Source organism: Rhinopithecus bieti, unplaced genomic scaffold (genome assembly GCF_001698545.2).
Source record: "Rhinopithecus bieti isolate Rb0 unplaced genomic scaffold, ASM169854v2 scaffold_58095, whole genome shotgun sequence".
Lineage (NCBI taxonomy): Eukaryota > Metazoa > Chordata > Mammalia > Primates > Cercopithecidae > Rhinopithecus > Rhinopithecus bieti.
In genome coordinates, this window is record NW_016823660.1 from 433898 (window position 1) to 497520 (window position 63623).

Sequence of the window (63623 nt, forward strand, 5' to 3'; positions counted from 1 at the left end):
GGCTGGAGTGCAGTGGCCGGATCTCAGCTCACTGCAAGCTCCGCCTCCCGGGTTCCCGCCATTCTCCTGCCTCAGCCTCCCAAGTAGCTGGGACTACAGGCACCCGCCACCTCGCCCGGCTAAGTTTTTTGTATTTTTAGTAGAGACGGGGTTTCACCATGTTAGCCAGGATGGTCTCGATCTCCTGACCTCGTGATCCGCCCGTCTCGGCCTCCCAAAGTGCTGGGATTACAGGCTTGAGCCACCGCGCCCGGCCCCTCTTTCCTTTTCTTTATTCAAGCAGGTAGCAAGCTACTACTTGGATGCCTGAACTTGTGAGTGCAATGCATACTACTATGCTGATAAAGGCAGCAACATTTCATTGATTGGATGAAAGCAGTCTCTGATCTGCTTTCTGAAATGGACAGATTCTTCTTTAACTGATCAGGGAACCACATGCCCCAATGTTGCGTATTCACTGGAAGGCCAGGAATCTTAGGAGCTGGGTTTTTTCAGGTTGCATTTGTCAGCAGTCGTTGGAAAGACACAAAAGAGCAAATGGCAATGTCTATAGTTTCTGAGCTATACCTCTTTAGTATTTCAGATGCCTACAAGCTCTGCTAGGCTTCACTGTGGGAGCATTTTAAATATCCAGAATGAGATAATGCTCACCTGATTTCTTTTTCTAATTTAACCAATTCAGTCCAATCACTGCTGTTGCCCTTGTATTTAGGCTTTGCATGGACCCGGAGAGCTGGGTTTTCACTCAGCCTCACGTGAGAAAGCAGCTGCCAACCATTACAAGGCTGCTTGGCCAAATGGACTGTGGTTCCCAATCTGACTAGGATGGGACTGTTCCAGAATTCTCTCAAAAAACATTTTTTTTTTTTTTTGAGACAAGTTCTCACTCTGATGCCCAGGCTGGAGTGCGATGGCATGATCTCGGCTCACTGCAACCTCTGCCTCCCAGGCTCAAGCAATCCTCCCACCTCAGCTTCTCGAGTAGCTGGGACTGCAGGCGCATGCTACCATGCCTAGCTAATTTTTTTTGGATTTTTTGTAGAGATAGGGTCTACAGATAGACCCTATCTTTTTGTAGAGATAGGGTCCGTATATTGCTCAGGCTGATCTCCAATTCCTAGGCTTAAGGGATCTTCCCGCCTCAGCCTCCCAAAGTGCTGGGGTTACAGGCATGAGCCACTGCGCCCAACTTCAAATTCTGATCTCAAACAAGCTTTCTGAAAGCACTGAGGTGGGGGCAATAAGAAACGAGTTCTGTTCCAGGAACTCTGGAATCCACAAACTCACGGCCTGGCTTCAGCCTACTGAAAGCCACAAGGTCAACAGCAGTGACACTACCGTACAGTACTTCACAGTTAACTAGGGGCTGCATATATATTACTCCATTTGTCCTCACAATGGCTCTGTGAGGTTTGCTGAACTGAATCATAATAATAACAAAAACGTATTGAGCACTTGCTCTCCATTTTATTCTAGGCACTTCCATATTCACGACAACCCCATGAGGTAATACTATTTGACGATCAAACAAGGGCAAAGCCAGGGTAAGTTAATCGCTGTGCTGCAGAGATGGGATTTGACCTGATGTCTGCCAAGGCCAGTAGGCTGTGCACTTAACTGCTGGTGCAAGAGGCTGGCTCTGGGGAGTGGAATCTCGGCCAAGGTCACAAAATCGTTAGCACGGCGAGGACCTGAACCCTCGGTTTCTCATTCCTTGGCCAGTTCTCTTCTTGTTACACTGTGCTAAAAGCACTCTATATTTTGGATTATTAAACTTTAAGTAGCTTACAAAACCACCCATTTAGCTGGGCCTGCAGCTGGGAGTGATTAGATCAGAAGCCCCCTCAAGCCAGCTTACCTGTGTAGCAGGCCCTTATCCCGGGGCAGCCCTCCATGTCTCCCACTGCATGACTGACAGGGGCTCTCACCCTGCCTGCCCATGAGAGGCACCGCGTGGCTTTAAAATATGCTGATGTCAGTCACATGCAGTGGCTCATATCTGTAATCCCAGCACTTTGGGAGGTTGAGGTGGGAGGATCGCTTGAGCCTAGGAGTTCAAGACTAGCCTGGACAACAAAGTGAGATCCTATACCTACAAAAAAATTTAAAAAATTAGCCAGGTGCAGTGGCATGCCTGTAGTCCTGTCTACTCGGGAGGACGGCTTGAGTCCTGGAGTTCAAGGCTGCAGTGAGCTATGATCGCATCACTGCACTCCAGCCTGGGTGACAGAGCAAGACCCTGTCTCAATAAATAAATCAATGATAAAAAATGCCCATGTCCATTGCGGATTCAGTAAATAAGGGTCTCTGAGGGTGGGTCCCAGGCAGGAATGTTTTTTAACAGCTCTCAGGTGAGTCTGATGGCAGTCAGCACCGGGAATCTTAGATTGAGGCGTGTACTCTGAAAACTACAGAAGGGAGTTCAAGAGGTAGCAGCAGGAACTGCAGTCCACGCTGCCAGCTGTGTCTTAGCTTCCAGAGAGAGAAACAGGTCCAGATAAACTCCCCCATGCAGCACTTAGCATGGGGTCACACACAAAGAATCAAGATTTTTTGGATGCTATTTAAAATAGATCAGGAATTTTTAATTTAGAACCAATTGGTGACTTCTCGAGAGTAAGGAGGGGGCTGTGGGAAACTGAATTGTGCGTGTGCGAAATGAGCATTTTGCCAAAGAGGGGAGTGTATTGTTGTTGTTTTCAGGTTCTCAAAGGTTTCTTTAAGGAGTTTGCAAAAGCGACCTTACCGATCCCTCCAAGAGCAGCCGCAGAGCAAACAGAGACAGTCCAGAATATTGGAGCTGGAAGGAGCCTGGGGTTCATGACCTTGGTGGCAAATGACAGTGGCCTGATGGCCACATGCTCAGAGGTTTTTGACTTTTTAGTCTGTGGGGAGGGCCGGGGCATTAGTATTTTAAAAAACTTCCCTGGACGATTCTCCTGTGCCGCCAGGGGTGAGAACCAACACAACTCACTATTTTTAGATGAGACGGGGGCCTGACAGATTCTCCTGCCAGCTTGCTCTGCTGGGAATACTGCTTACCGTCTGCTGTTCCTGGCTAAGTCAGTGTGACAAGCCCCACTCCACTTCTCTACCTTTTACTTCTCGGAAAGATCTTTCTTTCTCTCTTTTTCTTTCTCTCCTTTCTTCCTTTTTTCTCTTTTTTCCCTCCCTCCCCTTTTTTCTCTTGTTCTTTCTTTCTTCCCTCCTTCCTCCCTTGCTTTCCTCCCTCCCTCCCTTTCCTTCCTTCCTTCCTTCCTTCCTTCCTTCCTTCCTTCCTTCCTTCACTTATTGCTCAGAAAGGACAACTAGCTTTATTTTCCACCCTGATTAGAATACTTCCAGGGCTGGGATGAGGGTGAAGCCTTAGCACACAATTTAAGGGGGTGTCTAAAAACGCAGTAGTCAAGATAAATAATATTGGAAGGCATTATTTTTTAAAATTCAAAATTAATGCAAAAAAATCCATAATGAAGAAAATATCAAAATTTCAAAATAGGCCAGGCACGGCAGCTCATGCCTGTAATCCCAGCACTTTGGGAGGCCAAGGCTAGTGAATCACTTTGAGACCAGCCCGCCAACATGGTGAAACCTTGTCTCTACTGAAAAAAAAAAAAAAACAAAAGTTAGCCCGGCGTTGTGGCAGGCATCTGTAATCTCAGCTACTGGGGAGGCTGAGGCAGGAGAATCGCTTTAACTCGGGAGGCAGAGGTTGCGGTGAGCTGAGACCACGCCATTGCACTCTAGCCTGGGTGAGAAGAGCGAAACGCCATCTCAAAAAAAAAAAAAGAAAAAAGAAAAATCAAAGAAAAAAATTCAAAATAAAATGAAAATCACTCATAGTGCTGTGAAGAGCCACATTCAAACCTGGGGAAAAAGAAAAAGGAAAAAAATCAGTAATATTGGTCCTATCCTTGAAATGTTGGCATTTTGCTCATTATGGAGTTTTTGCGTTAGTTCAATGCATTACATATTGCAAATAGATCATGCATTAAAATCTTGTTGATCCTGATGACTGAGTGTTTTGGTGCCTCTTTCATTTCACCCCTAGGAGAGTTTCCCACGGTCCTCGACGTGAGACTGTGGCCATTGAGCAGGGACCTGTGAGAGGAACAAGAAGCTGCTGGCTGTGCCGGAAACAGGTTAGATTCTGGGGGTGTGGGGAACAGGTTAAATCCCAGGTGTGTGGGGCTGGGACAGAGTGAGCAGTGCTGTGGGGGAAGTGGGGGTGGGAAGAGAGCTCTATTACATATATGTTTTACTATAAATGTGGGGGAAATTTTTGCTTTCTTATCCGCTGGCACCAAAAGTTTTCTTACAGGTGGGATCGAATTTCATTTAAGAGCACTTTTTCATAAACTGCTTAATGAGAAGATAAAACTTTGAGCACCTGAATAATTAGGAGCCAAGATGATAAAACAAACAAACAAAAAACAGAATAAAAGAAAACAGGTGTTTGGTCAGAGAGAAAAAAGAAGAGTTTTGAAAACCCCAGAAGAGGAGCAGGAGGAGAAGCATCATTTGGGAAACAGGAATTTCTCATGTCTGAGTTTTTTGCATTGGAAATCTAGATCTTTCCGTCTTCCTAAACCTTCTAAGGAAAGTCCATATAAATGTCTTCTATGGAAGGTTTAATTTAATTTTATTTCCATATTATCCAAACAAAGAAAAGAGACCCGTTTCCTGTCAGTGACACAAGAGCAAGGAAGGGAGAAGATTTTTAAATGAACAAATTCAGCAGAAGCAGAGGCCCAGAGCCAGAGAAAAGCATGAAAATGTAAGCTCTTTAGGTCTCAGGAATCTTGCAGAAGACCTTGGGCTTTCCGATGTTTATAAAAGGTGGAGTCAGTCTACCCAGGATGTTGAGGAGACAGAGCCACAGCTGATGTGTGGGTGACTCCTTAGCGTGGCTCAGTATAACTAGACAGCACCTATAATTTATTGGTTTGTAATTGCATAGATTCTGAGTTTTCTTGTGCAATGCCAGCTTCATATTTCTTTGTATTTCTGTGATCTCATCACCCGTCTCTTGCTATCAAGAAAAATGATTGGTTGGATACAGCAGCTCACACTTGTAATCCCAGCTCTTTGGTAGGCGGAGGAGGGAGGATCACTGGAGCCCAGGAGTTCAAGACCAGCCTGGGCAACATAGTGAGGTTCTATCACTACAAAAAATAGAAAAATTAGGGCTGGGCGTGGTGGCTCATGCCTGTAATCCCAGCACTTTGGGAGGTCGAGGCGGGTGGATCACAAGGTCAGGAGATTGAGAACATCCTGACTAACATGGTGAAAACCCATCTCTACTAAAAATACAAAAAATTATCTGGGCATGGTGGCGGGCACCTGTAGTCCCAGCTACTCGGGAGGCTGAGGCAGGAGAATGGTGTGAACTCAGGAGGCGGAGCTTGAAGTGAGCGGAGATCATGCCACTGTACTCCAGCCTGGGTGACAGAGTCAGACTCTGTCTCAAAAAAAAAAAAAAAAAAGAAAGAAAGAAAGAAAGAAAGAAAAATTAGCTGGACATGGTGGTTTGTGTCTGTAGTCCCAGCTACTCAGGAGGCTGAGGTGGGAGGATTGCTGGAGCCCAGGAATTTGAGGGCGCAGTGAGCCATGATTGTGCTACTGCGCTCCAGCTTGGGCGGCAGAGTGAGACCTCAAGGCGAATCTGTAGGCATCAGGTCCTTGCAATGTCATACGGGGGCAGAAGCACTTTGTTCAACGCACTCTTAACTATTATTTAAAATTCCTAGACTTAGAGAAGTTACGTGTTAAGTTGTAGATTTTTTTTGGTAGAGATGAAAATAATTTCTATCTGGCAGGAAAAACAAAAACAACTCCGTAGTTTATAGTTTATTTCCCTGGAAGCTGTTAAGTAGCCAGTAATTGTACCTTAACATTCCTTTTGTAAATTGCCTATAAATACCTAGCTCCTCAGATCTCTCTGAACTGGTATTAAGATCTTACTGATTTCCTCATTAATTAGTGAGTGAGATAAGGTGTTTGACGTGTATTCATTTTATATTTGCATAAAGACTCTTGGATTTAGCTTTTTGGAAATTGTGCTTTTGCTCTCTCTGCACTTGCAAACCTCAGGGTGGCTGTTTCTCCTGCCCCTGCCTACAGAGAAAACCCAGAGCTGCAGAATCAATCAATTGGCTATGCTCACCATTTGCATAGCATAGTGCCTGGCACAGTTACTCACATATTTGGTTTTTTTGTTTGTTTGTTTGTTTGTTTTTTGAGACGGGTTCTCACTCTATCATGGCTCACTGCAGACTTGAACTTCTGGGCTGGGAAGATCTTCTTGCCTCAGCCTCCTCCATAGCTGGGACTACAGGTGTGAGTCACCACACCTGGCTAATTCTTTTAATTCTTTTTGTAGAGAGGGGGGTATCCTCATGTTGCCCAGGCTGGTCTCAAACTCCTGGCCTCAAGAAATCCTCCCACCTCGGCTCCCCAAAGTGTTGGGATTGCAAGCATGAGCCTCCGTGCCTGGCCTCTGAAAACTTGCTGAGTGTGTGTGTGTTCCGGCCTCTGTTGTCCCCCGGCTACTCTGGTGAGGAGGTTCCACTCTACAGGTCCCTGTATTGACTCTCAGCTATCCGAGAGGAACGACTTCCTGAGACTTCACGGTAGCCAGAAGGTGGGTGACCTTGATGCTCTTCTCCCAGTGCGGAGACGGAAATGGGCACCATAGCCCAGGGGAAGCCTGTGCCTAGCAGGGTCCCGTTAAGTCTCTTACTCAGGCCTCATGACCTTGGCTGAGTATTAGAATTAACGGGGGCATTAAAAAACATCCGCATCAGGACCCCGTTAGTCTTCAGGGAGCCTGATTTAACTCAAGTGAGCCAGGCCTGGCATCTGCATTTTTTGGCGTGTCCTGACGATTGCATTGTGCAGCCAGGGTTTGGAACCACAGTTCCAGCAAAGTCCGTTAACTGGCCCAAGGGACCGCAGGCCGTCCCTCCCGTTGTCTCTCCACAAATGTGGTAACCTGAGCTGTGTTCAAAGGGCCTTCCAGGGGTGTTTTTCCGTTGCGCCGCTGGCCCCATGTTGGTCTTCGAGGGGCTCCGAAGGCCACAGAAAAATCCCAATTCCTCAAAGACTCTCATCAGCAATCTCCCCACCGCCTGCACAGACTGCTCTGTTGTAGATTTTTTCCTTTCCTCTTCTTTTTTCTCTTCTAAATTCTAAGTTCCTGGCAGCCACGGGAAGAAACAAGGGTTGATCGATTGTCAGCAGAGTCGAAAACTACGAATTTTTTTAAAAAATAATTTTTCAAAATCTCCCTTCTCTAGAGTCCTTGTTGGGCACCCCCGGCAGGGCTTTGGGCTGCGGTGTGCACATGACCTTCTTCCCTGGCCTGGGTCCCAGCCCGCCCTCTCCTGCCCTCCCCTCTCCGCCCCTCTCCTCCTCTGCGCTCCCCTACCTCTCCCTGCAAATTAATATGGTGCTGCTGCTCAGAGAGTGGGCTCTGGAGCGGGCTTCTCTCTGGCCTCTCTGCCATCATAGGCTGGCAGCTTCAAAGCTCGAGTCATCCTGCTTCCCTCTGCTCCTGAGCCCGCGTGGCCTGGCTTCACCGCAGGGGTCAGAAGTGCAGCTTCCGCCGATGACAGCAGCCTGGCCCGGCTCGACAGCGACCAGGGGACACACATCCATCTGATTTCTCCCTTCCTTTGCTATTTTCTCTCCCCTTCACCTCCTCCGGCCCCAAACAGTCCTTCCTCTGGAAAGATAAGGCCGTCTTCTCAGTTCCCGCCTCCCTTCCCTTTTATGTCAGACAGAGGCAGCCCTTTGTGAAGAGGGGTACAGGTTTTGCACAAATATTTAATCTCTTCCAATCTGCCCTTTTGCACTGCCTGTCAGTTCCTGGGGTTGAAACCGCTCAGTTTGCTTTAGCTGGTAACAGGATACTGTTTTGAAAAGTGATGCTGAAGTCAGATCACTTATGAATCTGGGCTTTATTTTGCATGAATGCTTTTCAAGGCAAGTATAGATTTAGTTTTTTCATCCTCACCAAGAATTATGTTGCCAGTGGGGGTGTGGTCTTGAGCAGGCAGGGAAATCTAGCCAAGAGTTTAGCTTTTTCTCTTGTAGTTTGGAAATCTTAGCAGCAAGGACCTGGGAAAATAAACTTAGCCTCGGTTTCAGGTGGAGTTTCTTTCACCCACCAACTGCCCCCTTGCTTTTTGAACATGCCTTTATTTCACATAAAATGTAGTTTATCCTGTCAAAGTGTTGCAGGTCCTGTTAGAAATCACCTATTACAAAATCGTAGTCAAAGAAAAATGCAGAAATAGGGTAATAATCACTTTTTTTTTTTTTTTTTTTAAGAGACAGGGTCTCACTCTGTTTCCCAGTCTGGAGTGTGATGGTGTCTTTATAGCTCACTGTAACCTTGAACTTCCAGGCTGAATCAATCCTTCCGCCTCAGATTCCCAAGTAGATGGGACTGCAGTGTGTGCCACCATCCCCTGCGAAATTAATCACCAATGTTTATTACAAGCCTGGTTTGTGCCAGGTGATTAACATGCTTCTAATACGGTTGCTAGCCTTATCATGGCTGTGCATGGCAAAATTATTATTATTATCATATTATTATTCCCATTTTACAGGAAGTGAAACAGAGAAGTTCAATGTCTTGTCTGTGCTCGCTCAGCCAGTCACAGAGGAGTTGGGCTTAGCTCTGGCAGTCTCTCAAGGGCACCCTGTCTACTCCCCACTCTGCTTGCACAATAGCTATTGGCTTTGCTTCATCACTAGGGACAGAAGACCCAGAGCTAAGGTAGTGGTGTGTTTTGGATTTTTCAGTACAGTACTGGCTTAAAATGTTTTCTCTAGGTACCAACCAAATGGTGGATGATGGATCCTGATTGTTGTGAAATTGTGACTGGCTTTCATACTTCTAGTCTTGATTTGACTTCTAAAGTAGCCAAGCAGTCCAGGGAAAGACGACCTCCATAAAGAACGTGTGCGGAGGACTTCTGGTGAGGTTTGGAGGAGAATAAACAGTGAGAAGAGGAACGGCTCTTTCCAAAACTTGGCCTAGAGCTCCAGGCCTGAAAATGGTACTGGATAACCTCAATATCTAACCACAGGGGAGAGAGGAAGTGAATCACGGGTCCGCGTAAGTAATTGTTATGCTGTTCCTATGTGTCGTGTGTTAGAAAGTACTATTGTGGGAGAAATCTTGTGTTGTATTAAGTTTAAAAAAGCTATAAAATTAGATATCCTATAATTCCAACTTTATTAAAAATCTATAAAAAAAACCTGGAAGAGGCTGGACATGGTGGCTTATGCCTGTAACCCCAGCAATTTGGAAGGCTGAGGCGGAAGGATCGCTTGAGCCCAGGACTTCGAGAACAGCCTGAACAACATAGCAAGACCTTGTATTTACAAAAACAATTTAAAAATTAGCTGGGAGTGGTGGCTCACGCCTATAGTCCCAGCTACTTGGGAGGCTGAGGAGGGAGGCTCACTGGAGTCCAAAAGTTTGAGGCTACAGTGAGCCAAGATCGGGCCACTGCACTCTAGCCTGGTGACAAAGTAAGACATTGCCTCTTAAAAAAAAGAAAAAAAAAAGGAAAAAGAAAAAACCTGGAAGAAAAAAACATCAAAATATATTGATAGCAGTTATGGATTTTTTTTGGTTTTGGAAAATATTTTCCATATATTCTACAAAGAATGTTGATTATTGTTATGATCAGAGCCTAACCAATAAGGTGAGTAAAATAATGCCTCCGTTCAATACACAGCGTTTCTTTTAGGGCTACATCAGCGAGGAGGCCCCAGTGGTAAAAATTGTGCAAACTGCAGCCTCATGTAAAGAAAAATTCTTTGCCTCTCTTCTCTCTCCTGCTGTCCAGCAAGACTCTGTTTATTAGCTTCTGACCTTGTGCTTCCTCTTCCCTTTCTCCTATTACTGGAGGATCAGTTTAAACCGAGGTACTTGCTGAATCTGTGAATCGGAACAGTTTCTGAGTGTCCCCTCTTCCATTTCCTGAACGGAATCAGATGAGAGAGGGGAGAAAAATGAGGGAAAGAATTACCTGTTCAAGGCAGAGTGCTGTGAAGCTGCCTTCCAGGCCCTCAGGGAGCCCCATTTTGTTCCAGAAGCTTCTACCATGCCCAGGGTTCCTCCCAGATCCGGATCCTAAGCTCTCCCTGGGCGTGACTCCTCTGCAAGCTGGATGTGTGAATTTTCTTCCCCTGACATCATTGTGTGTAAAGAACTGCTTGCAGCCCAAGCACTGGGGGATGGTGATGTCTGTCCTCAAGCAGTTGGACCCTTCAAGACCGAAGTGCTGCAGAGGAAACCTGGCAACCTGAAGAAGTATCCCCAGGGGGCTGAGTGGGGCTGGAGTGGGCTATTTGGTCTATGTTGGAAGAAATTTTCATGTTTTAAACTTTTTTTTTTGAGACAGTGTTTCACTCTGTTGCCCAGACTAGAGCAGTCTGTTGCCCAGACTGGAGCTCACTGCAGCCTGAACTTCAAGGCTCAAGTGATCCTCCCACCTCAGCCTCCCAAGAAGCTGGGACCACAGGCACAGGCCACTACACCCAGCTAATCTGTTTTATTTTTTGTAGAGATGGGATCTCACTCTGTTGCCCATGCTGGTCTCAAACTCCTGGGCTCAGGGGATCTGCCTACCTTGGCCTCCCAAAGTGTTAGGATTACATGTGTGAGCCACTGCACCCAGCCCTTAAACTTTTATTTTTATTGTATTTATTTATTTACTTATTTTTGAGATGGAGTCTCACTCTGTCGCCCAGGCTGGAGTGCAGTGATGTAATCTCAGCTCACTGCAACCTCTGCCTCTGGGTTCAAGCAATTCGCATGCCTCAGCCTCCAGAGTAGCTGGGATTATAGGCACTCACCACCATGCCCTGCTAATTTTTTTTTGTATTTTTAGTAGAGATGGGGTTTCACTATGTTGGCCAGGCTGGTCTCGAACTCCTGACCTCAGGTGATCCGCCCACCTTGGCCTACAGAAGTGCTGGGATTATAGGTGTGAGCCACCGCACCCGGCCTAAACTTTTTAAATAAAAAAATATATAATATATTTCTAGTTGGAAAGAGTACTTCCTGTTTATTGAGAGTTTCCGTTTTAGACATTCAGAGCATTTTCCTTCTATTTTGGAGACACAGAGGAAATCTTCCTGGGTCTCTTGATGAAGACTTTCTTTTTTAAATTCACCTTGAAGAGATTAAATTGTTCTTGCAGATCTATCAGGGGCTGACTTAGGGTTTGTGCCATATTTGAGACACTTAAGGAAATAGCTGTGTGGAACACAGGTAAAGGGCTCAGGCACCCTCTGTTCATAAAGGTACTAGGATACGTTCTGTCACTGATTTCTGAAGATCCCTGCAGGGCAGCAGGGGCCTCTTGGATTCTCTGCTGTAGCAGTGTGGCCCCTGGGCAATAGTTACCCCTTCTGTATCTCTGGGACGTGTGTGGAATGAAGGTTATATTCCCTATATCCCAAGGTTGTTGTGAGGAGCATATGAAATAATAAACATGAACCTGATTTGAAAACAAAAATGTTCTAAATGCAAGGTCTTATTTGTATTCCTTCTATGATTCCACATGTGTCCAGTGGTACAAAAAACCAACATCGAATTTTTTAATTAATTAATTTTTTTAAGAGACAGGGCTTCACTCTGTCATCCAGCCTGGAGTACGGTGGCTCGATCATAGTTCACTGAAGCCTAAAACTCCTGGTTCAAGCGATCCTCCCACCTCAACCTCCTGAGTAGCTGGGACTACAGGTGTGCACCACCACATGCAGCTAATCTTTGTAATTTTTGTAGAGATGGGGTATCACTATGTTGCCCAGGCTGGTCTCAAATGATCCTCCCGTCTTGGCCTCCTACAGTGTTAGGATTACAGGCTTGAGTCATTGTGGCTGGCCAACATCGAATATTTTTGAATGTTAACTATTACGTGTTCAGCACTGCAGTGGGGATTATGGAAGCATTGCAGTGAAAGGCATGGTCCAGGCCTCAAGGAACTTACGGACCGGATAAGGACACTAATCCCCAGTGACTTAATCCTACAGCACACACCAGGCTTGAGTTCAGAGGCAAGAGCTTTAGGGGTTAGAGGAACTGGGAGCTTATGTTGGCTGGGCCAGGCTTAAATAGGCTGCAGGGGAGTGGCACAACTTCCAAGTATGGGAAAAACCAAGAGCAAGGACACCTGAGAGGAAATGATATGCTGGATATAAAAGGCATCAAGGGAAAATCATAGACCAGACCAGAAAGCATCGAAGAACAACAGGGAACAAGTTGGGATTCAAAGGGCCAGATGCTAGGGAAGTGGGAGGTGTCCCAAGAATCAGGCAGAGCTGAGTCCCCACAGAAAGAACATACCTACATAAGCCAGTCACTATCCGCCAGTACCCAGTGGTCTGCTCAGTGTATCTGGTAACCAGCAGATAATGTGGCCATAATGTGGCCAAATGAAAATCTACTTCCAAGTGTCTTGGAAACTATAAAGGGGAATATGAGTGTGGATTTTTCTAAAATATGCTTTTGTTAAATAAAGATAACTCAGACATAAAAGTATTCATTTCCTCTTGAATTTCTGAAGGCATTAATTATGGAAAATTATCTGGGGAAATGCATTCTTTTTTCATCCTAAATATCTTTATGGAAATAAACAGCATGGGGAAGGGAAGAGTAGGACTCATCTTAAATTTTGCAAAAATCTTTTCTGCAAAAAGATAGATAGTCGAATGTAAGGACCAGGCCTTTTAAAACACTTATTTTGGAGTTGGTTTTAAAAAAACCTTTCCCCAGTCTTTGAATGGCTGGTGCCAGGTTCATGCTAACTTTGCTCATAAATAGGTGCCATTGGTTTTAATGAAGCAGAAATTTGGCTAAGAATGGGGACTGTAAGGCAGATGGCTAACAGGACAATAATAATGAAAAATGCATATTTATGGCCTTCTATAAGCACAGATTATTGATTTAGTGCAGCTTAATGGATTCTACATTTTTCAAATTTTCTTCGGGTATCTTATAGAATTATTTTTCAATTCTTAAATGGGGTTAAAAAGCCTTTTCTCCCCAGGGTTTGTAATGCCTGTTAAATTGTCCCAAGATGACATGTATGTTTATATATAACATGTTTATATGTTTAGGCAAGTAGCAGTTAGGAGTTCTTAAAGCCTCTACATGCAAGGGAAGCCAGTGGGCAGGAAAGGAGCCATCAGTGAGGCCTGGGGAGTTGGCAATAAGAGCATATTGAAGGGTTATTTGGGCGCTGTCACAGTATCCATCAGTCTGATCAGCGGAGACTTTCTTCTGAGTGGGAAACTTACTTGTTGGCATAACCAATTCTCCAACAAACCTCAATTAAAGGCATTTTCTAGGTCAAATTGCATTCTATATGAGCCTACTACCTTCACCTAAATTTAGGACAAGACAGCTCCAACCAGCTCTGCCCCAGTAGAACAGAGGCATGTGGATAATGGGCAAGAGAAAACTCAGCAGGTGCCACAGAGCCACCCCACCATGGGAGACAGGAGGAGGTACCATCCCTGTGCAGAGCAGAAGGCGTCCTGGGAATATCCCTTTGGAGTCTGAGATGCTCAGCTCACTGCCATGTCACCAGACTTCCATCAGAGGGTCACCAAGTTCCTGGCCATACGAATAAAATCTGTGTGTCTAAGGTTGAAAACAACTTTGTCATGGGGTTGTAAGCATGGCTTTTTGAATTGGATGGGTTTAATTTAAATCAAGGGTGTCCCATCTTTTGGCCTCCCTGGGCCATATTGAAAGAAGAATTGTCTCGGGCCACACATAAAATACACTAACAATAACTGATGAGCTAAAAAGAAAAATCACAAAAAAATCTCATAATACTGTAATAAAGTTTACAAATTTGTGTTGGCCCACATTCAAAGCCATCCTGGGCCACATGCAGCCCATAGGCTGTGGGTTTGACAAGCTTGATTTAAGTAGAAGTTGGAATAACATGGGGTACTCTCTGGATGTTGGGGGTAAAAGCTACAATTTTATCTATTTGGATCCATTAGAATTTCCAGCAGGATCTGGGCATAAAAGCTGCAACTAAAAAAAAAAAATTGCTGTAGAGACAGGGTCTTGCTATGTTGCCCAGACTTGCGTTGAACTCCTGGCCTTAAGCAATCCTCCTACCTTGGCTTCCCAAATTGTTGGGATTACAAGTGTGAGCCACCGTGCCTGGGTGGGGGTCTTATTTTTTTCTCTGGAAAAAAAAATGTCCCCTTCCCCTTGCCTTTCTTAACAGGGTCTTGCTCTGTCACCCAGGCTGGAGTGCAGCTGCAGCTGCACGATCTTGGCTCACTGTAACCTCCACCTCCCACCTCAGCCTCCCCAGTAGCTGGCATTACAGGTGCGCACCACCACGTCTGACTAATTTTTGTATTTTCAGTAGAGACGGGGTTTCTCCATGTTGGACAGGCTGGTCACAAACTTCTGACCTCAAGTAATCCACCCACCTTGGCCTCCCAAAGTGCTGGGATTACACATGTGAGCCACCGTGCCTGGTGATGTTTTTCTTTAATAGCAAAATGTATCAGGAAAAGTTTGGAAAATGCAGAATACAAAACACGGAAAATACAGCTGAGAACCTTTATGAGAATTGCAGTCATCAAACCGTGAATCTCCGTTGCCCTATCTCTCCACGTCTCTTGCGTGCGTGTAGGTAGATAAATGGTGTCTAGGCTCGTGGGTTTGCATGCATAGATGGTCCTTCTGGGGTACTCTTAAGGGGATTTGGCTCCTCAGGTGCTCCTAGCTCCTAACCTCACCCTTCTGCATGTGTCCTGTTTCTGAGGATGGCCCTGAAGATGAGGGAGTCTTATTTTTGCATGAGCAGCAGTTTCAGGACCACAGAAACCAGGACTCCCTACAATGAAGAAGTTTGTTTCTTCCAGGGCTAGGCATTGTGGAGGTGATTTTTCAAATCTTAACACCATGCTATTATGACATCATTGAAACTGAGACAGGGTGAAGACATTTAAATGGAAATATTTATTTTCTTAAAAGTATAGCTTATTTTTCCCTCTCCAAGTTTGAGAAGGAATATTGGGAGGAAACGGGACAAAATGACACAGACATTTGGACATTCACTGCAAATCCTAGGGCATCGCTGCAAAGCATCCTGGGTCCAGTTCCAGTTTAGGAAACCTCACAGCCTTTTTTCCAGTCGGACAGGTCTCTGCCCTCACAGTGTTTCTTCCAGCCTTGCCTGAGGATGAGAGGGACGCAGGAGCAGCAAAAAGAAGCATGACAATCCAAATCGTGTTAGTTTCAAAGTCTACAGAAATTAACCAAAATCACCAGCGGAACCCTGAGTTGGGTTTCATTTGCTTCTGAGATTCAAGGGTGCTGTCATTTTGCCTTGTTCAGACTTTTCTCTCCTGGTTTTCTCCTAGCCATTGTTAGCTTCAGCAACAAGCAATCGACTTTTTTAAGGATGGGTCATTTCATTACATACCCACATCTCTGAAAATTTGGGTTCTCTGAATGGGTGGCCGGCTGGCAATGTTCACTAGGACACAGCAGCAGGGAATGCAAGGTCCAAGACTCAATCCTGGGGACGCTTTCTGCTGAGTTACCATGACACAGACCTGCTCACTTTCCTCTTGCTGCTGCTCATTCTCTTTCCCTGCAAAATGTTGCTGTAACCCTCAAAATTTTATCCAAATCTAGAGCAAATTCAAGCTTTTTTTTTTTTCCTCTGTTGAATTGACTCAACTGACCCTTTCCAAGTCACTTTAGAAAATACCTTTCTCCATTGTTTGGAATATGTTCATATGAAAAGCAATTGCAAATTATCTTAACCCAATCCCATCTCTCCTCTCCCCTTCTATGTACTACCATGTTCACTGCACATCTGCACACCAATGGAGAATTTATACAAGGTCTCATTCCATTCGTTGGACCATTCTGTGTGGGTGAGTTTGTCAATTCCACTATAACTGTGATAAATACACACACTAGGTTTTGCCCATGACAGCCCAAGTCTCCCAAGGAAACACTCTTACCAATAGTTCATTCCCTGTGTCTCTTTAACAATTTTCTTGGCACAGATAATCGCATCTGTGAGGTCATCAGTGATCAAGTCTGTAAGAGAGAAGACATCAGGCGAGACTTTGTTGTTGGAGAGGGACCTGAACTCAACTTTACTTCACTTTTCTCAGTCTTTTTAGATCAAGAGGGTTGGAAGAACTATGATTTTGCCTGCAAAGCCACAATCTCATTTTTGTTAAACTTCTTCAAAAAGAACTTTTTTTGTTGTTTTAAAACCATTTTCATCTTGTGCTACCTGAAGTTTCAGAGGAAGAGCCCAGTCTTGAAGGGTTTTTAGAAATGTGTTTAGAGAAGATGCCATGCAAGAATGTTTTTTATGTCCGAAAGAAATACGTGCAAGTCAAATGTGGTGGCTCAGACCTGCAATCCCAGCACTTTGGGAGGCCAAGGTAGGAGGATCACTTGAGGCCAGGGGTTTGAGTCCAGCCTGGGTAACATAGCAAGATCCCATCTCTACAAGAAGTAAAAAATTAGCCAGGTGTGATGGTACACACCTCTAGTCCCAACTACTTGGGAGTCTGAAGTGTGAGGCTCACTTGAGCCCAGGAGGTTGAAGCTGCAGTGAGTCGTGTTCACACCACTGCTCTCCAGCCTGGGCAACAGAGTGAGACTCTGTCTTAAGAAAAAAAAGAAACGGTACATAAGACAGGATAGCACAGTGTTTTCTCTATTTGGGTTAGTTTGACATATAAGATCTCTTTAGAGGTAAATATTAAACTTTTGTATATTGTCATTTCAATTTGTGCCTTAAAATTTTTTATCCAGGGATTTTTTGGTTTTGGTTTTGTTTTTTTTTTTGAGACTGAGTCTTATTCTGTCACCCAGGCTGGAGTGTAGTGGCACAGTCTCGGCTCACTGCAGCCTCTGCCTCCTGGCTTCAAGCAATTCTCCTGCCACAGACTCCCCAGTAGCTGGAATTACAGGTGTGTGCCACCATGCTGGGCTAATTTTTGTATTTTTACTGGAGATGGGGTTTCACCATGTTGGCCAGGCTAGTCTCGAACTCTGACATCAAGTGATCCACCCACCTCGGCCTCCCAAAGTGCTGGGATTACAGGCGTGAGCCACCACGCCCGGCCTAGGGTGTTTTTCATATGCAGAAAGTTTTAAGTCAAACACATCTATCTCTATCTTTATTGCTTTCTTCTTTTTTGAAACAGGATCTCACTCTGTCACCCAGGCTGGAGTGCAGTGGCACAATTATAGCTCACTGCAGTCTCAACCTCCTGAGCTTAAGTGATCCTCCCACCTCAGCCTCTCAAGTAGCTGGGACTACAGGCATGCGCCACCATGCCCAGCCATTTTTATTATTTGTATTTTTTATAGAGAGAAAGTTTCACTATGTTGGCCAGGCTGGTCTTGAACTCTGGGGCTCAAGAGATCCTCCTACCTTGGCTCCCAAAGTGCTGGGATTATAGCCAGCACTGTGCCCGGCCGTTTATTACATTTTCTATTGCTTCAGACATAACACATCTTTTGATTGAAATGTATTATTTGATATCTGCATTCTTTCCTGCTTGCCTGAAAAGTGGCCTCAGAATCCTTCTCAACACAAACATGACAGAAAAAGGCAAATAAATTTTGAAAGTCCATCACTTCTGTTGCAATTTGGGCATCACTTCTGTTGCAATTTGGGTCTCCAGCAACAGATACTGAGATGGGTTTGGGGTGCTATTCCTCAGGGATCCACACCTATGCAAGGAATGGGATTGGGGGGAAGCAGGATGGGCAGACGGAGATGTCCATTTGTGATGCAGACCCAGCAATTCCTCGGGCAACCCAGCCATGAGTTCCTGAGTGAGCACTGCCCATTGGAGTGGCCAAAGACGGGCCCACATGCCAGGTCCGCATGCCTCTACCTCACACGTCACTGGGTGTGGGCCACCCCGAAAGGGAACAACCTGCACCTGAGGCCGATCCTGAAGCAGGTGGCAGGTACTGTCTGCTCATCACACAACTGCAGCAGGGACGACAGCACGTCTTCCCTCTGGAAGGCTCATCTCCATGACCACCACAACCACCAACCAAGGACAAAAATACTCAAACCACTTGATCTCATTTCTGCTTGTCAATTACACAAAGGTTTTTTTGTTTTGTTTTGTTTTGTTTTTTGAGAATTGGGTAATGCTTGATATTGACAAGGGCACAGAGAGGCAAGTTCTCTGGATACTTGCCGGTGGGAGTATAATGGATTCAACGTCTCAGGAAACCAACATGGCAGCATGTGTTTAGAGCCTTAAAGAGGTTTTTATCCTTTTACCTAATAATTTATCTCTCTAGATCTATCCTAAGGAAACAGTCATAATGCTAGATAAATATTTCTTTACAAAGGGTTTACTATAGCTTTATTTACAAGAGTTAAAATGAAAAAATCTAATTGTCTCATAATCAGTGATATTCAAATTAATCATAATACCTTCATTTAATAAAATAAAGAGCCATTTAAATTATGTTTTCCCAGGATGTTTTATAACATGGGGGAAATACTCCCAATGCAATGTTAAGTTCCCAATATCGTAAATATATCCATTGAGAGCTGTATTGGTTAATGCCAATATGGCAGGCATTACTTACATGTGACAATTTACATTTAAATTATATTTGTTGACAGATGAATGGATAAAAATATGTTTATATAGAGAGTGGAATATTATTCAGTCATGGAAAAGAAGGAAATGCTGACATTTGAAGCAGTATGAATGAACTGAAGGACATCGTGCTCAGTGAAGGAAGGGAGACCCAGAAAGACAAATACCACATGATTTCACTCATACGCAAAATCTATGCAAGTTGAACTCATAAAAGCAGAGAGTAGAGCAGTGGCTGGTGAGGAAAATGGGGAGATGCTGATGGAAGGGTCCAAACTTTCAGTTATAAGGTAAGGATGGTTTGGGGATCTAATGTACAATATGGTGACCATAGTTAATTATACGGTACTGCTTACTTGAAATTTGCTGAGAGTAGCTAGGCACGGTGGCTCATGTCTGTAACCCCAGCACTTTGGGAGGCCGAGGAGGGTGGTTCACTTGAGGTCAGGAGTTTGAGACCAACCTGGCCAGCATGGTGAAGCCCGTCTCTACTAAAAATACAAAAATTAGCCAGGTGTGGTGGCACACACCTGTATTCTCAGCTACTCAAGAGGCAGAGGTAGGAGAATTACTTGAATCTGGGAGGCAAAAGTTGAAATTGAACCACCGCACTCCAGGTTGGGTGACAAAGCCAGAGTGTTTCTCTCTCTCTCTCTCTCTCTCTCTCTCACACACACACACACATACACACACACACACACGCGGTAACTATGTGAGGTGACAGATTTGTTAAACTTGATTGTAATAATCATTTCACAATATATACAAAAATCAAATTATCATGTTATTTACTTTATATACATACTATTTTGATTTGTCAATTATACCTCACTAAAGCTGGGAAAATAAAAAAACTATGAATTTTAATTAATTAACATCAAACATAATTAAAACTTTAGTTCCTTATTTGTTCTAGCTACATTTCAGATACTTTATAGCCACCCATGGCTAGTGGTTCTCATGTTTGACAGCACAGATGGAAGACATTTTCGTCATCATGGAAAGTTCTATTAGACAGCACTGGTTTAGAAAAAAAAGATAGTCATTAGTTCACTAATACTTTAAAAAGGATTGGCTCTTAACTGTGAGATCACCTATACTCTTAAGTCTTAGCTGCATATTTTCTAAAATTTGTTTACAGTAGAAATGCACTATTTTTGATACCAGAAAAAAAATTTTTTTAAATGTTAGCATAAAATGTTGCATTTCAATAGAGCATTGTAATACCAGATTATTTTGTTAACTCTGTTGAAAGTGGAATTTTCCCTCGAGCATGCTATTTCCCCAAGTTGCTAATTTTGTGGCTTTCTCAGTTCGGCTTAACTAGAATATAAAGGTAGTGATAGATTTCTTTTAAGCAAATGTATTCTGAATGTGACTTAATTTTTATTTAAAACAAAATTCTATTAACCAGGAGAAAAACTAACAAAATATATCATCTGTAAGAGCTAGCAATTGAAACAACATATGCAAATTCGCTAGCATTTGGTTTACAGTTCTACAGTGAAAATGAAAGCTATATCAGCTTATAAAAGTCTCTTGCCTATTTTCTCAAGATATAAATATTTCGGATAATAGTAGCTATTACTACTAGTTTACACTTTATAGAAATCTTACTGTATGTCAGGCACATGTTAAATCTCTTCACGCAAAATCTCCATCCGTCCTCTGAACAACCATTTCTGTGGGTACTATTTGATCCCCATAAACTGAGGTCACACACCCAGTTAATGAGCCTGTATTCTGATAGAGGGCTTAAATTCTGTTTTCCTCTGATCTCTTCTTCTAACAGAGGCCACTTAAGCAGATTCTTGCTCATAAATCACTACATGCTAATAAAGTTGATAATTAAAATATACTTGATTAATTTTTCATGTAATTATCTATGAGGTTATCCAAATTTAAGCATTTGGTACCTGATACATGTTCAGATTACTTAGAGACACTTTATTTCGGGTGCGTAAGCGCTTGATAAATGCTGAGACCCTGTGGTTTGTATTTGGAAGTGGTCTAGCATATTTTCTGGGAGATGTGGGTTTGGGGCTGTCTCTAGAGGTTGGAGGGACACAGATTATATAATACATAGTGAGGAGGAAGCAGATCACATTGTTCTGGGATTGGAGGTCATCCCAGGCATGTACAGAAAGAGCACATTTTGTGCTGGGGGCAGGGCAGTTTGTGGCAATGCCCCATAAGGATTTCTGGGAGGGTCGGGCCATGCAGGACCAGGAAGCAGACACCGAGTACAGTTGTTTGTACCCTTCTGTTTTGTTAGAACATTTTGTTGCACAACTGGGATGTTTTGAAAGTTGGACTTGACTGAATTTGCTTAGGAAAATACGTTAGGGAAAGTAGGGGCTGGGAAATCAAGAGCTCCCTCCCGCCCCCCAGCCCTGAGCACTGAGCTGTCGTTACAAGAAATAGCCACAGAAGGGCAGCAGAGGGGCAGAAATGAGTTAAGATGGCCCTTTTTAAACGAGGACTCGTGCCAATAATTGTTTCTGCTCAATTTACTTTAAATAGACAATTCTGTCCAGTCAAACATGAATAAAGAAAGGGTTATGTTGAACAGCAAAGAATCGTTTATTCTTCCACATCCAACAGAAAACAGCAACAATCTACACAAAAAGAGCTTCAGTCCTATTTTCAGTTTTGTTAGTTCTACCTCAAAGTATCTGTGTCTCTCCTCAGCATCCTCCTGCCTCCCAAGTGAAATCTAGCAGCCACCACGCCCTCGATGTTCATCTCTTTCCCCTGTGAGGTGACGAAGGCCAATTCAGATACCAGGGTGATGAGAAATAAGATTAATATAAGTGCACTAGACTAGATAGAGAGTCAGTAATCTTTTTTTTTTTTCCTCAAATGCTCTTATTTTAATGACATCTGTGCTGTTGGGGGAAAATACTGTCATCACATCAGGCGTTTTGTATACTGTGTGCATGTATATGTGTAGGTATATGAATGTATGTGCTTATGTATGCTTTGTATATACGAATATAGCATCAATTTTCTGTCCAAATAGTTTGGGGAAAGTAGGCAGGAATTTTAGGAATACAATTTGGAATGAGAGTGAGGAGATTGTCTAGCTTCAGAAAATGGGCACGGGCTGGGTGCAGTGGCTCACGCTTGTAATCCCAACACTTTGGGAGGTCAAGACGGGAGGATTGCTTGAGCCCAGGAGTTCGAGACCAGCTTGGGCAACATGGCAAGACCTTGTCTCTATTAAAAGAAAAGAAGAAGAAGAAGAAAATGAGCATGAAGTGTATCTATACTGTACATGCATATAACGTCACGTACCTTGTAAACATACCCTAATGCTCACTTTTTTTCAGGTTCCCATGATAAATGTCCCTACTTCTGTAATATGTGGGACAGAATGACATTGTTCTAATAAAAGCCTCTCTGGCCTGAGGCTAAGGGAGGCCTGCCATGGAGGGCGGTTAGTATATAAAACCAACATCTTGCTTTCTATTTTAAGGCTATCCTCAAAAATCCCATGCTCTTCACGATAAGAAAACATATATGAGTGTCCTTTTACCTCTGACCGTGAACCATCCAACACTTTAATTTCTTAGAATCTAAGATTGTCTTGCAGATAGACCCTTGCCCCAGACTTCCTTAATTGGAATGAAACTGAACAATATTAAATTAGTAATCTGCATTTAAAGTCAAACATGACCATGATGGAGTCACAGATTTCTCTTCCCACTGTAAACAACTAGAAAACTAGACAAAATAAATGAAAAATTGTTTTCAGACATTGGACAGCTGGCAATGCAGGATCATGGTCTTTGAGAGAGAGAAAAACACAGTGAACCCTGTGATTGCCATGACTTTCTGCCCAGAGGAGCTCTGCAGACCAGGGAGGTAGAACCAGGCAGGGGATGGCCATCTCAGAGGAGGAGACAGACATCAGACGCCAAGGCAGCTCAGATTTTGTGAAGAATACCTGGGAGGCAGGAGCTACCCAGAAGAAGAGCAGCAGAAATCTGCAAAGGGATTCCACCCAGTCGTTGACTGAAGGCCAAACTGGGTATGCATAGGTACAATTCCACAGGGCTAGGCAGAGAACTATCCCTGGGAGCGGGACAATTACAGACCTCACTCGGGACTGGAAGACATTTGATTTCTGACTAGCCAAGGGAATAGACCTTGCTGAATTCTCAGCACATTCAAAAGAGACACTGGATGCGTAGTCACGCCTTGGTAGTGGGACTAAACTAGCCCTGCCGTAAAGACTACTCCAGAACTTCACTAACAAAGTTTAAGAACAAGTCTTAAAAGGGTTAAGCCAATCAGAGTAAACTTAACTGGTTGGCAAAAGAAATTCAACACTCCTTAAAAGAAGGCAGTATAATCTAGACACTCAACAATGTTGCATATGAGGCAGGATAGGTAGGCAAGGAAGCAACCATGTCCTCGGGAACGGCAACTGTGGTGATTGTCCAGTCAATACAGTAAGCCTCAGCATTCACACTGTAGGCCAGGTCATTCAAACAAAGCTATCTCCAGAAGGGAATTTCCCCTGTAGGGAACATGCGCATTTTGACTTTACCTGTCCTCATACTGACCCTTTGCTCATTATAATAATAAAAAACACACTCCTGAGTGGAGATTTAAGATGCTAATGACACATGCAACATGTGAGCAACCATGTACAGCTGCTATGCAAATGCACCAAGAGGACCGCCCAGAACATGCTTACTAGCAACACCTCTTTCCACCTGTTTATGAATAATCATGGAAGACTCCCATAAAGGAAGCATCCCTCGCACCAGCCTTTGCTGTCTCATCCTTATGAGCAGCCTGCCCTGAAGTCTCTCTCATGATGTGCTGTCTATTCTGCACCTTTCTTTCTTTTTTATTTTTTTATTATACTTTAAGTTCTAGGGTACATGTGCACAGCCTAACTTTCAAAATATTCTTTTTCTTTTTCAATAAATTAGTCTATGCTACATCTTGTGTGTCACTTGTTGAAATTATTTTAAACTAAGAAGACAAGACTCAAGGACTCACAACAGCCATCAACACATACACTGTGTATGTATTCAATAAAAAATAAGTCCTTGTGCAGAGGCAGGGAAATGTGACACATAGTAGGAGAAAGATCAGTCAAGGGCAAGACCCAGAAATGACAGTCGGTTCCATAGCAGATAAGAAATTTAAATCACTTCTTATAAACATGCTTATGTACATCAAAGACTTCAAGAAAAACATGAATAAAATGAAATGAAAGACACAAAAGTTTGTCTAACACCAAATGAAAAACACAGCATCTGAAAAGAAACATCTAATCAAGAAGCTTAATAGATTAGCATTAAAAAAAAAAAGTAACCGTGAACTTGAAGACATAACAATGGAAACTACTGAAAATAAAACACAGGGAGGGAAAAAGGCTAAAAACATGAAAAGCCATGGTGATAAATGGGACAGCATCAGCAATCTAACATATGTGCCATTAGAATCCTTGAAGGAGAAGAGTATTAGAAGAAAGAATGACTGAAATGTTTCCAAATGTAATGAAAATTATAAACTTAGGGATACAAAATGTTAATGAATACCAAGTAAGATAAACACAAATATCACACATAATCAAATTGCTGAAAATGAGTGATAGAGAGAAAATCTTAAAAATTCCTAGAGAAAAAAGACATATTACATACAGGGGACAAAGATAAGAAAATCATTGGTTTCTCATCATACACAAGGAAGGCAAGCCAGAGGGCAATGGAATATCTTTAACAATTTGAAGCTGAGCGTGATGACTCACAGCTGTAATCCCAGCACTTTGGGAAGCTGAGGATGAGCCCAGTAGTCTGAGACCAGCCTGGGCAACATGGCAAGACCCCATGTATTAGTCCATTTTCATGCTGCTGATAAAGACATACCTGACACTGGCCAATTTACAAAAGAAAGAGGTTTAATGGACTTACAGTTCCACATGGCTGGGGAGGCCTCACAATTGTGGCAGTAGGCAAGGAGGAGCAAGTCACGTCTTACATAGATGGCAGCAGGCAAAAAGAGAGCTTGAGCAGGGAAACCCCTGTTTTTAAAACCATCAGATCTTGTGAGACTCATTCACTATCAAGAGAACAGTGCAGGAAAGACCCGCCCCCATAATTCAATCACCTCCCACCAGGTTCCTCCCACAACACATGGGAATTATGGGAGTTACAATTCAAGATGAGATTTGGGTGGGGACACAGTCAAACTGTATCACCCATCTCTACAAAAAATAAAATAAAAATCAGCCAGGCATAATGGCATGTTCCTGTGGTCCCAGCTACTCAGGAGGCTAAGGTGGGAGGATTGCTTGAGCCCAGAAAGTCAAGGCTGCAGTGAACTGTGATCATGCTACTGCACTCCAGCCTGGGCAACAGAGCAAGACCCTGTCTCAAAACAGCAACAACCTGAGAGAAGAACAACTGTCACCCCAGAATTTTATATTTAAAGTAAATGTTCCTCAAAATCAAAATAAAATGGAGATATTTTCAGACAAACAGAAGCAGAGAGAATGCTTGCTAATAGACCTCTAGTCTAAAAAAACCAAAACCAAAACCAAAAAGAAGTTAAAGAAAGTTCTTTCAGCTGAAAGAAAGTGATATCAATTAACTACTTCCCCAAATAAATCCACCAAAGGAATGAAGAGTGTTGGAAATAGTAAATATATAATAAATATTATAGAATCTTTTCATCATTTAAAATTTATTTAAAAGACAGTTGTTTAAAGCAAAGATAGTATAAATGGATTGTGAGGTATATAAATATAGAAGAAAAATGCATGACAACACGGCACAAAGGATGGAATGAATACTGTTAAGGAACTCATATGTTCTATATGAAGTGGTGTGTTATTTGAGGGTAGAATGTAATAAGATAATGATGCCTATTGGAAACCCTAGAGTAACTACTAAAAACAAAACAGAGATTATAGCTAACAAACCAGTGGAGGAAATGAAAGAGAATAATAAAAAATATTTTTTAAAAAATCAAAAGAAGGCTGAAAAAATGGAACCAAGAATAGATGGCATAAACAGAAAATAGAATAGCAAGATGGGATTTAAAACTAACCATATCAATAATCACATTAAACGTAAATGATCTAATCAAGGTTCCACAAAGTATGTCCCACAGGCCAACCTCTTGTTTCTGTAAATAAAGCCTTAATACAGCCAGTCCCATTCATTTACATACTTTCTATGGCTGTGTTCACACTCTGTCATGGTTGAGTAGTTGCAATCAAAACCATACGGCCTGAAAAGCCTAAAATATTTACCATTTGGCCCTTTAGGCAAATATTTGCTGACCTATGGTTTAATCACTCCTACTGAAAAGCAGTAATTACCAGAATGGATATAAAAGCAACACATAACTATATGCTATCTATAAAAAATTCACTTTAAATATAAAGACACAGACGGGTTAAAAGTAAAAGGATGGAAAGAAAGATATTATGCAAAGACTTCCCCAAAGAAAGTGAGAGTGGGCTATATTGCTATCAGATAAAGTAGATTTCTGGATGAGAAATAGTACCAGAGTTAAGGAGAAACATGGACTCCAGTGATAAAATGGTCAATTCGCCACGAAGACATAACAGTCCTCAATGAATATGTGCCTAATAACAAAGCTTCAAAAATGGACAAGACTGAAAGGAGAAATAGACAAAACTAAAATGATAATTGCAAATTTCAATATGTATCTCTCACTATATGATAGTTCTAGTAAGACCTATCTAATAAGTTCTAAGTAAGAAAATCAGAAAGGAAATAACAGTCATTTATAGAACATCTACCCACCAAATGTAAAATAAACATATTTTTTTCAAATGCACATTCACCATAAGACACATTCGCAGTGCTGTAAAAAAAAAGGTTAAAGACATATTAGAGGTTTGAAACCATGTAGACCAGGGATCCTCAACCCCCAAACCATAGATGGATACCAGTCCATTGTCTGTTAGGAACCAAGTTGCACAGCAGGAGGTGAGTGGCAGGCAAGTGAGCTAAGCTTCATCTGTATTTACAGCCACTTACCACTGGTTGCATTACCACCTGAGCTTCACCTCCTGTTGGATCAGTGGTCGCATTAGATTCTCATAGGAGCGCGAACCCTATTGTGAACTGAGCATGTGAGGGATCTAGGTTGCACGGTCCTTATGAGAACCTAATGCCTGATGATCTGCCACTGTCTTTCATCATCCCCAGATGGGACTGTCCAGTTGCAGGAAAATAAGCTTAGGGCTCCCAATGATTGTACATTGTGGTGAGTTGTATAATTAATTCTTACATATTACAATGTAATAATAATAGAAATAAAGTGGACAATAAATGTAATGTGCTTGAATCATCCTGAAACCATCCTCCTCCCTCTGGTTCATGGAAAATTTGTCTTCTGCAAACTGGTCCCTGATGCCAGAAAGGTTGGGGACTGCTGATATAGACCATATTCTCTGACCGTAATGAGGATTGAGGTGTAACTAGAAATCTATAATAAAAGCTCATCCTGGGATCATCCTTCACAATCAGGCTGGGCATTCCTCTTGCCTTTCTCCCTTATTGAGTCCCTTGTTTCCTGAACCATGTCTTCCTCTTTATTGTTTTAGTTTATCCTTTTGGTGCAGCATGTTTTCCTATAGTTTTGTGAGAGATGGTGCATGGGAGCTGAGCTGAATATGTCATCTTTGTCCTGACGGATCCGCTCTCTATCCTTCTCTATCCTGCTTTGTGCACTGAGAGGCTGACGCACACAGTTGCCGTCAATGGTCTCCCATGTCCTCTGACTTCTGAAGGGGTTTAAATAAGAGTAGGCATCAGCAGGGAAGGGACAGAGGAAGGACACTGAGGTTGGGATATACGTATAATATCTTCCAGCTTTCTTTCTGTGAGGTCACTTAGCACAAGTCACATCCCTTGAAAGAAGGTCTCAGATCCTAGAAGGTTGTCCTCTCCCCGCAGACCCTTTGTACCTCGGTGCTGGTCATAGTTCTCTTTCCAATCCTCACTGGGGAAGGGAGTGATAATAGCCTGTGATTCTAATCCCTTACTTCACTATTGCTGTGTTTTTTCTATGATTTGATCAGATTTTTGTAAGTAGAGTCTTTATTAATATTCTCCTCCAATTACTCAGTTTCTGTTTGTTCTGTCTTCCAGCCAGGATTCTTTACGATACAGGAGGTAAAAAATTTAACAACTTGGTTCTCTGAAAATGTACGCATTATATGCTGAAAATGTATTGATAATTTGGTAGCACAGAATTTTATATTGGAAATGGTTTTTCCTCAGAATTTTGAAGACTTTTTCCATTTTCTTCTAGCTTCCAGTGTTGTAGTTGAGAAGTCTGATGTCACTCTGATGCTTGATTTTTTTGTATGGAACTTTTTTTCAAATGGAAGCCTGTTGCATATTCTGTTTTTCTATAGTGTTCTGAAATTGCATGAGGATATTCCTAAGTGTGAGTGTACAATAATCAATTGTACAGTAGTTTCTCTTTATCCAAGGGGGATACATTCCAAGACTCCCAGCAGATTTCTGAAATGATGAATGGTACCAAATTCTATATATACTATGTTTTTTAAGTCAGATAACTGAGACAGCTACTAAGTAACTAATGGGCACATAGTGTGTCCAGTGTGGATATGCTGGACAAAGAAATAATTTATATCCAGTATGAGACAAAGCAGAATGGTGCAAGATTTCATCACACTATTCAGAATGGTATGCAATTTAAAAATTATGAATTATTTTTGGAATTTTCCATTTAGTACTTTTGAGTCACAGTTGACCATGAGTAACTGAAACTATGGAAAGCAAAACTACAGACAAGGGGTGACTGCTCTACTGGTCATGTGATGAACCTTACAAATTGAAATCACATGCTCTTTAGTTCTGGAAATGTTTTTTAAAGGTTGCGTCCTATATATTGTTTCTCTTCTCTCCTGGTAAAACGTATTTTTTATATCCATTTATTTTATCATTCTTCTTCATCCTATTTCCCTCTAACCTCTTTTTTTCATTCTGCTTTTAGAGAGATTTCTTCAATGTTATCTTCTTACTACTTTATTGAGTTTTCCATTTCTGTCATCATATTGTTAATTTTCAAAGGCTCTTTATTTGGTTCTCTGAATGTTTCCTTTTTCTTTTCTTTCTTTTTTTTCAAAAAAGGCATCTTGCTTTGTTTCGTCCAAGCATCCTCTCTTATCTATCTGAAGATATTAATGATAGTTTTCTGAATTTGAAGTTTCATTTCCTTGCATAAACTCTGCTTTCAAAAAGTTTTATGTGTTTGGTTTTTGCCTCATTTTTTTTCATATCACTGCCACTTCTCTGAAGTCTGGTGATCCTTGGCTCTCTGCAACTATTTAAGAGAGGGGCACTAAAAGCTGGCAGAGCCCTTTGCTCAGAGGTAGGGATTTTCAACTGTGGATCTCACTGTAGGGAGGTTTGACCAGTTTTGTTCACTGGAGAGTCCCACTCAGAATCATTAGTCATTTCCTTTCAATTTGGCCAGATCCCTAGAAGAAAATCTTTTCATCTAGAGAGTGTGGCCTGGCTGCCATCACTGTGGGGTCTGAGTGGAGAAGGTGGTTGAAACTATAGAAACTATAACTTAATCTCCCGTGTCTGTGGAATGGAGCTCTCACCCTCAAAGGTTGTTGAGGTCTCTCAGTTGAGAGGTTTTCTACTTTACTCATCTAGAGGAAAACATCCCAGTATTCTGGCAGGGTGAGTGAGGGGCAGTCAGTAGGTGAATGCCTCAGGAAGGGACTGGATGTTTTAACTACTCCTTAAGAGAACTTTAAATGTATCTTCTTGTTTGTAATCTGCCTTCATTCCAACTTCCAGAAGTAGCTAATGCGACTGATTTCAGAGCTGTTTGTTATTGTTGTTGTTGGTTCTATGTTTGCTTCTCCGCTTTCTCACTGCTGGTTTAGGATTCAGATTTCTTTAATCACTAAGTTAGTCACCACTTGCCTCCTGCTTTCCAGCTTCTAAGTGTTTTAGTATTGTTTCCTCTTCCATTTATCTTGTATATGTGGATTTGTCTTTTTATCTTATTGATTCTCAAATCACTTTAGTATTAATTTAGTAGGACACCAAGAGGGAAGAGAGGGGTATTGGGTTTCTGTTGCTGCCCTAAAAATTACCACAAACTTAGTGGCTTAAACACTGCAAAATTTCCCTACAGTTCCGATGGCTGGAAGAGTGCCAGGGGATTCACAGGGCTGAAGTCACGGTGCTGACAAGTCTGTTTTCCTTTCTGGAGACTATGTGGGAAGATCCATTTCCTTGCTCACTTGAGTTTTGGCAGAGTTCAGTTCCTTGTGGGTGTCAGACTGAGATCCCTGTTGCTTGCAGATTGTCACCTGAGGGCCATTCCCAACTTCTAGGGACCACTCATACCCCTTGACTCATGGCCCTTTACTCCATCTTCACAGCCAGCAATGATGGGTTGAGTCCCTCTCACACTTTGAATCTCTCCTCCTTCTTCTGTCATTGGAGCTCTCTCTGACCACAGCTGGGCAAGATTCTCTGCTTTTAAAGACTCATGAGATTAGATTGGCTCCACCCACATTGTCCAGGATAATCTCCCCTGCCTGAGCTCAGATCCTTCCTCACATCTGCAAAGTTCCTTTTGCCTTGTAAGGTAACAGAGTGAGAGATTTCAGAGATTAGAGAGTGGACATTTGGAAGTTGGAGGCTCAGCCCACCATGGGAGGTAAATGCACACATTTAATCCTCATATTTAACTGAAAGACTCCATTGGTGAGCTATTAGGGAATGCTAATAAGATTGATTGGGACAAGGAAGGGTTCAAAAGTCATGCCTATGGGAAAGTGAATATACTGAATGTTTTAGCTCAGAAGATAAGAAACCAGAGATGAGAGTTACTTACAAATCATTTGCATACAGTTAATAAGTTTTTTTGTGTAACATAAAGCAAACTTGTTTTGAATAAACCCAGAAGGAAAAACTAGGATTGATATAGAAGGCTAGAAGGAGATAGATTTTGGCCTAACAAAGGAATGTTCTAAATTAAGGGCTGACCAACAATTGGGAGATCTATCTCAGGAGGTAGTGATCATTCTTTACCAATGTTAGGGTAGGGACACTATACTAGGTAAGTTCACATATTATTCAGTCGTGCAAACATTCAAACCCATATACTGATTATCTTGTACAATAGTTCCCCCTTGTCTGCTGTTTCAGTTTCCAAGTTTTCATTTACACTCAGCAGTGGTTGGTTATTTTTATTAATATAACATATTTTGAGAGTGAGAGAGAAGGTGCTCACCTACTTTTATTACAGTGCATTGTTATAATTATCCCATTATTATTGATTGTCAATAACATCTTACTGTGCCTAATTTATAACTTACACTTTGTCATTGGTATCTAGGTACAGGAAAAATCATAGTATGTACAGGGTTAGGTATTATCCGCAGTTTCAGGCATCGACTGAGGGTCTTGGGAGGTATCCCCCTTCAATAAGGGGAGACTCCTGGATGTGGCAAAGAGAAGTTAAAGCAGTTTATTTTCTGCTCTGAAAGAATTTGCAATAGAATATTTTATGACTCTCTCACTTCACTCTTGTTCCTCATTCTCTCCTTTTATTCAATAAACATTTATTGAGCTCTTGCAATGGCCAGGCACCATTCTAGGCATTGAGGATACATCAGCAAATGAAACAGAACTCTCTGCCCTCAAGGAACTTACACTCTAGAGGGAGCACAGAGAAGATGCCTTTGACTGAGCTCTGCCCTCTGCCTATTCAGCATCTCTTGCATCAGTCTTCTCCATGTCACCAACCATGACCATCATTCAGTCTTTTTGTGGCACTTAGCTCAATAACTGCAGTGACACTTAAATGGTCTCTGCTTTAATCCATCCCACACCCTGCTTGCAGACTGATGTTGCTGAAGCAATGCTTAGTTAACTGACCTCTCTTGGTTTCCTGTTGCAGGCAGAAATCAGTGAAAGCCTCTTAGATTGGGTTTTTCACACTCAGGTGGTCGTTAGCCTCTCCACCTGCCTTTCCTGGGATTCCCCTTCATGTCACTTTGTTACAGAAAAAACAAGCCTCGCCCTACTCTCTGTTCATGCCCCACACCTTCCCACAGGCACCTCTTTGCTTTTGCTGTTCCCCTGACCTGGGATAACTTTTCTCTATCTCTACCCAAATCTTCCCTGTCTTCTGAGTCTCAGGTCAAGTATCACTGTGTTTACAGAATTTTCTATAATTTTCTTTTTTTCATTTACTTTTTGTTTTTTGAGAATAAGTCTTGTTCTGTCACCCAGGCTGGAGTGCAATGGTGCAATCTCGGCTCACTGCAACCTCCACCTCCCGAGTTCAAGCAATTCTCCTGCTTCAGTGTCCCAAGTAGCTGGGATTACAGGCACCCACCACCATGCCCAGCTAATTTCTGTATTATTTAGTAGAGATGGGGTTTCACCATGTTGGTCAGGCTGGTCTTGAACTCCTGATCTCAGGTGATCCACCTGCCTCGGCCTCCCAAAGTGCCGGAATTACAGGGATGAGCCACTGTGCCCAGTTCCATGGTTTTCTTAATACCATTGCTTTCCTCTGAAGCCCATGGCACTCAGTGCACTCCTCCTTACATGATATAACTTCATGTAAGCACATATTCTCTTTTCTTGTCATGTCACATGAAAGTTTGGTAAAGCAGAATTCATGTCTGATGTATTTTGTTATCCTCAATGCTGTGCTCATATGTATTTCTGGAATGACTAAAGTAGAAGACGTGAAAGTAAATTCTAGTTTAATTTCTAATGTTTAAGACATGTGGCTAGCTAAATATAGTGTCCCAGACCTATAACTCTAGCACTCTGAGAGGCCGAGGCAGGAGAATCTCCTTAGGCCAAGAGTTCAAGACCAGCCCAGGTGGGACCCCATAACGAGACTCTGTAGCCAGACTCTGTCTCTACAAAAAAAATTACAAAATAGCTGGGTGTATGCCTGTAGTTCTAGCTACCTGGGGGAGGGAGGATTGCTTGGGGCCTGGAGGTCAAGACTGCAATGAGCTATGATCACATCACTGCATTCCAGCCTAGGCAACAGAGTGAGACACTGTCAAAAAAAAAAAAAAAAGAAAAGAGAAGAAAAGAAAAGGAAAAAGAGAAGAAAGAAACTTGAAGTGTATTCATCTTATTCTGCACAAAGGAGTACAAACGGCATCCTCTGAGTGAATTGCTTATGGAAAGCAGCTGGCAGGCAGCTTCCTTTTTCTTACTGAAGACATCAAATATCTCTAATATGAAAGGGCAGTAAGGTCATCTGTCCATCCCCCTGCTATAGTGGAAGGCTTCATAAAACTGCCCTACAAGGAATAAGTCATCTTTGGACAAATCACCCGCAGGATCCTGAGTGTCACCTTGGAAACTGTTGCATAATTTACCAATCTGGAACAGACCTATTTGCAAGCCTGAATTCCAAATTTTAGTTGAAGCAAAACGTGGTTGGTGATCCCACTGTTGGCTTTCTCGTCTAGTCCTGAGGATGGCATCGCTGAAAGTCAGAGCCTCACCTGAGCAGGCGACGTGGCAGTGGTTGTTTTCCCGCAGCTTTCCATGTCTGCACCACGTGAAGCTGTTGATCTGGAAGATGCCGTAGTCGATGCTGCCGTCATCCAGGACCCTCTGGGCCGTGGTGTTGTAGCCGCTCTCGTAATACGCCATGCAGATCCCTGGAGGGGCAAAGCCAGAAATGTCAGCAAAGGAAGTGCATTGTTCGCTCTAAGCCTGGTCTGAGGGTGAGTTTCCTTATCCCTGTTACCTGACTGTTTCCTCCCAATACACCTTGAGGTGGGGCGGGGTGGGCATGCAACCAGGGGGCACATGAGGAGCATATCTGGGACTAGGATGGCGCACCTGAAGCTGCACACCCAGTCAGCGGCTGAACCTAATCTAGAACAAAAGTCAGGTCTCCCCACTCCCCACAATGCCAGCAGAGGTGGTGTTATTTTCCCCTTCCCTGGCTGGTGTCATAAGGGCAGGACTCCAGGAATAAGGAAATGAGGGGCCGGGGAGGAAGGAGAGGAGACCCAGAGAGCCACAGTTAGGCCAGCAGCCACCCCTGGGTGCGGTGAGGGCGGAGCATGGTTAGCTGGGAAGACACAGCAGGGAGTGTGGCCAGGACTTCAACATCTCAGGGGAGAGGCCAAGGTCAGAGAGAGGAGGAAAGAAAGAATCTCACAGTTTCCAAGGCTGAAGCCCCCGTAGTTGTCCAGGCCAGCCCTCGAGAATATTTTTGCCAGTTTGCAACGAGTGTAGATTTTGGACTCAGCGCCTGTGACCAGGCAGCCAATGAGGGTCAGAATACCCGCAGCCTTCATCCTCAAAGCCTGCTGGAGACAGAACCTGCCAAAGAGCGGAGACCGAGTCAGATGATCTTGATTCGGGAACTTTGAAATCCAGCGGCGGTGACTGCGCACAGCCCTGCCTAGATGCTGCCTGTCACTTTGGTCATTCAGAGCCACCATCAGGAAAAACCGGCCACTCTACAGTCCAGGGAAGGAAAGCGACTGAAGGCTGTTTCCTTAGTGCTTTTCCATACAGTAACTTTCAAGTCAATGCTGTGTTCTCAGGGTTAGGCAAGTGAAAAAATTAACCCTCCAGGTGAAACCCACAGGGGGCATTTTCAGGATTTCTATTTTAATTCTATGAATAAAGAATAGAATACAAGGGTGAAACATTCCCTATACTGCTGACCCTTGAACAACATAGGTTTGAACTGCGTGGGTCCATTTATACCTGAATTTTCTTCTGCCTCTGCCACCCTTGAGACAGCAAGACCAACCCCTCCTCTTCCTCCTCCACCTCAGCCTGGTCAGTGTGAAGACAACCAGGATGAAGGCCTTTATAATGATCCACTTCCACTTAACAAATAGTAAATACATCTTGTCTTCCTTACGATTTTCTTAATAACATTTCATTTCTCCAGCTTACTTTATTGTAAGAATCCAGTATAGAAGACATAGAACATACAAAATATGTGTTTATTGGCATTTATGTTATCAATAAGGCTTCCAGTCAGCAGTAGGCTATGAAGCCGTTAAGTTTCTGGGGAGTAAAAAGTTACATGCAGATTTTCAACTGAGCAGGCGTTGGCATCCCTGACCCCTACATTTGTTCAAGGGTCAACTGGATGTGTAGAAACAGACACCCCATTTCACCCAGAGATGATGCCTGTGTGGAAAACTTTAAGATTTATTGTTCAGGGTTTATCGAAGGGTGAAGATTAAGCACCTACTCTTTCATTTTCTTTCTTGATTCAGTTCTAAATGTGGGAGTGTTGCTTCCAAAGTATCAGTGTTTTTTTTTTTTTTTTTTTTTTTTTTTGAGATGGTGTCTCTTGCTCCGTCACCCAGGCTGGAGTGCAGTGGTGCCATCTTGGCTCACTGCAAACTCTCCCTCCCAGGTTCAAGTGATTCTCCTGCCTCAGCCTCCTGAGTAGCTGGGATTACAAGTGTATGCCACCTCGCTTGGCTAATTTTTGTACTTTTAATACAGATGAGGTTTCATATTGTTGGTCAGGCTGGTCTCGATCTCCTGACCTCGTGATCTGCCCACCTTGGGCTCCCAAAGTGCTGGGATAACATGTGAGCCACCATGCTCAGCCCAAAGTACCAGTGTTTTATCTTAGATGGCAAATGCATTGCTTTGCTAGGCTTCACCACCAGTGCTCTGGGGGGCCTCCTAAAAGTCTGGCACCTGACTCGGGAGCAAGAGGGATAGATGACGATGGCTCACGAAAGGAGGAAAGCACCTGGGGGAGGAGAGGGGCAATAAAGAGACTCCCGCGGAATCATCTGAAATGGGAGTAGGATCAAAAGAGCTGTCTCCTGCTGCCTACTGATTTTCCACAATCTCCTCCCCTCTTGAAATAATGTCTTCCCCAAATACAGCAGCCTTGCTGGGATGGGGTGAAGTGAAATTTCTGACACCTGCTCAGGATCCTGAACTTGATGTTCATACATATGTTCATCCCGTGTCATTTTCTGCACTTGCCTAGAAACTTCTTCAGTCATTAGTTTCTCTCCCTGGGGCTGCATTGAAAGGCTAGGCCCAAAACAGGGCTAAGTAGTCATCAGCAAGGCCACCGCACCAAGTAACAAGCAGGGCTTTAAGGTAACTAAGCCATAAGGTAAGGAACTGCATTGCATGAGGGGCATGTACATTACAAACATGAATAGCAAGGGTGGGCAAACCAGGCCCGCTTTTGTATGTAAACTTTGATTGCAACATAGCTACACCCATTTGGTAATATATCATTAGTGGCTGATTTCCAACTACAGTGGCAGAGTTGAGTAATTGTGTTAGAGGCTGCATAGACCACAAAGCTTAACATATTATTATCTGGCCCTTTTCAGAGAAAGCATGCCAGTCCGTGGTGTACAGCATTGTGTTAAGCTGTGAGGGACAGACAAACGAAGTTTAAGATGCAGAGCTAAGACCAGGCATGGTGGGTGATACCTGTAATCTAAGCACTTTGGGAGGCTGAGGCAGGCAGATTGCTTGAAACCAGGAGTTTGAGACCAGCCTGGCCAACAAAGGTAGACTCTGTCTCTACAAAATATACAAAAATTAGCCAGGCATGGTAGTGTGCACCTGTGGTCCTAGCTACTTGGGAGGCTGAGGTGAAAGGATCACTTGAGGCTGGGAGGTTGAGGCTATAATGAACCATGATTGTGACACTGCACTCCAGCCTGGGCAGCAGAATGAGAGACTCTGTCTAAAAAAAAAAAAAAAAAAAAAAAAAAAAAAAAAGATGCAGAGCATGCAAATAAAGTTGGTTTCCATCCCCTACCTTAGAATTTTACTGATTTCAAACAAGTCAAAAGAAAACCTGCAGCATTTATAGCCCCAAGCATCATGTTCCACATCCTTCAAGAACCTGCCATTGCTGGTTCTCAGGGACAGGTGGCTTCATAAGAGTAATTCAGGTCTTACTGAAAAGGCAGATTCCCGGTGCCTGTCCCAGAGGCCGATTTCTCAGGTGAGCCTGCGGAAGAAACACTGCTCCACTTACTCAGTCAGTGACTGGCAGCTTAGGTGAGCGTCCTGTATCCCCTGAAGACATGTCTGATTCTCACAAGGCGCAAGTAATCCTTTCCTAGCTCAAGAACTATTCTTTAGAATGTCAGAGAAGGAAAAATTCTTAATCCTTTGTTTCTCACCACCTAGAGATGCTAGAATTCTACTTCTTGGGACTAAAAGCTATATCATCCTGCATGCTTGTGTTCTGAGGCAAGTGATAACTGTGTTCTGGGGCTTAATACCTCTTGTTTTTTCTCTTTTCCCCTCAACAAACCTCCTCACTACACAACTTGGCCAGGGCCTCCCATCCAACTGACAGTTCTTCTTTAAGGCAACAGTCTGCAAACTTTAACACAAATTTCATTAATAAAGGAAGTTAAGCTTGTATCCTCTTTAGATGGACTTCACATTATAAATCATACTTCTGTACCTCTGTACTAATATGCTACATAAATTATCAACATACACAAAACTAAAATTTGAAAATTAATGACATAGAGGTGAAATTAACATTAAAACTTATTAATAGCACATTTCTTTGCTATAGTCAAATTATTATTAATAAAATATTTTGTAATAACATGATTTTATTATTTTGAAAATTTGGTTTAACACTTTGTGAATCAGTAACTAAAGAGCTGTTTTCAAAGTCTATTTATTTCAATGTTCAAATTTAGTGACACGTTTAAAATGAATTCTCATTGGAATATGTAGATCTAAGTAGAAGTTTGTTGTTGGCTGCACCTAACTAATCGTTATATTTTCTTAAATTCCATCTGCCAATAATGCAAAGGTTTTGTTGAAATCCATTTTTAAGTTCATGTGGTATTACATTGTGCACATACAACATAACATAGCCAACTTCATACTGATGCACGCTTATTTTATACTTCTATTATAAACATATTACAGCCAGAAATTTTGTACATATGTCACTTGTACCTTTTCAAGAATATCTTGCTGGATCAAAGGGTATAATTTTGTAATTTTGCTAGATATTTGCCAAATTACCTTTCACATGGGCTTGTGTGAGGAAGATGGCATACTGTGTTATCAAACGTTTCAATATTTGTCAATATTAGAGATGAAACATAATTCAGCAGAGTTTAATTTCAACTCTTGTTATTTCAAGCTTCTTGAGGGTCTTTTTTGTTTATCTTTAGAAGCCGTTTGTGAGCCTTTTCTTGTGAACTGTCTATAATATGAGAAAATGTATAGATTTTCCCTCAAACCTCTTTTCAAAATGTTTTGAAATAGGGATTGTACAATCAGTGAGAAAATAGAGATAGATTGTCTTTTCTTTTCAAAATGCTTGTTTAGCAAGTTTTCAGATACAATGTAAATAAACAAAAGTCATTTACAGTCTTGTATACTAGGAATATAAAATAAGAATTTGAAATTAAAAAACATTTACAATAGTACACAAACACAAATGAAGTACTTAAATTTAAACCTAACCAAATATGTGCAGGATGTGTATGCTGAAAACGATAAGACAGAGGAAAAATTAAAGAAGACCTGATTAAATTGGAAAGATATGCCATATTCATGAATTTGGTGAGTCAATATTATTAAGATTTAATCTATAGATTTAATGGAATCCCATTCAAAGTCCCAGAAAATTGTTTAGCAAAGATCAATAAGAGGATCCTAAAACTTATGTGAAAAGGCAAAGGGACTAGAATAGGCAAAACTATTCAAAAGAAGAACAAAATTAAAGGACTCATATTACTTGAATTTAGAACTTAATATAAAGCTGTAGTACTCAAGATAGAATGATAGTGGTGGAAAGACAGACACATAGAACAGTGAAACAAAATAGAGAGCCTAGAAACAGTGCTGCACGTATGTAGTCAGCTAACTTTTTATAAAGATGAAAATTAAATTCAATGGAAAGATGAGGTTCCATTCAACAAATGGTACTAAAATAAGACTGTCTATGTGCAAAACAACAAAAATAACAACAAAAATAAAGCAAGGCATAAAGTGTAGAAGAATACATACCTTGTATCTCAAATAAAATTCATTCAAGATGGATCAAAAGCCTAAATGTAAAAAGTGAAACAATGAAATTCTTTAAGTAAACAAAAAAATCTGCAGGACCTTGGGTTTGGCAATGAAATTTTAGATATAACATCAAAAGCACAATCCGTGGAAGGACGAAAAAAACCGATTAGTTGGACTTCATCAAAATTTAAAACTTTTGCTCTTCGAAAGACACTGTTAGCGGAATGAAAAGATCAGCTACAGATTGGAAGGAATATTTACAAATCAATGTCTAATGAAAGCCTTGTATTCAGAATATGCAAAAGACTCTTAAAATTCGACTATAAGCAAGCATATGACCCAATTAAACGAATGGGCAAATGATTTAGGCAGATACTTCAGAGAAGATATACAAATGACAAATAGGCATATGAAAAGATGACAATATCATTGTCACCAGGGAAGTGTAAATTAAAACCACAATTAGATGTCACTTCTCACTAATCAGAGTTGCTAAAATCAATTAGATAACACCAAATGATGAATACACAGAACTGTAAGAACTCCGATTTATCACCAGTGGAAATGCAAAGTGGTACAGTCACTTTGGAAAACAGCTAGTCAGTTTCTCATAAAATTAAATGTAGACTTATCATATAAACCAACAATCACACTCCTATGTATTTATTCAAGTGAATAAAAAACTTACACTCACACAAAAGCAAGCTAACCCATGTTTATAGCAGCTTTATTCATAATCACTGAAAACTGGAAGCAACAAAGATGACCTTCAGCAGGCAAATATATTTAAAAACTGTGATCTATCCATACAATGGAATACTACTCAGCAATGAAAGGAATGAGCTATTTGATTCCCGCAACAATGTGGATGAATCTTAAATGCGTTTTGCTAAGTAAAAGAAGCCAGACCCAAAAGATTACATATTATGTATAATTCCATATATATGACATTATGGAAAAGGCAAAATTTATGGGGATGGAAAACAGTTTAGTGATTGTCAAGGGTTAGAGGAGAAATTGACTACAAAAGAACCACACACATTTTATTTTATTTTAGGTCATTGGAACTGTTCTCTATGATACTAAGGTAGTGGATACACGGCTTCATGAATTTGTCAAAACCTATAGACCCATACACCACAACGGGGAAAGTTCATTGTATGTAAACTTTAAAAAATCATCCAGGATGTTGGGGAATACCAGGATAGAATTTAGTCTGTGACAAAAAGACCTAACTATTACAAACGTATGACATAACCTTACTGAAGGCATGGGAAAAGGGATGTGGATCCAGGTGACTTTAGAAAACAGTGTTTTGACTGAATATTTAAAGTCTAAAGACAAAGCAGTCTGTACATAAACACTGTACTCCAGTTGGTGAATTCACTTCTCACTGGGGTAAGTGTTAGCAATTCTGAAACTACATGTAAACTAGCATTAAACAAATGAGGAAAAAAATTGCCGATAATGGGAGCCAGATTTCACACTGTCAGAGAGAGAAGTTAAAAATAAGCAAAAGAAAAAGACTAAAATTGAACTCTGTGACACTGGATTAAAGTCGGAGACATGAATATAAATCTGTCCATCTACCCAGAAACAGTGGCACTCCAGTAGCTATGAGCATTCTCAACACACAGACTTGCTTCTAATACCATTTCATTCTCCAGTAAAAAACGAAACCAGGACTCCTTAGAAAATAAGCTAATTTCAGGACTGAGTCAGGAAAAATGCAAAATGAGCTTAGAGTATCTTGTTGGTGCCAGAGAATAAGGAAATGCTGAGGGTGGGGGAGGCACATGTCTAAGGGACACAGGAACTAAACTGAGAAAAACCCCGATGGCCTAAACTGGGACAATCGCACAACAAAATAAATAACGGTCGCACTGGATTCTAACACACAGAATAAAATAAATATATATGAGGACATACTGATATAAATAAATGACTGAATAAATAAATATCTGAGGACAAGAAACAAGTCTGCCTCACAGAAGAATTCTAAGTAATCTATGTAGATAATCCCCCTCCAGGAAATGGAGCTTAATTCTCCTCCCTTTGAGTAGGGGCTGGACTGACTGACTTGCTTCCCATGGATAGAATACAGAAAGGGGAAAATGGGGACTTTCTGGTGAAGAAACCCAGCGGACTCTGTCTTAGCCAAGTGATCCAGGTTAACCTCACCAGGGATGAGTCATGGTAGGTCCCCCGATAGGACGTGACGAGAAGGGCACTTCACCTCTGTGGTTTTCTTTCCCCAAAATCCATAACCCCACTCGAATCACGAGAAAACGTTAATAAAACCCCAAAGGATGGACATCCACAAAATACCTGACCGCTGCTCCTCAAGTATGTCAAAGTCAAGAAAAGCAAGGCTGAGAAAACGCTAGACTGGAAGAGACTAAGGAAGTATGAGAACTAAAAACAATGTGGCGTCCTGGATTGGATCCTGGGATAGAAAAAGGACAATATTAGAAAAATGAGTGAAAGCTGCATAAAGCCTGCAGTTAATGCATTACACCAATGTTAATTTCTTGGTCTTGACAGACGTGCTGTGGACGTGTAAGATGTTCGTGTTAGGGAAGCTGGGAAAAGGGTATGTGGGACTCTGGACTCTGCACGACTTTTCTGTCAATCTAAAATGATTTCAAAGTAAGTTTAAAAATCTGTGAGCTAGCATACTGTTGATAGCCACTCATCACAGAAAAGGTGAGCAGATTTGAATTGCTTGATTATTATAAAATAAAAGTGACTAATCTCTACAGTGGCCAATGATTATAACTGCGTTGCCAGTGAGAAACCCAGCACACATGTGCCACAAAAGGTTTTCAAAGTCGCTCCTCTTCTCATGATCAATTGTTGAGAAGGTTCTATTATTTAAAGGTCTCATGTTAATCAAATTAACTATTAATTTCACTCTACAGATACAGTTTTATCCTACTTATTTTTGTATAAAATAGGACCGCACTGGTGATATCCTGTGCCATCTAAATGACCACATATTGCAGTAAACTGAAAGGAGCAAATAGATACATTATTCTCCATCTTCTTATCTGGGGGCCATAGAAAGTAAGATAAAGACATAAGAGCCAAACAACACAGGGGTAAAGACTCAAGCTCCTAAGCTGACTTACACATTTACCTGCATGGAGTCACCAGCCACAAAGCTGAGACCACGCAGAAACACGAAGCAAATCAAACATAGACTTGGTCAGCTCAGTGATGATGATGGCAGCAGAGGTCTTAAATGTGTGCAGTTTTATTTATTTTAAAATTGTGGTAAAATAGACATTACATAAAATGTACTGTTTTAACCATTTTAAAGTATACAATGAGAGTCATTAAGTACATTCACAGCACGCATCCATCCGTTCTCTCTGGTTCCATAACTTTTTCATCTCCCCAAAAGGAAGCTCTGTTCCCATTAATTCACTTCCCATTTCCTCTTTTCCCAGCCCTGGTACCCACTGATCTGTGTTCTGTCCCTGTGGATTTACCTGTTCTGGATATTTCCTATAACAGGGTCTACAATGTTTTTACCAGTGTTTTTCAAAGTGTAGTTCTCACCACCAGCCTGGGAACCTCACCTGAAAAACGTGTTAAAATAAAATTTTCTTGATCTCAGACTAGGTATGCAGAATCAGAATTAAGGGTGTGGTGGCCTCTAGGAGTCTGAGATTTGACATACTCCCCAGGTGATCCTAATACCCACTAAAGTGTGAGAATATCTGAAATAGCTAGTCCTCTCCATCTTCTATTAACCTTGACATTGTGGATGGCCACTTTCCTGTGGGCTCAGCTGGCCAACTTGACAAATGAATTTACGATTGGGAATTAATCACTGAGGTTGACTCAATGTGTAACTTTTCCCAAGAGAATGGCAGTATGAATTGAGACATCTTCAAAATACTGTGGTTTTCTTTCCCCAAAACCTGTTTTCAGACTGTGAAAACTTTAGTTCTTCTGAGACTAAAGGCCCCATGAAGTTGCCTTAGGATGGATGCCCCTGTTCCCAAAGTCCCACACCAGGAGGTATGAGCCACCCTGGGAATGGACAGACCCACTTCTGTTGCCAGGGCATCCAACTTGCTCTGCAGCTCTACGTTTTGTGGTGTAGGGGAAGTGGAAGGATCTTGAATATTTCAGCTCTGAATAAGACTTGGTTTCAAATCTGTTTAAAAACAAAAAAACACCCCCTTAACCCAAATCAATGAACTCCTACTAGTCAGATTTCTGACACTGTTATAGACCAGTGGGGGAGTCATTATGCCATTAGGGTGACAGATAGGGCTGAATCTAAGACTACTCTAGGGAACTTTGGGGACTGTAGCACATGGCTCTAAGTTTCAAGGGTGCCCACAGGTATTGCATCTCTAAGTCAAGTGCACTGGGTAAGTTTCCTGATATAACTAAGATTGTACCACCAGGATTAATACAGCAATAGAATGTGTTATAAACACAGAGATGGATTTACAGGAAATCAAACTTCATTGCCAAGTCGTAAGCCTTGGCCCATCCCACTGTATATATTCCGCTACCACCTCCACTATTTTAGACTTGTACAATAGACACTACCATTGCTGGTTAAGCTTATTTCAAAAAGTCAAACACAAAAGAAGCACCAACTATATCACAGGAAAGAGTTGGTCTTTGCTCTCTAGATGTTTCTAGTAGATCAAACAGGTTGGATTACTCCAGTGGTCATTTGAGACCCGTCCATATACCTTGGCATCATACTATGTCAATACTACACTCTTTCTTAGATTTTTGTAGGGTTCCAATTACGAATTTGGTGAGTAGCAGCTGGCCACTGGAACTGCAAAGTAGTCCATCCTCACAAAAGGATGTGCACCTTGACCACAACCCTAGGTAACCATCTAGAGTTCTTTGAAATGATAAGCAAAAAGATAATTTTTTTTTTTTTTAAGGCTGGGCGCTGTGGCTCATGCCTACAGCTCCAGAGCTTTAAAAGGTCAAGGTAGGAAGATAACTGTAGGCCAGGAGTTCAAGATTAGCCTGGGTAGCGTAGTGAGACCTTGTCTCTGCCAAAAAAAAAAAAAAAAAGAAAGAAAAATTGAGAAATTAGCTGAGCATAGTTGCATGCACCTGTAGTCCCAGCTACTCAGGAGGCCAAGGCCGGAGTGTCTCTTGAGCCCAGAACTTCGAGGTTATAGTAAACTACAATTGTGCCACCACACTCCAGCCTAAGTGACAGACAAATGTGGTAGGTGATTCCCTGTTTCAAAAAAAATTTCCTTTTAATACAGTTTATAGTTTTGTATCGTGTATGTTGTTCAACAGTTTCCATTGTCATGCATAGAAAAGGAACATTTTCATGGGTAGAAGAATCTAGAAGGTTAAGAATGCAAGCTCTGACATCAGATTTTTAGGATATTAACTTGTGCCCTGCCAATGACCAATTGTTACCATAAAAACTGTTGGAATAGTTCCTGGCACATGACAAGAGCTCAACATATATGGTTATTATGATCATTAGTAGAGATATCACTACTATGAATGTTATTGTTACCCCATCCCCATGGTGAAAAAAAAAATGAAGCCTTAGACAGAAGTATCAGTAGGTTTGAGTTATTTTGGTGAAGAAATGTGAGGCTCTTCAGCATAAAGATTAATTCATCAATAAGTTCTAGGGGTATTTTCTATTAAGGGTAGGAGTTCTTAGTCCAAGGCGTCAAGTAATCTGAAAAACCTGTAAATTTATGCTAAGTGGGAGTATTCATGTTCATTTTTCTGGGGACACACTCTAAATGTGACCAAATTCTCAAAGGAATGTGGGACTTCCACAATGTTAATAACTGCTACTTTCGAGCCTGCTAAGTTAAACAGCTTTTCTGCAGGCTGTTTAGCCTGGAGGCAGGTGGATGGATATGACATGAATTCTTCAGCATCTTCCATGCCACACTCATCTTGCACTGGGTCTTTTAAAAATTATTTCAATTCCTTGACATTTTCGACATTTGCCAAATGCTTGCAGAAATTTTCCAGGATCCCAAACACTCCAAAATCCTTTAGGCACACACAGTTCGGGACAGTAGGATAACATGCATTACTCCATGAAACACAAATTCACTACCTTTGTGGTACTCCAGGAATTTCTTGAGTTATTGGTGCTCTAACCCTTGAAGAATCTCTCCTGCTATGAGTGTCTGTATGTGAGTATGTATTTGTGTGTGTGTGTGTGTGTGTGTGTGTGAACATTCAGTCCTATGCCCAATGCATTTTGCTACTTTTTTCCTACAAATGCCCACTCATTGGTAGACCTCTTTTCTTTGCCAACATCTTTACAGATCTTTCCCATTTTTATTCTTATATGTCAGCATGTCATGTTATAGCCATTTCCAATTTTTTTTAAGTCCAAGATAAATGCAGAAAGAACTTGCACTGTGGCTGAACTCTCCTTAACGTCTTCAAAGGAAAATGTCTGTGTGGCATGATTTTTTCCATCATTTAATCCAACCATGCACTCCCAGAATAAGAAAAATCAGAAACCCAGCAGGCTTACAACTGCGGGCTCCTGTCAATGGCAAAATGATTGTTACTTTGAGATGGATAAAGAGGGACAGGAGGCACCAACCCCACCACCTCCAGCCTTGAGCTCCTCCTCACACAGGAGGGTCCTGTCTCTGCTGGAATCCTGATTATGTTGCCATTATCAAGTAGGAAAGGTGTTTTATGAAATGATTCTAAGGATCTCAATTCCCTCTCTGTCATGTGTTTATTGTATCTGGGGTTTGCAGTAATTTGTAAGCGTGTGTTGAAATTTCCAGTTCACATTGATCTCCCAACGCTGGCAGGCTCCAACGGTGAGCATGGAATCATCTGGTGACCTTTCAAATGTCTAATTTAGATCAGGAGAAGCCACAGTAATGAATCTAGATTCTTGAAGTTTATAAATTAAAGGTAATTATTTATAAACAAATAATAAAACCAAAAATGAGATTTCATTTTTTTAAAAAAACAGGAGGGAACCCCCCAAAATTGTTGCGGTCCAGTACCATCCTTTACAGATAAAAAAAAAAGCTGAGACCCAGGGAGTTACTTTTTTGCCTTTTTAATGTGTAGCACAAAGTTTGGCTCTGAGTTATACATTTGGTAAGTGCTTGTTGAGTCAGTATTTGTGATCGAGTGTCTTGCTCTGAGAAAGAGAGTCCTAGTGCCAGGTACCCAGTCAGAGCTTAATGAATATTGAGTTAACAGGACATGGCTGTGGGAGCTCAGTCAACAAAGGAATAATAATAAACTATCATTTAATCCAGAGATGCAACTGTCCACATAACCAGCTCATATCAGTGTAAAATGAAAACCCATGTCATCATGTTCCTTTGTTAATATGGCAGTCATCTAGCACAATTCTAAACAAGAAGAGCAAATTATTGCCATTGCCCAATATCCATCATTCAGATTACAGTTGATCCTTGAATAAAGGGGCCTCAACTCTCACACAGCCAAAAACCCATGTATAACTTTTGAGTCCCCCTAAATGTAACAACTAATAGCCTACTGTTGCCTGGAAGCCTCACCGACTTAATAAATAGTTGATTCACACATATTTTGTAGGGTATATGTATTCTATTCTGTATCCTTATAATAAAAGAAGTTCGAGAAAAGAAAATGCTATTAAGAAAATCACACCTGGGTGTGGTGACTCACACCTGTAATCCCAGCACTTTGGGAGTCTGAGGCAGGCAGACTACTTCAGGCCAGGAGCTCAAGATCAGCCTGGGCAACAAAGTGAGACCACGTCGCTACAAAAAATACAAAAATTAGCCAGGCATGATGGCTTGCACCTGAGGTCCCATCCACTTGAGAGGCTTGAGGTGGGAGGGTCACTTGAGCCCAGGAGGTCAAGACTGCAGTTAACTGTGATCACACCACTGCACTCCAGCTTGGGTGACACAGTGAGACTCTGGGGAAAAAAAGAAAGGAAAAGAAAGAAAGAAAGAAAAAGAAAACCACAAGGAAAAGAAATATAGTTACTATTCATTAAGTGGACCATTGTAAATGTCTTCATCTTCGTTGTCTTCATGTTGAGTAAGATGAGGAGGAAGGGAAAAGGAGGGGTTGGTCTTGCTGTCTCAGTGATGGCAGAGGTGGAGGAGGTAGAAGGGGAAGCAGAAGAAGCAGGCATGCTACATGCAACTTTTATTGAAAAAAAATTGAAGGCAAGTGGACCCACACAGTTCCAACCCTTGGTGTTCAAGGGTCAGCTGTAATTGAGAAGTGTTCTGCTCACGGTAGCTGATGTTGAGTAAAGGCATTCTGTTCCCCTTCGAAGTTGTCATTTTTTTCACAATCTCTGTAAAAAAAAGTTTCTCAATCTACTTTAATCAGATCCCTTTACCTCTCCCAAACCTCTGAGTGCTCAGAAGGCTGGTCCCCATTTATCTTCTACTCCAAGGGCAATGGGTCACCAGCCCCATTTAAGAAGGCACCCCCACCTCTCAAGCTCCCCATTTTATAATTATACCTCATATTTTACACAGCATAGAATTCTACACTTGTTGTGCACATAGTCTTTTTAACAGGAGATAATGCTAATTGCAAATCTGGGTTTTCATGGCAGAGTTTCTGCCACTAATGAGGTTGCATGAGAAAAATCAAGTCTCCAGGGTTGAGTGGGAATTCTGCCTGCTAACCCAGATATGGTCATAATATTTGATATTAACTCAACCAAGCATTCCACAAGCATTAAAGACCTTGGGCACTTCCAGGGGGTTGTTATTTCTAATTTCATTTGGGGATTTGGGGAAACTCTCGCTCCTTTAGATTTTTCCTTTGGCTGGTAATCTGGTTTGTGGAGTATTTGAACCTCTTGTCTCTGGTTTCTGCGCAATGCATACCATAGTGTCTTCCCTAACCAGTGAGAAAAGACGGCACAGGAGGAGCCAAATTAGCCCATTTTGTTTTTTTAAGGCAGCTCTTGTGAAAGATTTCAAGGGAATATTAGAATGATTGGCAAAAACGAAGTTCGGGGTTTCTGTGGATTTAAACTGGTTATGTCTCTCCTGAGCCCTGCTAGAAAGGATAATTAGATTAATTTAATTTTCAGTGTCAAGAGAGCAGCAGCTAGCTTTGAGATTATTATGGGCTTTTTTGGGAGATATTTACTTGGGCTGAGGGAGAATTTGGCCATCTATATTTCTGAGATGCTCTCCTTTGTAACTAATTGCACACAAAAGAGGAAATTGTGCTTTTATCTATTACAAAATTAGTACAACTTGCTTTTTTTCCCTTTAAAAAAATAGCCTGACATCTCCGCAAAACAACAGCTCTCACTTGTAATGAGTTTAGATGACTCAGGGGTTTTGCTCCCCCTTATTTCTTTGGAAATATGCAATGTCTATAATTATGCACATATATGTTCAGTGTGAAGCAAGGCTGGAAATATTTGGAAGTAAAGAATTTTGCAATATTTAGAGAGCTTGAACCTTTTAAAATGTAAGAATGTTTTGAAATATTGAATTTACTTGGCTTAGAAAATCCAAGGACTACATCTGTATTTCACCTCCTCCATCTTCTGCAGTCCTGCCCTCTGGAGAGGAACCAGCCCATGCATGTGGATCTGCTGGAGAGTGAGGCTGGCACCAGGCTCTGTTTCCATAACCTCAGGGCAAGGTGAGGAAGAGAGCAGGGCCTCTGAATATGCCACAGAATGTGAAATGGAAAAATCTAACGCTGGCTTCACCCCTGTCCCTTAGGAAAATATGCATGCATAGAGCTTTGAGAGTCATCGCCCTGAGGGAATATTCCTTGCCTTGGAGACAAAGTCCAAGTGGTGACTTTATTTTTAAATGTCTAAAATAAATGCATGGAATCATCTGCAAGAAAGATGATTTGCATATAAATCTTTTGTTCATCTTCTTCGCATGCATCATAGGCCCAAGCATTGCATATCATAGGTGTGCAACAAAATTTTTTTTGAATTTTGCATTATTAAAGATTTGGAATATTATAAAATGTCTTGTTTTTCAGATTTTGCTAATAATTCCCCCAAAGTATGAATTTGAAGTGATTCTCTATCATACAGGTTTCTACTTTGGAGGAAGTGTATATGAGTGTGGTTTGGTTTCATCTGAGGTCCAAGCACTATGTAGCATGTACCCAATACACCATAGTCTTGGGTTTATTATTTAATTCCCTGTTTGGAGACACAAGGACAAATGACTTGGTGTCAGAAATTGTACTGAGAAACAATGTGATTATATTTTTATTTTAGGTTGTACCAACTTTTGTATTTGGGGGGAAAAAATTCTATTAACTTTCTTTTATGATTGTCAGCAGTCATAAAAGAAATATCTTGGAAAGAACAGTATCTTTTGAGTTTTAAGAGCATCCAAGAGTCCAAGTAACAGACGGGAGCTTTGTTAGAACTAACTGCTTCCTTTCTCTCATAAAACTGCTATCTACATCAATCTATGTTTATTTTTCTCCAGTGTTTCAATTTGCTTAATGGACTTCAGCTGAAGACTTTTCTCAATGTCCCAGGAAAGTAAAATCTAATAAACCCCTAAGGACTTAGCCGTCATAGTTCAGCACTTTTTGGCTTATTTTGTCTGACTTTCATCTTTGCTGCTGCAGAAACAAGGGCTGAAGAGCACCCTGGACTTACTCTTGTAGCTTTGAGCCTGGGAAGCAGTAAACTAGACAAGTTGTCAGAGGCATTTGAATCAGAGCAAATGCTATCTTGAATAGGAGCCTGGGTAAAATGAGACTGAGACCAACTGGGCTGTATTCCCAGATCATTAGGCATTCTTAATCATAGGATGAGACAGGAGGTCAGCACAAGATACAGGTCATAAAGACCTTGCTGATAAAAACGGGTTGCAGTAAAGAAGCCAGCCAGGGCGTGGTGGCTTATGCCTGTAATCCTAGTACCTTGGGAGGCCAAAGCAAGTGGATCACTTGAGGTCAAGAGTTCAAGACTAGCCTGGCCAACATAGTGAAACCTTGTCTCTACTAAAAATACAAAAATTAGCTGGGCATGGTGGCGGGCGCCTGTAATCTCAGCTACTCAGGAGGCTGAGGCAGGAGAATCGCTTGAACCAGGGAGGCGGAGGTTGCAGTGAGCAGAGATTGCGCCACTGTACTCCAGCCTGGGCGACAGAACAAGACTCCGTCTCAAAAAAAAAAAAAAAAAAAAGAAGCCAACCAAAACCAAAACCAAGATGGTGATGAGAGTGACCTCTGGTTGTCCTCACTGCTACACTCCCACCAGTGCCATGACAGTTCACAGATGCCACGACCATGTCAGGAAGTTACTCTATATGGTCTAAAAATGGGAGACATGAATAAGCCACCCCTTGTTCAACGTATCATCAAGAAATAACCATAAAAATGGGCAACTGGCCGCCCTCAGGGCTGCTCTGTCTATGGAGTAGCCATTCTTTTATTCCTTCACTTTTTTTTAACAAACTTGCTTTCACTTTACTCCAGGGACTCGCCCTGAATTCTTTCTTGCGTGAGATCCAAGAACCCTCTCTTGGGGTCTGGATATGGACCCCTTTCCTGTAACAAAGTCACGCCTCCCTTCTCTTCTTGGTAAAAGGAAAAATATGGTTTGTGAGGGGATCAGGGAAAGCTAAATCGAGAGAAGTAAGATGAACTGATGATGGAAAGTTTAGATGGCTAGGCCGAAGGCTGCTGAAGAACCTGACCTTCTAGAGCTTGGCATTCAGGTCATCTTCATCAGAGAAAACTACCTAATTTACTAATTATCCTGATGATTGGCTTAGAAACCAGACCTGTTCAACCAATATTTCTGAGGCAGTGCCCAGGAATCCACATTTTCGTCAAATCCTTCACTAGACATTAGAGAATCATTGGCTAAGCAATAGGATGCTTTAGAAATTCATGAATTCAAAAAATTCTTTCATTTTAAACCTTTCCCCAGATGTTTTAACTGTGCCTTTTACAGTCAGTGTATTTTCATAGGTGAGTGTAATCATATTTCATTTATTTGTTGTGTTTAATTGGACTTCTTCCTGCTATCTTTTTTGAACCATGCTTTTTTTTTTTTTGCATATATTCTCCTACTTTCCTGACATCTGTTGAATTGGTTAAAAACATTTTTTTTGGCCAGGCACGGTGGCTTATGCCTGTAAATGCCAGCACTTTGAGAGGCTGAGGCAGGTGGATCACCTGAGGTCAGGAGTTCAAGACTGGCCTGCCCAACATGGCAAAACCCATCTCTACTAAAAATACAAAAATTAGCTGGGTGTCATGGTGCACACCTGTAATCCCAGCTACTAGGGAGGCTGAGGCAGGAGAATCGCTTGAACCTGGGAAGCAGCTGTTGCAGTGAGCCAAGATCACACCATTGCACTCCAGCCTGGGTGACAGAGCAAGACTCCATCTCGGAAAAAAAAAATCTTTTTATTTAATTGTTCTTGTTTTGAATTTGCTTTTTTCTCTCCCTTAGGCTGGTTTGAATATTACAACTTGTATTCCTTCACTTTTTGGTGAAATTTGGTTTTAATATATATATTTTATTTTACATTTTCCTAATGATGTCTAAAGTTATCCAGTGCCTCTGTCTTTCTTCTGAACAACAAAGGCTCTGTTACTCGGTTAGCATGCATTCCCTCCTCCTTTCCATCTTATCTCCCCATCTTCATGATATTTCTAGCTGGAATTTTAGATCTATCTCTATGAAGACAAAATATAATCAATCATTTAACATTTAAATATAGTAGTTAGCCATGTCAACATATTTTACCACTGTCTTTGTTACTGTTATTTAAAATAATTTTAAAATACTGTTCCAAAAGTCAGAAACAGTAGTCACCTTTCTAAGTTTTTAGGTGTTTGAAAATGACTTTATTTGGCTCTCAATTTAAATGGAATTTCATCCCAGTACAGACTGACGATTATTTTCTCCATGACTTTGAGGCTATTCCTCTACTGTCTTCTGGCATCTCTTGCTGGTGAGATGCCTACTTCCTATGCAAGCAGACCTCAAGACAGCCTCCACAAATCTTAACTCCTGGTGTGCAAGCTCTTAAATAATCACCTCCCTTTGAGTGTGGATTGTACCTGTGACTTTCTGCTAACCAATAGAATGTGGCAAGAGTGATGGGATGCCATTCCTGTGATCACATTGTGTCACATAACACTGACTGATTGCAGACTGGCTCTGGAGTCTTGCTCTCCTTGCTGCTTTGAAGAGGCAAGCAGCCATTAGTCCTACAGTTGCAAGGAAGTGAATTCTGCCAACAACCTGAGTGGGCTTGGAAGCAGCAGATCCTTCCCCAATTGATCCTCCAGATGAGAACCCAGGCCAGGCTGACACCTCAATGGCTGCCTTACAGAGAACCCAGCTAAGCCATGTTCAAACTCCTGACCCACAGAAACAATGAGATAAGAAATGTGTGTTGATTAAGCTCTAAGCTTGTGGTAATTTTTTACATAGCACAGAAAACTAAGACAGTACTCTTAGTGTTACCAATGTGTAGCGCATCTGTCATTTCTCCCTTATAACTTCTAAAGGTTGTTTATTTTTCCTTGGTGTTCTACAATTTCACTACAAAATGTCTAGGTGTGGTTTTCTTTCTTTTTTGTCCTGTCCACGGTTGGCATGCGCTATATGTATGAACACTCTTTTTTTTCCCCTTTAATTCAGGAAAATGTTAAGCCATTGCCTTCTCAAAAATGCCACTCCACCATATATAGAGAATATAGATAATTCTCTATATTCTTTACTTCTGGAACTGCAATTAGGTCCATCAGAGAGGGTCTCCATCTGTTCTCTGTGTTTCCTGGCTTCTCTTTCATATTTTAGGTTTCTTTATCTGTCTGTGCTTCATTTTGGATCATTCAGTATATTACAGCTCTTTAATATTATGGCTATGACAAGTCTAGTATTTATTATCACTTCTATTTAGTTTTAAATTTCAGTTAATATATTATTGTTTGAGTGGTAGTACTTATCTTTTATTTATTTATTTATTTATTTATTTATTTATTTATTTATTTATTTTCAGGTCATTCTCCTGCCTCAGCCTCCCGAGTAGCTGGGACTACAGGTGCCCGCCACCTCGCCCGGCTAGTTTTTTGTATTTTTTAGTAGAGACGGGGTTTCACCGTGTTAGCCAGGATGTTCTCGATCTCCTGACCTCGTGATCCGCCTGTCTCGGCCTCCCAAAGTTCTGGGATTACAGGCTTGAGCCACCACACCCGGCCAGTACTTATCTTTTATAATCATCCCTGTTCTGGATTCATATATTTGTTTGTTTGTTTCATAGTGTCTTGTTATTGCTTTGGTTTTCAAGCTCACCTTGAGAAGGACGTGTGTGTGTGTGTGTGCTCACCTTAAGAAGGATACGTGTGTGTATGTGTGCTCACCTTGAGAAGGATGTGTGTGCGTTTATGTGTGTGTGGTATGTTTTCTTTCCCTGTCCCCCTTATTAATACCTCTATGTAGATATCTTACAGTTGCCTCTATCCCACCAGGGTTCCCAGTTCAGAACCAGTTCTTCTCTTAGTGTGTCCTATGGGATGTCAGAGCTCCTGCCTCTAAACCAGCAAGGGCCTGCTCACCTCCAAACTGTACAACTGTCTCTACTTCCTCCCACCACATCAGGCAGCAGCTCTGTGCAGTTTAATGGCACAGCATGAAAGTTCCACTCGAACTGGGGAGGGCCACCTTAGAGCCTGGTTTCACACATGTTTCAATCTTGAATCCCAGTAGGAAGGCTTCAGTTCCCACTTATTGGGGTGTATTTTGTTCTGTTCATAACCCATGAGGTCACTAATCTTGGGGTTTTTTTCTTTTTGTACGGTTATGATTTTAAAAATTAATTTACTTTAACCTGTTAATGCTACATGTTTGGAATGCAGGCAGAGGATGGGTGTGTAAAATCACAGCACTCACTTTGTTTTCAATTCCAGGAATAACTATCGTTATATTTTCTGCTATCATATTTGGTTAGGATAGAATATTTCCATATTAATTACATGTGTCATTGAATCACTGTCTTAGTCTATTTGGACTGGTATGATGAAATAAACAACCAAGATTTACTTCTCACAGTTCTGGAATCTGGGTAGTCCAAGATGAGGGCATCAGCAGATTCAGTATGTGCTAAGGACCTGCTTTCTGGTTGATAGATGGCAACTTATTCTGTCTTCACATAATGAAAGGGGCAAGGCAACTCTCTTAGGTCTCTTTTACAGGGGCACCAATCCCATTCATGAAGGCTCTGTTTTCATGACCTGATCATCGCTCAAAGGCCCCACCTCCTAATACTATCACCTTAGGCATTAGGATTTTAACATATTAATTTAGGAGAGGACACAACATTTACACTGCAGCACTGACCAAATTCTCTTTTGCTTTTGTTGCTAGAGGTATTATATGAAGAACACTTGAGGATTCACCTTCTTATGTTATAGGCACCCCTTGCCAAGTTAGTTTTATCTGAGTTTATCAACTACCTTAATAGGCAGACATGATATGGAATTATACTTGGCTTTTAAAAAAATCCAGCTTCAGAGGAAATAAACTTCAAAACAGTGCATACTGACACTGAATGTGTTTCTGAAAAAAAAGTGATGAAAGCATTTTGAGATGTGGAAGCATTGTAGGATAGTAGTAAACGCGTGAGAAAGAGTGAGAGACAACTGGAAGCCTAATTCTGGGGCCAAGTGTGCCTGGATTTGAATCTCAGCTCCTTCCCTTCTTTTACAATCTCCTGGACTCTTGTAGAAAATGTGTCTCAGTTTTTTCATCTATAATATGAGGAAAATAGTAGAACCCCTATTACAGAGTTATTATGAGGGTCAAGTGAGTCAAACTGTGTGACATGCTCAGATTTTTTTTTCTCGCATGCAGTAACTGCTAAGCAAAGACCAGCCATTATTATTAGATCTGCAAAGACTACTGAATTGCCAGTTTTGAAGAAGACAATAGACATTTGATGTGTAGGAGCCGAGGTACTGATTAAAAAGAATCAGCTTCTTTTTAACGCTTAATTTTGTATCAACTTGACTGGGCCATGTGGTGCCCAGATATTTGGTTAAACAATTTTCTGGGTGTGTTTGTAAGGATGCTTTTGAGAGTAACATTTCAATTGGTGGCTTGAATGAAGTGGATTGCTCTCCCTCATGTGGGTAGGCCTCATCCAGTCAATTGAAGATTTACATAGAACGAAAAGGCTGTAAGAGGAAACTCCTCCTCCTGCCTTACTGCCTTGATCTGGGTCATCAGTCTTTTCCTGCCTTTAAACTCAAAACTGAAACATTGGCTTTTCTGGGCTGATGGAATGTTTGCCATCAGTACTCCAGGTTCTCAGGCCCGCAGAGTCCATCTGGAACTATACTGTCAGCTCTCCTAGGTCCCCAGGTTGCCAACTGCAGACGTTAGGACTTGCCAGTCCCCATAATCACATGAGCGAATTCCTTATATTACTGTCTCTCTCTTTCTCCTCTCTACGTCTTTTCTCTCTCTCTGTCTATACATAAGTCTGTAGAAGTATACATCCTGTTGGTTCTGCTTCTCTGGAGAACCTGACTGCTGCACTCTTTCTCTTTGAGCTGGGCTTTGCATGTATGCAAGTGAGTTGCAAGACTATGACCTGCATTATTGTCTGTCTTGGTTTTTACAGACACTAATGTTAAAATATGTGAATGTCAATATCTGTAGGCCAGATGAAATCCTCCTGCAGGTGTTGACTTCAAAACAATTACAAAGGGTTCATTTTGCTTGTAGTATATTCTCTAACGTCATCCTAATTTCAGAATTGAAGAATGAGGCAGTGCCGGTCTGAGTCCTTGGGAAACCTATTGGTTCTCATGCTAGACCTGCACCATCTCAGTTTCTGGACACAAGGGGTTTTGGCCTTTCATTTTACAAATGCCATACATTTGTAAAACCCTAAAAGTAAACCTTGGCTTTGAGGACATTACGACACAAAATACAAAGACTGCTCAGGAATTGCCTCTGCCCCCAGGGGAATGGGGCTGTGCATTCGCCCCTTCCCAGACCTGGGTGCTGAGTCTTTAGGAAAATGTTGGAGCCAACAAATCCTTCTTCTACAGTAATCATTCAATTTTACAATATTTGTTCTCCAAAATACACTTGTGTTTCTTACTGACTGTTTGGACAAACGGAGGCAAGATGGCGCAGTTCCGGGTTCTTCACTGTCAACTTTCCCGTGCCCGGGAAAGACACGGGTCGACTGGGCAGGCGCAACCCGACCTCCGACGGAGAGAAACCGGAACCTGCCTAGCCACGCCTATCGCCCCGCCCCCGACCCGCCTATGTCCCGCCCACTGCCCTCCCACTCCCGGGTCCAGGACATAAAAGCCGCTCCCGGCGGGCGCGCGGTGCGAACTTCCTCGGCCCCTCCTGCTGTGCGGGACCCGGGAACCTTGTCTGAGAGCACCGGAGCGAACTTCCTTGGCCCCTCCTCGTATGCGGGACCCAGGAACCTCGTCCGAGAATGCCGGTGTGAACTTCCTCGGCCCCTCCTCGTGCGCGGGACCCAGGAACTTCGCCCGAGAACGCCGGAGCGGCTTCGTTGGCCTCCACCGCCGGAGACCGGTGAACCTCGCCCCTCCCTCACATTGGCTTGTAAATAAAGTTTTTTTTTGCCTTGCCTACTTGCCTTTTCTCTGGCATTTGCTCTGGGGGTCGCATTAAAGCAAATCACTGACTATTTCATTTTTGTTTTACTTTACATCAGTGGTTCTTAACCTTTTAGGAGTTGTCTCCAAATATGATGAAAACCATAGCCCTAGAACAATGTATATTCACACATAAACACACAAACTCACCCCGGGAGTTCACCCTCAAATTTGATGTGGACCAGCCTTAAGGATCCCCACACTCGATGGTGGTCAAAACACTTCTGACTTGGCAAACTCTCTTTCACTTTGCGTTTCCAAGGAAGCTGAAACTGTTTTCCTGCCATACACTTCCCTGTCCCAGTGGACTATAAATGAGATCCTGAGGTGTCTGTTTCAATCTGTGGAAAGTGTTTTCATAGCCAATTAAATACCAACCAAAGAAAGCCAGAAGTACATTTTATGAAACCAAAACGCATTTGTCATCTCGTTTCCCAAGGAACTACTTCTCCAACTGGACCATAAATATGAGGAATTTAACACGTGTTCACAAGGATTCTACCATTTTAAAGAGAAACTCAGACTCCTTATAAATCCTATTACATCCCCATCAAAAACACATGAAAGGCTTAGTTCCGTGTCATTTCTTTTTTTTCTTTCCTTTTTTTTTTTTTGAGATGGAGTCTCGCTCCGTTGCCCAGGCTGGAGTGCAGTGGCGTGATCTCGGCTCACTGCAAGCTCCGTCTCCTGGGTTCACTCCCTTCTCATGCCTCAGCCTCCCCAGTAGCTGGGACTACAGGCGTCCGCCACCACGCTCGGCTAATTTTTTGTACTTTTAGTAGAGATGGGGTTTCACCATGTTAGCCAGGATGGTCTTGATCTCCTGACCTCGTAATCCACCTGTCTCGGCCTCCCAAAGTGCTGAGATTACAGGCTTGAGCCACTGCGCCCAGCCCTGTGTCATTTCTTTACTTTCCTTCAGATGGCATGATTTATTTTGTTAATATTTGATGTTCTCATATCAATATTATCTTTGAAATGGGTAGACGTTGACGTATTTCCAGGAATATTGTTTTGCTAGAAGCATAAAGTCACTTCATCTGAGATATGTATTTTTTCTGAATGTTTTATAGCAATAAAACATTTCTGAAGGAACTTACTGTTTTGAAATACAATTTGAGCAAGGTATTGATGAATGTGCATTGTTAGTTTAATTTCCATTGCTCTTTTATGAAACCTAGAGAGGAGGCCTAGAAAACCAATTGCCATATTTGTGGAATAGAAAGGATGGCGGGATTGTCGTCATCCTCCTGGGCCAAGTGTCTCTAAGTCTGGAGATAAATAATCATGTCATGTAAGAATCTCAAAGGCAATGTCTTTATCTGGACAATGTAGACCAGGGAGAATTACCTAGCAGACAGCTTTCTGGGTGTCTCACCACCCACCTCTTCCTCTAGTGGTATTCTTGTTCCAGGTCACCCACCTGGAGGTATCCAGTATCTTAATTAATACCCTTGTGGCCCCAGGCTGCCTTTGCTATAGCATCCTATCCTGCCATGAGCCCTAGCAAAGCCATGGTTTTTGAAACTTTGCCTTTGCCTCAACTGTATGATTTATGTTCATTTTATTTTATTTTATTTTATTTTATTTTATTTTATTTTATTTTATTTTATTGAGACAGAGTGTCGCTCTGTCGCCAAGGCTGGAGTGCAGTGGCGTGATCTCGGCTCACTGCAACCTTTGCCTCCCGGGTTCAAGTGATTCTCTTGCCTCAGCCTCTTGAGTAGCTGGGATTACAGGCACGTGACACCATGCCTGGCTAATTTTTGAATGTTTTAGTAGAGATGGGGTTTCACCATGTTGGTCAGGCTGGTCTTGAACTCCTGACCTCATGATTTGCCTGCCTCAGCTTCCCAAAGTGCTGGGATTACAGGCATGAGCCATCTCGCCCAGCCAACAGTATTATTTTTTGACAGCCCTCTGTCCTTTCCTCTAATACTTGTTCTCTGTTATTCATGTTTAAGTTTAATAATGGTTCACCAAGCCAGATACAGTGGCTCATTTCTGTAATCCCAACACTTTGGGAGGCCAAGGTGGGAGGATCGCTTGAGCTCAAGAGTTTGAGACCAGCCTGGGCAACGTACTGAGACTCTGTCTCCACAAAAAATAAAGAATTAGCCTGGAACGGTGGCTTACGCCTGTAGTCCCAGTTACTCAGGAGGCTGAGTCAGGAGGACTGCTTGAGCCCAGGAGTTCGAGGCGGCAGTGAGTCATGCTTGTGCCACTGTACTGTAGCCTGGGCGACAGAGAGAGATCCTGTCCCTAGAAAAAATAAATTGTCCACTGGATTTGGTCCCTGTCAACTAAACCCTCTGTATTTAAAAAGTGAGTCTTGGCCGGGCGCGGTGGCTCAAGCCTGTAATCCCAGCACTTTGGGAGGCCGAGACAGGCAGATCACGAGGTCAGGAGATCGAGACCATCCTGGCTAACCCGGTGAAACCCCGCCTCTACTAAAAAATACAAAAAAAAAAAAAGGTGAGTCTTCTGTGATTTAACCTTATAGGGAAGACTAGTGTTTTAAGTTACAGGCCCCATGCTGCAGCTGTGTGGAAGAGATTTTTATTATAAAATATCTTAAATTGTTTCACCAATAGAAAGGAAAGAATGCTACTGGTAGGGCTATTGGTGACATTTCTTAGAGGCCCATCTTCTAGATCAAATTTTTCCTAGTTGTGATTGGAAGTCAGTCAAGCTATTCTTTTCAGCTCACCTGAAAAGTGAGATGGGCACCCACAGCATTCGGTAGCAGTGATTATAGCAGATGCAGTGAGTCCTGCATTTCAGGATGAAGACACTATTAGGCACAGAAGACCTATTCTAGATTGATAGATGAATGGTGTCAACCCTCAGTGTCACAGTGTAACGCCTGCTGTTTCCATAAAAAAAAGAATTTTTATGTCTAACCAAGTTGAAGCTGACAAACATGCTAGCCAGAAATTCGTGAGGATTGCGAAGAAAGAAATATGGCCGGCATGGAAAGTTTTCATCTCTTCCTAATACATACCCTCTCTTGATGTAACTTTTGTATCAGCTTTCTATGAAGGCTGATGTGTAAGAAAGCCTTGCCAAAAAATGGCCTTTAACTTTTTTTTGAGGGAGAAAAAAGGGGGCATAGCCCTGGAATCATCGTATGTTATCTAATCAAAGAGAAACCATGAGAAAAACTTTCTATACTTTCTGTGTAGAAAGTTTTAGAAAATTCTAGAAAGTTCTATTAACATTCAAGAGATTTTTGGTAAGGCATTTTTAAAAAGACAGTAAAGAGACCCCCTAATCCCTGCTTCTCCTGTTTTTTAGGTGAATCTGACAGTCTCCTTTACATTGCAAAATAATAAATAAGAGTATTTTGTTTTCTGGGAACCTGTTATGAATATCATTTTATCTAATAGGAATTGAAAGCCCCTTTTGTGAGAAATCTGTGAGTTTCCTGTTTCCTCAATGTTTGTGAGGAAGGACTTTGTAGTGTTCCCAGGGAGAAAGTCAACATTTGCATTTTGGAAATATAAACAAAACAAGCACCAAAATGAAGATGGGTCCTGGGATTAGGGAACCAATACAAGACAAACACACGCACACATACACACACACAAATGAGGGTAAGTCAGGCTATTTCTGAGCTTGGCTGATTGCATCAATTGTTTGAGGCTGTGGAAATTGATGATTTGGGAGCCTGGGCGGCCTGCCATTTCATCAGTTAACTAGAGCGGGCTTCCTGCTGGTGGCTGCTTTCAAGAGAGTGCAGCAAGCAGCCTCATCCTCATTGCTGCTTAGGAGACACTTTGCACATATTTTTTCAATAAAACAGCACCGTGCAACTTGCTGGGTCAATAGTAAAGCAGAAAAAAACATTTCACTTGGCAAACTGAGTGGCGAAGACTCCAGATTGCCTTAGAGGCAAAGCAAAATAAGGAGTCTCTTTTAATGAGACTACTTGTGCTCTCTAAACACTTCCCTTGTTTTCTTTAATTTGTTGAAATTTGCCCCCTTGTCCTCTAGTGTTTCTCTGTATTCTCCCATTCACAGCCAGAACAGTTTTCAAATGAATGTAAATTTCATGTATATAGTGTCCAAGAGGATCCAGCATTTACCTCTGAGGTTATAACCATGCCTGTCTCAGGGTAGTAATGCTAGGAATGCTTCCTACAGCAGAGTGCGAACATATACCATTAAATTTCCTGCGATTTCGGCATCTTTTCTTTTTTTGGGCGGGGGAGAGGGGAACAGAGTTTTGCTGGTTCCCAGGCTGGAGTGCAATGGCGCCATCTCGGCTCACCGCAACCTCCGCCTCCTGGGTTCAAGCAATTCTCCTGCCTCAGCCTCCTGAGTAGCGGGGATTACAGGCATGCACCGCTATACTCGGCTAATTTTTTGTATTTTTAGTAGAGACAGGGTTTCTCCATGTTGCTCAGGCTGGTCTCGAAATCCCGACCTCAAGTGATCTGCCTGCCTTAAAGCCTCCCAAAGTGCTGGGATTATAGGTGTGAGCCACCATGTCCGGCCTTTTTTTTTTTTTTTTTTTTTTTTTTTTTTCCGAGAGGGAATCTTGCTCTGTCACCCAGGCTGGAGTGCAGTGGTGCGATCTCGGCTCATTGCAATGTCCACCTCCCAGGTTCAAGCAATTCCCTGCCTCAGCCTCACGAGTAGCTGGGATTACAGGCATGCGCCACCATGCCTGGCTAATTTTTGTATTTTTAGTAGAGACGGGGCTTCACCATCTTGGCCAGGCTGGTCTTGAACTCCTGAGCTCATGATCCACCTGCCTCGGCCTCCCGAAGTGCTGGGATTACAGGCGTGAGCCACCGTGCCCGGCTGAGATTTCAGCATCTTATATAACTCTAGCAGCTTCCTTTCTCTCTGAGGCCATGCAAAAAGATCACGATGACTCCTACCCTACAGTTAGCTTGCTTTGCCCACTGTACAGCCCTGGGTGTCCCAGAATTACTTGGTGCAAACTTTCTTTGTCTTTATCTGTGTTGTTACAGATATGGATATACACACACATTAAATCTTTTATGTTTCCATGCATATATTTTAATGTAAAATGTGTGTGTGTATGAATTTAATTCTTCACACTCTCAGGCAAGCTGTGTAAATATGTTGACCAGTTATGATATGATGGTACTCGTGTTTACACAGAAATGCACATTCAGAATAGTCTGCAGTTGTGCAGCTCTGCACTTCATGTACAAGAGCTGGCCTGGGAAAACCCTGCAAACTTTCAGAGCACTGTTTCTCATAGCTGCTGAAATGAACAGCTTAAGGAAGAGGGTAATGCGACAGGAACAAAATGTACAGGTAGAGGTGTAGGAAAAAGGTGGCTTTTAAAACTATGAGTTAATAATAGGTTTGTTTAAAATGTTAAGTTCAGAGGTACATGTGCAGGTTTGTTACATAGGTAAACTTGTGTTGTGAGGGTTTGTTGTACAGATTATTTCATCATCCAGGTATTAAACCTAGTATCCATTAGTTATGCTTCCTGATCCTCTCCCTCCTTCCACCCTCCATCCTCCAATAGGCCCCAGTGTGTGTTGTTCCCCTCTACACGTCCATGTGTTCTCGTCATTTAGTTCTCACTTATAAGTGAGAACATGTGGCATTTGGTTTTCCGTTCCTGCGGAAGTTTGCTAAGGATGATGGCCTCCAGCTCCATCCATGTTCCTGCAAAGGACATGATCTCATGTTTTTTGTTTGTTTGTTTGTTTTTGAGACAGGGTCTCGCTCTGTTGCCCAGGCTGGAGTGCAGTGGCGCAATCTTGGCTCACTGTAACCTCTGCTTCCCAGGTTCAAGTGATTCTCCTGCCTCAGCCTCCCTAGTAGCTGGCATTACAGGTGCCCACCACTGTGTCTGGCTAATGTTTGTATTTTTAGTAGAGACGGGGTTTCACCACGTTGACCAGGCTTGTCTCGAACTCCTGACCTCAGGTGATCCACCCACCTTGGCTTCCTGAAGTGCTGAGATTACAGGCCTAAGCCACCATGTCTGGCCCAATCTCATTATTTTTTATGGCTGAATAGTATTCCATGGTGTATATGTACCATATTTTCTTTATCCAGTCTATCATTTATGGACATTTAGGTTGATTCCATGTCTTTGCTATTGTGAATAGTGCTGCCATTAACATATGCATGCATGTGTCTTTATGGTAGAATGATTTACATTCCTTTGAGTATATACCTAGTAATGGGATTGCTGGGTTGAATAGCAGTTCTGTCTTTAGGTCTTTGAGGATTCACCACACTGTCTTCTACAATGGTTGAACTAATTTACACTCCCACCAACAGTGTATAAACATATAACACATATTTTTTAAAAATAGGCAAGAGGAGATGAAAACCAGGTTTAGTATTTCTTTGTGTCATTTCCCACTTCCTCCATTCATGTTGCTTAATTCAACGTTGGCATGAGGAAGGAACCAGAATTGTTAACCATGCACCCCCATGAGCAGTCTGCTTGGTTGCTCTGTGCCTTGGCAACTTCCTCCTTGAGAAGGGTCAGTGTCCCCAGAGAGTTGTGACATGGCAACTGAGCACACTGGTCTGTTGACCTCCTGAGGGCAAGAGTCATGCATTGTTCATATTTCTGCCCCGGCATACGGCATGATGCCCCTCAATAGTAGCTGCTTATTAGATGGCAGCTGGAGAAAAAGTATGTGCCTCTATTCCATGACGAGGCCCCCACCCTTCTCGAGTGTGTCTTCAGGGCGCAGCTCATGGGCACTCTTCCCTGGGGATAGCACAGTGCAGAGAGAAGACCAGGAACTGTGGGCGGAAGTCACTGTTCACGTGAGAGCACCTTGGACAAGTGTCACATGGGCAGACAGCTGGGCCATGGGTTGGAACGGAGGTGGGGCACAGGAGGTGTGGCGAATTTTCACCAGGTTTGCCTGCGTGAGATGGGAAGCCATGGGGTTTTCACAAGGCTGTAGGTCTGTGGCCAGCATTTGAGAGGGTGGAAGAAGGAAGTAAACAAATAGCTCCTCCCTTCCTTCCTTCCTTCCTTCCTTCCTTCCTTCCTTCCTTTCTTCCTTCCTTCCCTCTCTTTCTCTGTGAGATGAGAAGTCACAGGCTTTTCATAAGGCTGTATGTAATCTGTGCCCAGCATTTCAGAGAGTGGAAGAAGGAAACAAACAGCGCCTGCCTTCCTTCCTTCCTTCCTTCCTTCTTTCTCTCTCTTTCTTTCTCTTTCTTTCTTTCTCTTTCCTTCCTTCCTTCCTTCCTTCCTTCCTTCCTTCCTTCCTTCCTTCCTTCCTT

General features: G+C 42.1%; 1 protein-coding gene across 1 annotated transcript; it reads right to left on the reverse strand.

The window, feature by feature from the left end:
- Window positions 1-14999: 14999 nt before the first annotated feature.
- LOC108521729 (lysozyme-like protein 1) lies at window positions 15000-36810 on the reverse strand. Its single transcript, XM_017861691.1, has 5 exons — window positions 36718-36810; window positions 33883-34046; window positions 33215-33373; window positions 16039-16117; window positions 15000-15239 (listed from the first exon to the last, which is right to left on the reverse strand). Exons 2-5 carry the CDS (start codon window positions 34019-34021, stop codon window positions 15170-15172), a joined length of 447 nt encoding a protein of 148 aa, XP_017717180.1. The 5' UTR covers window positions 34022-34046; window positions 36718-36810; the 3' UTR covers window positions 15000-15169.
- Between the last annotated feature and the right edge of the window lie 26813 nt (window positions 36811-63623).

Bases quoted from the DNA above. Each gene is read 5' to 3' on its own strand.
- LOC108521729 (XM_017861691.1), bottom strand. From the start codon at position 34,021: ATGAAGGCTGCGGGTATTCTGACCCTCATTGGCTGCCTGGTCACAGGC. The intron at 33,374-33,882 runs GTGAGATTCTTT...TTGCCCCTCCAG, and splicing joins GGGCTTCAGCCTTGGAAACT to GGATCTGCATGGCGTATTAC. The intron at 16,118-33,214 runs GTGAGGCTCTGA...TCTCTCTTACAG, and splicing joins CTGCCACGTCGCCTGCTCAG to ACTTGATCACTGATGACCTC.